The following is a 71323-nucleotide window of genomic DNA, read 5'->3' as shown; positions in this document are numbered from 1 at the left end:
GAGAAGGCCGTAGACCGACAGAACACGATTTTTTTTTCTCTCTTTTAGGACCAACCGCATCTAACCTTTACGCCATAACTTCAAAGACTGGGCGAGAGTATCTAAATTAGTGAGTCATGTTTTTAGCAGAATTTGCGTATCATCCATTACTCGAGTATTATTTTCCGGAAGCTTTTTTTTTTTCTTCCACTTCTTCGGACCTTCTCTTTGTCAGCTGTTTATTTTCACGTGTGTGCACCGACGAACGCGCACATCATCCAATTTCCGCAATCATATCCCTTATAACGGTCGTGACTTACCGTGTGTGCTCCCTGGCATCCTTTACATCAACGCATCTCATGTTACAATTGCGCACAAGATGCCAGCCTAAATACGCACGCTTTGTTATTGGATGCGAGAGAGAATCATTACATCACAATCTTTCATCTCGTGACACGCGTTGCTGACAAGAAAGACGGCGCAAGCTCTTTTTCTGCAAGCAAGGCGCACATTTGAATATCATCAAAGGCATGCCGTCTTGGGCGACATTATAATGATCTGATTTTCGCGAAACATCCTTTTCACTCTGGCTTCTGTCATTGAGTAAAAAAGAACTGACAAAAACTACCTCTACGTGTCCTTGTGAAAGTGCTGCTGTAAAACAAAGGTATTTCGCGCACTGTGGAAATGGATGTTATGCGAGCCATTTGATTTTCAGGTACTGCTGTAGGGTTACCAACTTTTCAATGAAAGAATTCAGGACGGAGGGCATACACTTACGTAGGGAGCCAGCAAAATCAATCTGGTATCTTTCAGAGACATCTATTGTTCTCTTACTTGTCTTGGCTTCTTGAAAGGGTGTACTTCAGCTGACTATACGTGCTCCTCGTGACACTTCTTGCAGGAGAATGCACTCGTAAAAGTGGACAAAGTTGACGCACCTCACGAGAAAGTTCAGCTGAAGTTGCTCAGCCCTCGCAACATTCCTTCGGGCGTGCGATTCGCGCGAATTTCGTGTTTCGCAGCATGATGCACGCTGTTCGTGTGTATGTTGGATCGCGTGAAAATTTCTATCTGGACGTAGAGCTGTCCCGATAGACAGGGACGGCGCGGGAATCGGAACGCTATTTGAAAAGTTTGGATGGACGCACCGAATTCGGCATGGTTGGTAACACTAATACCGAGCCCCGCCGTGGTGGTCTAGTGGCTAAGGTACTCGGCTGCTTACCCGCAGGTCGCGGGTTCGAATCCCGGCTGCGGCGGCTGCCTTTCCCATGGAGGCGGAAATGTTGTAGGCCCGTGTGCTCAGATTTGGGTGCACGTTAAAGAACCCCAGGTGGTCGAAATTTCCGGAGCCCTCCACTACGGCGTCTCTCATAATCATATGGTGGTTTTGGGCCATTAAACCCCACATATCAATCAACACTAATACCAAGGTCACACGGCAAATATAATGACATCTACAGCGAATGTCATTCGTTTGTAATGCCATTTGTTTGCTGTCACATGGGCGAAACTAATCGAAACTTACATTTTCTGCCGCATGAGTTCCCGAAACCCATTCGCATTCGATTCCGGACCGAATCAGACTCGACGCCAGGAACATTTAGGGAGGTGACTGTTGATTTATGTCGTTTACTTTTAACATTTGTAAGTACCTAGTTATTTATTAGATCAATTAATTACTGCTTTTGCGACATTATTGAACACGCAAAATTTTCTTTTAAATAAAAGCTACCGTCTCAACTACATTCTGTGACTATATAGCGGCTAAACGCCGGCCATGTTTTATTTTTGCTCTGTTGTCGTTGTTGCGTGTATCGCGAACGCTGATCGTCCAATTGCACGTGTTGTGGTGACCAACGAAGTGACTACATGAAATCGCTGCAGCCGTCACATTTCTCCAGCGGGGAATTCAGTCATGCACCTCGCTCCAGTTCACTGTACTATTCTATAACTAGAGTGCACTAGAATTGGGGAGCGTTTCCACACAGGGCTCCGCGCTGAAGCATTATTTACGCTGAAAATCTAGGTGGCACCTACATCGCTTTTACCTGATGGTTACTATGGTTAGAGTGTACTAAATACACAGTTTCATGGTTACCGTTGATGTTGCCATGGCTACGCCCACGCATGGTGGCCAGTGGTGGCAGCTTCGCCATCGCGAGCATGAGTCGCGTTTCAAGCGTATCCCGCAGGGTTCGTGCAAAGCCGTGGACGGCGTCACACCAAGTCTGGCGAATAATCCAACTACGGGAGGCGATATGTTGATTTCGCTAAACACCCTACTCGTGGCTAATGGCAACAGGGCTAGCTTCACTGCGCTCGATTTTTTTTTAATGCGAATGCATTGCTTAGTTGGGCTACGTCAGGCATCCGGCGTTGTCCACGGTGGTGTCCGCTACCGCAAAAAGGCGCATTGAGTGAGGGTTCCGGCGGCGGCTGAAACCACGGCATACAGCAGCGCGCACGGGATTCCAGCGAGGCACTTCACCGTGTCGCCCAAGAGGCAGACAGAAATTAGGTGCATTCTTCCCTCCTTTCTAGAATCACTCAATCAATTCTATAGCGTGCGCATGTTTTTGTGTGTTTCCGCCTACGAGCAAGAATCACCGCCAGGATCACCTGGCTGAACTGAAGGAGAGTATTTTTTTCTGTTAGTGCATTTATTTTGGTTCAATTTACGAAGCGTAGCAATTGACTGCTGCATTTTCCTGATAGGTAATTGTAAGAATGAATTGATTCTTCTCTGGCAGTATTCTTTTTTTATTATAATCCGTTCTGCAGTGTACGTCACAGTGCGAAAAACCTTGATTTGAGAAATATAGAGGCATTCTAGTATTCCTCCTTTCCTCTGGAAAACTGAGGGAAAACTGGACTAACAGCGTCGTTGAATCGTATTGTTTTCCTAACCTGACTCACAATTTTGCTTTCATATCACGTACGGATATTTATGAGGTGGTCAACCGAAGCGGAATTACGCTATAGATAACTAGGTGCCCTAGTCATGTCATTGAAATAAGGCACGTGAGGTAATTTTGGTGGAATATTGTAGAAGGCTTCGATTAGCCAACCTACAATCACTCCCCACGTCTTTTACATTGAAAGTGCCAACGTTGTGATCATGTCCTTTTTCGTCATCTGAATTTTGACTGTTTTAGTAACACAGTGGCTATATCAGTGTCGTGTTTCCTTACTGTACTCTCGACTGCATTCAAACCAAAAAGTCGCACATGCAGCATAACGGCGTCTTTCTAATGAAAACTAAGCGTTCGCCGAGGTAGGCTACTAAAGAAAGAAAAAGTGCAAATTATCACTGCTTTGTAATGCCACAGTGTTTCATACCAGGTACATCAAACTCTGAACGCGTGTTGCATACTTGTTGAACTAGCGAATCATTTCTATGTTCGTTCTTACATTGCCCAACGTATCCACTGAACACCGTCGAATTCACAGTGTGAATGGGTGAACACATGTGACCGAAACATGCCGGCAGGTAACCAACCCATGGTCGTCGCAGAACCAGCGACGTTCAGTCTAGACGCATGCCGAACGCCTGCACCCTCCTCCCTGTACCTGCTTCTGCGGCTCGATGGGAGGATTCTTAAAACGACATTTTTGTGGCGTTGACTTGTCGAGGCAATACGCTTTTCCAGTGAAATAGTTTCATGGTTACTCAAAAAAAAGTGTTTTAGAGACCCTATAAATGGGTCATGACACCCAATTTTAGATGCGGAGCATCTAATACTCGAGGCTTGTAGTGCGGCGCCGTCCGCAAGCTTCCTCCTCCTTCCACCATCTGTGCATCCCTTCCTCCTCTACACACCGCGCGCGCTTCACTCCTCCTCCATCTGTGCACCCTTCCTCCTCTACACACCGCGTGTGCTTCTCCTCTTCACGAACATTCGCTAGCTGTATAATGTAGCGCGCATGCGCCGTCACGTTTCGAGAACATCGGCAGCTGACGCGCGCGCATGCGCCGTCGCGCTTCGAGAACATCGGCAGCTGACGCGCGCGCATGCGCCGTTGCGCTTCTCCCCCTTCTCGAACATTCGACAGCTGACAGTGCATGCGCCGTCGCGCTGTATATATACTCAAGGTCGGTGCTCGCTCGTCGGTTGGTTTGTACGGCGCGTCGACGTCCGAGGTCGCAATGATCGACGTCCCTTCGACCAGCGCCGGCCAAAGTGTTGGCGGAACCGCAACCAAGTCGTCGTCCAACCCTTTCGCATACGTGTCGTACGTGTTCACTCATTTAACACCCCTCCTACAACCACGTTAACCAATTTAGCCAGCGACCCAAGTAAGTCGCAATTTAAAAACCCATTTCACAACCACGTTAACCAATTTAGCCATCGACCCAAGTAAGTCGCACTTTAACACCCCGTTAACCAATTATATGCTCCGCATCCTCCTCAGTGTTCCCCCGAGGGAAGCTGCGGGCAATTTTTTTTTCAGCACAATCTGTGTTAGGTGGGCTGGTCCTTTTGGGTTCACAAACAAGCTGGAGAAATTTCAGCACATTTGGTAGTGCCGTTAATTTGTAATCGAATATATTTATAAACGAGCGAGCGGTCTAGTGGTCGGGCAACACTGGAGCGCTCTTTAGCCGTGACGTAACGAACCGTTTGCTCCGCGAGCTGCTGTGCTGTACGGAGGGCGATCGTGTTTCGTGGTCAAGTGCGCTTGCAATCGAGTTGTTTCAGCATTATTCAACGTATCACTGGATCCGAATGATTTGCAGCGTTAGAAGCAATGTCACCGCGTCGCCCATGCTGTGCACTGTGAGGTGCCAAAGCGTCCAAAACAGGGGGAGTACTGCGTCATTCTTCAAGTTCCCCAAAGAGACCGCCAAACGTTAGGCTTGGGAGATGAGCGTGTGCAGGAAGAACTGGTGCGCAAGTGACGCGCCTGTTTTGTGCTCAGCGCACTTAGCGTCACACAGCTAAAATGATGACCAGCGTCTTCTCGGCGAGTTTGGTATATCAGTGAAAAGGCGAGGCTGCGGCCGGACGCTGTGCCGACCGTGTTTCATACCGTTCCGTCCTCGAAGCTAAGCGTCAGGGTGATTTTGAAAATCGTCAAAAGAAAGAGGCACGTGCATCTGTCGCAATAGCGTTGGCATTTGCGTTCGCCCCGTCTTCGACGCTTTCTCCGTCGCTCGAGCTGGTAGCGATGGGGGTCGAAATCGAAATGCGCAGCGTACACGACGTTGTCGCCGCTTCTTCTGCTCGATTAATTGTTGCCCGAATCGTGAGCTGATGACGGTGCCGATGACATGGCGACGGTACTACTTCGCAACACCCCCGCCGCAGTGGTCTAGTGGCTAAGGTACTCTACTCTGCTGCTGACCCGCAGGTCGCGGGATCAAATTCCGGCTGCGACGGCTGCATTTCCGATGGAGGCGGAAATGCTGTACGCTCGTGTGCTCAGATTTCGGTGCACGTTAAAAAATTTCCGGAGTCCTCCACTACGGCGTCTCTCATAATCATATGGTGGTTTTGGGACGTTAAACCCCACATATCAACCATCAAATTTTATGCATGATCGGAATTCCACGAGCCCTTCTGCCGTGTCGTCGTTGCACTGAATTGGTATGCATAACGCGACGGTTTTTCGAACAGTGCAATCAGCATTCTAGATTTTTTTATCGCTGCTAGTGTTTTTTTTTTTTTCAGCAGTACTGCCATAAATACTTATTGCACACGCTTCGTCATTTGGTTCATGTTCGCTGTTCACGTATTCATATTTCGTGAGCGATACCGAAATTGCACCTTTTGTACCGCCCCCACCCCCCTTACACTATGCCTTAACCCCTTACAATATGCCTCAACGGAGGCTTGTAAGGTGTTTTTAAATAAATTGAAGCATGCTGAAAATGCCACTAGATTCGTTTGATAAATTTGGAGAAAAGAAAAAAACTAAGAGACGGATGCATCTAAATCTAAGCACGCGGGCCTCGTACATTTTCGCCTCCATCGAAAATGCAGCCGGGATTCGATGCCGCGACCTTCTGTTTAGCAGTCAGGCGCCACAACCACCCCTCACCCAGAGTTGCCCTCTGAAAAAGGGTACCTGTGGGACCCGAAACGGCAGTTTTTTTCCGTTTCAACTGTAATCAGAACTGACTCGACGTGGTTACTCTGCATCTTTTATTTACAGTTTTGGCAACAATAGCAATCCCTCAATTAAGACAATAATTTTCAAGCTTGGAAAAGGCGTCCCTCAGTGTCTCATATACACGGGTCTTAGACATGCCAATGAGCCTAGCCATGCCACGGATGGTCTGCGTTGGATAAGCCTCCAAGGCCCCAACCACAGTCCGGACACGCCACCTCTCCCGATGACTAGGAAACACCTCCACGCACTCCTCGTCAGTCAGCCTCCGAAATGCTTGTATAAATTGAGCCCGATGCACTTTCGAGAACCGCCAGGCTGCAAATCAAAATTGCAATACTGAGTGTAGCATTCAGGCTATCCTCAAGGCATACCATCTTTCCAGTAAGCCGACTCATTCATTTGCAGACGATATTTTGCAAGTGTGTTGGTAACTGTTGATCATGCTTGGCATTTCAATACGTTCAACAACAAAATAGGGCCAATTAGTACAGCTCATCACAACATATGTGTGACCTTTAAGCGTAGTGGTAACAAAAGATGTTTGAGAATGCTTTTAATGAGCAGGGCCAAAATTTTGAAGGCAAGATAACTTGATAAACTTCTCTGAACACGCATACATAATCTACAAAATATTGATGAAAAATATAGCCTAGGACATATTTATAATCAATTTCTGAAGCGTATGTTGCACAACTGAATGCAAAACAAGCTTGAAAGAACGTGAGCTTGGGTATGTTGGTTGGTATTCCATCTCAACATCTACAGCACACAGAAAGGACACAAACGTTTGTCTGCAAATCTTCCATGTGTGCCATGGATGATGTAAGTCTGATCTTGTACATATGTGCCTGCATACATTGCTTACCAGTATTAATATTTTACTTGTACTGATTCATAATGCATTTGTTAATGCTAATGCTGTCTAGGTAATTCTTCTGTGTTCTTTCTGTGTGCTATAGGTGTTAAAATCGACAACCACATACGCCACAACTATGTGTCGACAGCCTAGCTTCTTGCATGTGCTGTCTGCTGAAGTTGCAGTGGCGACCACAACAAGCCTTGCCATGAGTGCTGTACATCGCTGTTTTGTGCGGTCATCAGGCAAGATGTACTTACAATACCAACACTCTGTCCTGCCTCTTTTGAAACCCCATAAAAACAAACTACAACTCCGCACTATATACATGCCACCAAACATTTACTAATAAAGTACTCCAGCAAACAACATTTTCATATTAAGTGGGTCATTAGCTTTTAATATTCCAAAAATAACAAAATGCAAACTTCTGGTGTCAGGATTTTTTGTTGCTTGCCATCAAGTTACTTCTACAGTTGTATTCATGAATACCTACAACCTTAATGTTCAAACATGACACTTCCTTGTTTGTTGCATACCGATCATTGGTAGCCTTTCATTAGAACTCAAGTAAAGCTCGCAGTTTCTTGCTTGTATACCATAAAAGAATTATGCACCATATCACCAAGTAAGTTGGAGTAAACAACGTTTAGTTAAAGCAGATTAGCTAAGAAACTTCTGCGATTGTCATGAAAAGATCTTCTGGCACATGGCATTCATAAGCATAGCCTCACTATTCACTCCACAAGCAGCACTGAAAGTACAATTTATGCAAGTGCAGTGTATGTATCTGCAACAACCGTAACACAGAGCAGCAAGCTTAAACTATGCCAATTTTACGCACAGTCGCATCACAAGCCCTCCACCCTAAAAGATTCTAGCAAACAAAAAACGAAAAGCACACATGGTTACAACCTAAGAACTACACACTTCGCACGCCTATCATTCATCTGTGCAACAAAGCAATTATTGGCAATTTCCTTTGTAACCATAAACTTTACTGCTTGTAATGCAAGTGCTATGCATATTATTAATTAAAAGTTTGCCCTTCCGTGTTAAACGCTACATTTGGCAGAGCACTTAAGTCTGAATTTTCTATACAATTTGCCAAGAAGTAAAACTTTTCAACTGAAAACTTGCGAAATGAAGACGTGCTTGTACAGGCAAGTCATATACCTGAAGTGGTGAAATCTGCCTGATGTCACGTAAATAACCAATTGCCACTCAGTTGGGTATTTATACAAATTCTGACTGGGTGGGACAGTGACCGCTGTTGCCAGAGCGTACAGTTATTCTTGGGTTGTAACCGACTATAGTTTCATTATTAGACAGTAAAATCAAGCTTAAAGTCACAAACAGTATTACAATTTAGAAAAGCTCTGAGGAAGCTCGTAAACAAAATATGACTACTGATCAACAGCACAGAGCAAGAACTTTTTAGGGTTGGAAAATGAAAACTCATCATGCTGGCAGCAAACACAATAGGTCACGCATGGCTCGGCTGTAGTTCTTTCCATAGTTGCTGAAACTAGAATTAAACTTCGCACTCTGCATGTGCCTTTGTCAGTGCATACATTTTTTACATTGTTTTTTACCCCTAGTACTAGTGGTTATCGCCACTGATAAGAGTTTCCTGATTTGAACATTCTTGCTTCGTTACCACTAACGGCAAAAAGCATGCAGACAAAGCTTAGATAAAAGCAAAAACCAAGTGCAAATAAACGAGCAAAAAACATTTTCAAATCGCCAAAGCCAACTGACCCAAAAAAGTGCAAGATGATTCACTTGTTTTCCTGCTAACAAATTACCAGGGCACGGCCACACAAACAAGAGGAAAATACAAATAGTACAGCTGCAGCTCACATAGCCGCCAACTACACAACGCCACATAGGAACGGTTTGCAAGTTAACTCTGCAAGCATTATGGTGACATTGAGGACCTTCACAGAACAGTGCAGTTGCAAAAGTTGCTGTACTATGAATGCCGAAATGACATCCTCGTCTACCAGTAAAACAGGAAGCTTGCACTAACAAGACAAAAGCAGCTGAATCTAGAGGAACAGTTTTGACCTAATCTGTCTTATGTTCAATTCTACAAATCTAGCATAGCACCCACCAAGGCACCCAGGAGTGCCTATTGAAGAGTGCGTCAAAGGCAAACACACATTCTTTGCAAAGACAGGATCTTCAGTGAAGTACTGGACTTTCATGGCACTGCTTAGTTCTCGGAGATGTATCTGAGCAAGAATGCTGAAAGAAATTTAGGAAAAACTTCACAAGGCTGTCCAGTTTTTCTTTTTCAGAACAAAAGAAAGCACATATTTATTTATTCAAAGTGCCTTACAGGCCCATTAAAGGGCATTGAAGAAGGGGGGCAGCAGTATACAAATTGCAAAAAATAGACAAAAACTAAGAACAAGGTAAAAAAACCAAAATACAAACAAGTGATAAACAGCAAGGTTCAACAAGGTTATACAGTAGAGAAACACAACGAAATCAGGTTAACACAAAAAGATTCACGGTTAGAGATGGATACGATGTGTCTGGAAAGCTGTTCCAATGTGCTATGGCTCGAGGTAATGATGACAACTTAAATGCCAGTGCATGACCACGAATGCGCATGAAATACGTGCGTTGTGAATGCGTCGAGATGTGTGCAGAGGGACATGAAGCGGCAAACATTGGCATTTGTTACTGTAGATATACCTATGAAATAAACATGAAAGGCAATAATGCAACGTTGATCCAGTGACGTGAACGCAAGGTCTTATTTTATTAGGGTTATGCTTGAATGATAGTCGTAGTTACCAGCTATGAATTTTGCTGCCCTATCCTGGACGGCTTCACTGTACAGACTAGGTAATCTTACGTACGTTAGGAGCGTTGCATAAGGTTCTGCGCGGATAGCTGAGAGACTAGGAGGCTTTCGAAAAGAGAGCTGGTATGTGCGTAGTCCAAGATAAGTCTGACGAAAGGTGAACACGGAGATGTTTGTACAATAGTGTGGCTGAAACAACGGTACTATCACTAGTATAGAAAAAGAATGAGTTAGTACACTTTCTAGTCAACGAGATTAACTTGCATTTAGAGACATTAAGGGACATCTTCCACGCTTCGCACCACCTGTAGGTTAGATTAACATAATTTTGGAGAGCGGAATGATCATTAGTAGATAGAATATTGCAGTAGATGATTCATGAACACAGTTCTGGATACGCAACTTCTTGTCATCCCGTCGGCAATTTACTGTCATTAACAGCACCTCATTTAACATTTGCAATGTCACGTCTGGTGTGAAAGGTTATTGGTCAAATCGTTAATGTATATTAGAAAAAGTAATAGAGCCAGTACACTGCCCTGGGGCGCACCAGACGTGATATTGCAAATGTTGGATGAAGTGCTGTTGACCACCATAAATTGCTGACGGGATGACAAAAAGTTGCGTATCCAGGAATGTGTTAATGTATTGGTACAAGGACAAGACAAGTTAAGAGACTAAACAACAGTGAGGGACAGTATTGAAACCTTTGACGAAATCGAGAAAGAAGCAATCTGTTTGATCGTTGCTGTTCATATTAAAGTGAAGGTTAGTGGTGAATTCTGAGTGTCACATGAGCAGCCTTTGCTGAAGCCATGCTGATTAGAGAAAGAGAAGTTATTTGATTCAAGGTGATCATAGATATGAGAAGCTATATCATGTTCAAGTAGTTTGCAGGATATGCATGTCAGTAAAATGGGTCGATAATCACAGGGCGAGTGCCTGTCACCGGACCTGAATACGGAGACTACCTTGCCGATCTTCAAGTCCTTGGGCAACTCACCAGATGACAAAGCGGGCCAACGAGCTCACCAACAGGTTTCCACACATCCATGGCAGTCTATTTTCATTGAACCCCTGAAATAATTCAAATGTTGTCAAATCCCCCAAAAGTGTCTTTTCTTGCTAAGATTAGCTATTGCAATGAAATCAGTGGCTAGATGATCAATTCATTTTGTATCAGTGTTGGATCTCAGTATTTTTCATCACCTGTCTGAACAATCCATTCCAATATAGTCTAACCAAGAATGCTGTACTCACCTTCACAGAAAGGATGGTCATGCTTGCGTAGAGAGTATGGTGCTAGAAAGAAAAAAATTTTTATTTAACAAACATCAACTAGTTTTCATCCTGCACCCTCAAGAGAAGCAATATCAGTAAAACAATTTTCCTCAAGAACGCTTCAGTGTTGGATTGCTCTAGTAATCATCACAATAAAGACTTTTAGCACAAGAAAATGTGCTGACACTTACCCAACTTATTCTGCCTACGGTGCTTTTGTAGCAACCCTTAGTTACACAGTCAATGCTTTCACATCCATTCATTGTGGTAGCATAGGGCTCTAGATAAAATAAAACGAAACACGTGTTAAACTAAGCAGTCCAAGGAATCGCAATATTTAACGGCCAGGCAAGCACTTATCAGAAAAGTGAAATTCACCAAAGCACTTCTGTGTTGGATCTCAGATTTCTCATCACTAGGAAATATTCTCAGACAAATTACACAAGCTATGGTGACTAACAGTACTCCGATACACGAATTTGTGTACACAACAAGCATACTCACAATACCTGATTGATGGTATTCTCAGGAGTGCTTAGCAGCGCTAAGGATTTCCACTATTGCGAACTCGTGCATATCTGGGGAAGAAAAGGCAACACATTCACACACTACTTTGAGTGCATTAGGTATAAGCCCTACACTAGTACAACAAAACCAACCACCATGTTGTTACTAAATGAAAGAATGCGCCCCTTTGCCTCATGTTTTGCAGTACATGAATATGCATGACTTAAAAGCAAGCCATCCCTTTAGTGTCTCTTTTGGCAAAACTGTGAAGATGATGCACAAAATTGTATGCAGACACTGATACAACCACCAGCTATGAAAGTGGCATCACACATGTTCACCTGTACGCCAAGAATAACTGCACCTTTGGCAACAAGAGTTACTGCCTCCCTTATCCCAAGATACACCAAGGATCGCTATACTGAGCTCAGAGGTAATGCACTAAGGCCATGCAGGTAAAATTCTACGAGCACATTAGTTTCTATACTTCACGCATAATTCACAAGCCGATAGCCCACCTCACATTCATGTGGCCAGTGTTAAAGCACACGCACAAGTATATGCAAGATATCATGGCAACGTTTTAACCTATAGTATGAGCATTTCTGTGCACTCAAAGGTGATCTTATGGACCTGAGACTACCAGCTGAATCTGTTGATACAAAACGACTAAAACTGTTTCAGGGACTCTAAAGAGAGAAAAAAAAAAGATTTTTTTCCATATTAAAAGTTCTCTAAATGGGCCTTTTCCTAGTCCGAAAAACACCCCCAAGTGGAGCTCGCCGAAATCACGAGTGGTGGCTCTTGGACTTCGAAATCGTCAGCCGCATGCCGATAGGCAATCTTGGAGGCCTGCATTCGCACTTCTTTTTGGGGCAAACATTTGCATGTTTGTGGCACCCGATGTCACTTGAGTCTGTCGCTTTGGCCATTGAAAATTATGGCACGTGCCTCATCAAGGACGACACAGATGCGCAACTTCCTACCCGAAAAAGGCCCATTCCAAACTTACCAGCTTAATATTAATACCTGGGGTTTCTCATCCCAAAACCAATATATAATGAGACGCCATAGCCAAGGGCTCCAGAAATTATGACCATCTGGTGTTCTTCAATGTGCACAGACATCGCACAGTACACAAGTCTTTACCATTTCTCCTCCACCAAAATGTGACCGATGCGCCGGTATCGAACCCATGACCTTTGGGTCAGCAGCCGAGCACCTTAGCTACTGATCCACCGCAGCGGCAAACTAAGAGGTTTGGAAGGCCCTTGGTAAGCAAGAAGACGTGCAAAAAGAAAATGCTGGGGACATAGCCAACTACTAATTCCCACATCAAGCGCCATAAAGTCTTCGATGTCTACTAGGCCCAATGCAGCTCCTCATAAGTAAATATGAAGTACAGTGTCCCCTGATGGGGCCTTAGGCTTAACATACCAAACCTCAAGAGATTTTGTTGCGCCAGAGTTGTCAAAATACGAAAAACACTTCGAAACTTGCACCACCATCGCGTTGTTTTTGGCACGTAATATAAAAATTAAACTACGATCTTGATTTTCTGCTACACATAGTTTTCATGTGATGTCACAGGCAGGTCCTCTGCAATGAGTACTTCTGAATGTGGTGGCCATCCGGACTTTTAATCTCATTAGAGACACTGTGCGGGGAGGACATCCAGTCACTCAGACCAGCATTCTGCTCTTTTGGCTTTCTTCTCACCAGCCAAAACTAGGGGGACCACTCATGAACGAGGGGGGCACCAGTACTAATCTCATGTCGTTTCTTGCTCAAGTTCACGCAGCATCTCAACTAGCTGGTACTCCAAGATTGCGACGACAACGACATCTATGAAATAATGTAATTTATTCAAAAGCCTATAATGGTGAAATGAGCAACATCGGAGCTCTTAGAGTACAATTTATCAATGCGAACAGATTCACTGCTCCACTTTAGTGTCCCAATAAATGCCAGACTGGCTTTTCGAAGCTGGCAACCTTAGTCATTCAACTACTTGCAAACCTTGATCCAGGAACGTCCAAACACAGTTGTACTCTACAATGCACCAAGCCCTCCCCGAGTAGCATGTAAACTGCCTTCATACCTGCACACCTTTCAAGTTATCCTCATGGTGTTTCCTTGACAACGAATTTGCCATTGCTCCACTCCGTTTTGTTCATACGCATGCTGAAAACCAAGAACATACTTCTAGAAAAACAAAAGCATTATGATTCTAAGCTTTAAACTGATGCAGCATTAGGAAAGCTTAACATTCCACAAGTACACTTTGGTGTTGGCTTGTTCTATCGATCATCACACTTAAGTACTTTAGGCACAAGAAGTAAGCACTGGCACTTACATAGTTTATCTGCTCGGCGGCGACTGTCAGGTGACGTGATGACCAAACAGTCTGGTATGTTTGCCATGACAATACTGATGTCTATGCAAAAAAAAAAGAAAGAATAACAAGGTGCGTCAGCAAAGCAGCACCAGAAATTCCGTTACTGACATACAAGCAAGCCCTTATCAGAAAGTTGACATTCACCAAATGACTTCTGTGTTGGATCTCAGATTTTTCATCATTGAGGTGCCCGACAGATACAGCTAAGGTTCGGACTCACCTCTTCATCGCGGAAATCACGATCGACGGATGAAAAAATTCAAGCATGTCTGCAAGAAAAAAAAGAGCGATTTCGCTTATGGTCCACCTTATACACGTTACACATAAACTGTTGGAATTTCACGTCACAAATTTGCGATATGATTTAGGGACACCGTAAGGGATGGCTCCAAAAATTTCGAAGCCTTAAGGCAGTTTAACGTGCACCTACATACATGGGCCCATGCATGTCGCCACCACCAAAACTCGGGATTCGACTTCGTCACCTTCGAGACAGCAGTCGACAGCGTATGATCTACATTTGTAAAACATAGGCAGGGTTTGGCTTCATGTCGATGGCGTGCGGATGTGTGCGTTCAGCGAGCACCAAACATGTCATAAATGGGAGTCATATAAGTGCTCTCTGTGGTAATTATTCATACCACGCGGGAGTTGGAGGCATGCGCAAACCTGAGCAATGCGGGTGAAACCGAAGACCCATGATTAACCATGGATACATACGATTAAAACAATCAGCAATGTAACAAATAGTAAAATTCGGTAAGACAGCACAGTGTTATGAAAACAGAGTGGACAAACTCGCATTCTGTTGCCGTTGCAACCACCAGATGCGTGCGGATTCCAAATTGTGCTGCCACTCACCCGAGATGCTCAAGTTACCGAAGAGACCACGGAGTGGCTACCACTGGCACAGCCACTGGCTTGCCACAGGCTAGACACTGATGATGATGATGCCCTTTGAAATATTGGCACCCACCATGGCATAGGTCACTATACTCACAGGGATCGGCCAACAATAGGGCGAATAATACATACCAGATTCACAATTTATATTTAGTAAGAGATAAAATAATTTTAGAGATGAACTTTTTGCAATTATGAAGGTATTAACGATGCAGATCATCATCTTTGCAACCTTTTTTGTATTGCTGAACTGCTAAAACAAAATATCAATTCCATTGAATGCTTAAAAGTAAAAAGAAAACTACTCTCACTTTCGCAATGGCTTGGTTATTTTCACATTCTTGGAGGTCATGGTACTGCTTCGTTTTGTTCATAACGATCACGGAGATCAGCTTGCGTGGAACATTGTGCACAATGTGCGAATCATTGATACAGTGTCTAGGCACTGTACTATAAAATTTCATACGATAATATAGTGCGAATCATGTGAACTGTGGCTGTGCACAAGCACGGCCTCTGGATGTTTTTTATCCAACGGTCGCGGCACAAGCTTCAAAGCTATGCGCGCGTGGTTGAATCAATTTCGATTTTCTAGAGAGTGTGCTGTCCACCGAATAAGTTTTTTTCTTAGAACGTACTTATTGCAACAAGTTAATAATAGGAACAACATTTGATGCAACAGAACTCATAATGTGTGCACCCCGCGAAAGTGTGGACTGGTAGGTGTTCTGTGATGAGCGGCGCTGCATTGCGTGCGGATCCGATTGTCGGCGGATAAAATGCGTTGGCTACAATATCTGTACGGTGTTATATGCAACGTTAACGTTACCAGCGAGTAAAGAAAATCGTAGTATATAGGTGTTCTGTGGTAAATCGCATTCTGCGTTTCATATGGATGCCCGTCCTCGGTGAGTCTCTTCACTCCTTTGCGCTAAATCAGGCCTTCGCTGCTTTGTTTGTACGTGGTTAGCTTGCATTCCGCCTAATATTCCCCATGTTTGGGAAGATGCCAAGAGCATTTTGCGATGTGCTTGAAACAGAAAGCAGCACCCACTCTGAAAATATTCTGGTGAATGCAGGGTACGACGACTCTGGAAAGTTGCACTCGCCGATCTTATTGTGATGCATTAGCAGCCGAGCACCGCACTGACATGACCGGACAAACCACATTAGAGAACATGCATGACGTGCGTGCACATAGAAACACGACGTGACTAGCAGATGCAGCACGGAGCAATCAACACTTTGCCTTTTCGGCTAGTTGCCGCCAGGCGGCGACTCTGCTCGATCTCGCGGCTCTGTATATTAATGTATATTAACTCTATGGTGTGCACCGAACCTTCACCTCGTCGCTGTGGCCAACCACAAAGAAGACCTCCTCTCGTCCATTTCAATTACAGAAGTAGCTGAAAAAGCAGCGGTGGCTATGGCACTAATAGATCCTAAAGGCACAGCCATTTCACTAATTCCCAAGCTGCTGTAAGAGTCCTACAGTCAGGTCTAGTCTCAAAAGAGGTTTAAGGCAGGTCCCTGCAAAACGAAATTTACCACGTCATGTGATAGACGTCAGACTCTGCCCAGGCGGCACTGCGAAAAACGCCGCCATCAGCGCTCCCATCGCCACGCCGAACATAATTTAGTGCACCGAGACTCGTCCGCAAGTGATTGTGCATAGGCCCTCCTCTTTCGTTGGTCTTGAGGCGCGTTTTCATCAAAATCAAGGACCTGGCAAGCTTCTTCCTTCAATCCAAGCTCGCTTCATGAAAGTAGGAAGCTCATCAAAATTAAATGCGGGCTGTATGCAAAATATATGTTTAATTTATTTCGGCGTACTGCACCTGACAATTTAGGTGCAAACGAGCATTCCGTGACATCAAGTTCGAGGCAAGCACTAGGCTAAGTGCATACACGAACAGTATATGCAATCAGTGTTATGAAACTCGCTTTATCCGGCACGAATGGCCCTGGTGATTTTCGCTTTACAGTTGCATTCTTGCTTGCAGTTGCTTGCTGTGCATTGAAGCGTTTTATTAGGCATGCCTGAATACTCTGCTGACGGTTATCTTCTGTGTGTATATACTGCAAATGGGGATACATGCTTGTCCACTTTCTCAGTGTACAACGAAAGGCAAAACCAATGCCTCCGAGATAGCCCCGGTAATGCCGAAGACCAACGAAAAAAAAAAAAACTGTTCGTGTGCGATCATTTTTCGATTTACCAGTATGACGCACGTGTTCGCATTTCCTAGTTAAAGCTGGCACTTAGAGTCTTCAAATCCCTAGTGTGCGTAATGCTGTGTGGTGGCGATAACTTCATATTATTGGTGGTCGCAGCGTGTGTGTGCGATCTTTATCGCGGCCGGGCGTCGCCTGTCTACTGTTGCACGTTGCGCACCGTTGACAGAGGGTCTGTTAAGCTTCATAATCAAAGTTACCGCGGTTATCCGCCAAGGCTACCCAAAACAATAACAGGAGACCTACATTATCACACTTACTCAAGCGAACGGCTATGGCGAACACGAGTATTCGCATATACCCAACCGCAACGGCCTGTATTTAGCGCTCTCGCCATTCTGCGTCCGTGGCAATTCTCTACGCGACAGCTGCGCAGACAGGGGTCTTTTTTTGTACAGGATGGAGCTATTGCGTATGCTCTTGTTTTCGCCGTCGTTCAGGCGAGTGAACCAGCAAGCACTTCACGGTGTTCGGTGACGCGTCCGACTAGCGGAGAGAAATTCATACCTCTTTTTATAAGTGTTCAATGTGCAAATACACTTAATATTTAGCTCAATCGTTGTTTCGTACGCTGTAGTTGCACCTGGTTGCGCAGCAAACTGTGCAAGGGAGTCGGGCTTTGCACTACTCAAAACTGCGTCGGCAGGTGGCGCTGCGTGCCCACAAAACTCCAGAGTCTGACGTCGTATTCCCTGCTCACTTGGGTCAGGATGTAATACCAGGCCAGCCAAACCCCAATGATATCTCTCATAACCGTAAGCGAAGATTCATATGTCGCAGCAATAAGGGGCCTTCTAAACAGGCCGAGTTTGGTGATCTGCTCGTCACCTTTCACGAGATTACCTCACACTACAGTGGGATTAGACGAGTGTTCCCAGCCTCTCACCATAAACTAAATAGAGCACAATCTACCGTGCTGAGAATGCTCCAAACGGATTCTTACCCCTCAAAGAACTTCCCGAGTATAGTACGTGTCGAGATAGACCCAATATGCTCAGAGTGCGGAGAAGTTAGCTCATAGAAACACATGCTCTAGCGATGCCCTGCATTGCCAGACTGCTTTCAAGAAGCCTGGTAGACCGCTGCTATGAACGACCCAGCTACGACGTCCAGATTCTGGCAGTCCGGAAGGCCTGTGAGAATAGAGAGGCTCAACACCCCCTCTCAACACGGGTCTAGTAAGGAATTGGATGGGTACACACACCATATTCTTCCTTCCAGACCAAATAAATGTCCTTTCTCTCTCTCTCCATTGTTGATTCTCAACAAAAAATTGCTAATACCTCTATGCATTTTATTTTACTTCCACAGCTATCATACTGGCCGCAGTCATGATATCATTAAGATTTTGGCTCATCATGTTGATGCTTGCTATACTATTTCTTTAAAACAGATAATGTGCTCATGGGGATATGTCCCACTGAGCGAGGCCTGCACCAAATGAGATGTACCATTATGTGTACTTTGCAAAGGACAGCACGGAAACACTGTATCTTTAAAAAAATTGTAAATCCCAACATTATTACCCATCGCATATCATTAACAGTGGCAGTAGCAAAATAGATGTGACATCACAAGACTGACAGCCCTGATATCAATCAGGCATGGAGAACCTCATCAACAATCATGTCATGGTCGTCTAATGGTATGGATGGCACAAGTTGTTGGCGAAAGCAGAGGCCTATAGTGTAAGGCATTTTCGCTTGTGCTCTGAGGCACCGACTGTAGTAGACATCATAGTATCCTTTTCCATGGCCCAAACGAGCACCCTGCAGCGTGAAGGCTACAGCAGGCACTACAAGAAGGTCAATGCCACCTGTATTTAAAAATAAAAAGGATGTGGTATTAAAAATAAAAGCAACATCACAACTGAACAAAGCTTCACTAAGATGCAATGTTTTGAGTAAGACAAGTGGCTCATCTTAGCCTTTCAGTGCAATTCAGCTCTTCACTATTTTACTAGATTTTACTTGTCAAAGATTTTGGCAATGTGCTTACAAGGTATGCCATAATGATGGACTCTGGGCTTGTGTTTTGTAGTTAGCATATGCCTGATCTTGTGTTAGCGACGACCTGACGGTACTCTTGACCTGCTAAGATAGCGCGCCCCTGTCAGAGTGCATGTCTCCACTTTTGCTCAACTTCTCAGTGTTAGTGGCACTTCCTATAACCTGCTTGTGTGTAACAGTGTGGCCGTTTGAATGGCACTGGAGTAGGAACACCAGCATTTTGTGGCGAACTGCCGGCACTATGCGCCTGTTACTGCAAACTTAGACGAAGGGTCAAGTAAGCTATTCCGTGTGGTTAACTATTTATTGCACACATGTTGACAGAAGTGAGAAGCCATAGACTTGCATAGTGTAGGTGGCCTATATAATGGTGTGCCCTCGTTGGGTTTCCATTCAAATGCGAAAAATTCCTAAATCCCATTCTATACCTTTATTCCAGAAGTATGTTGCATTTATGCACAATAATGTCATATGAGTGCTGTACTGGCGAAAATTCACCACGAATGCTGAAGCTGACATCAGCGAACAGATCCTGACTACCATCACAACACTCGTAGCTTACGCCTTTAGCAGCAGGAGGTATGAAATAGAATGTGGGCACTGTAGAGAAGACATCTGGGCAGGTCAGGAATACAGCGGGTCACCACCTTAACTATCGTCCACTACTCATGTCTGGCCGATCCTATCGATAACCATTTCTCTGACCACTGGTCATGCATAAGGAATACAAAAAGGTGCCAGCAAAAGAAAAGGCACCACTACAATTTATCGGCCCTAGATTAATTTTCATGACCTGGGATCCTCTGAAAGTACACTGCTGCTTTTACATTTCACGTTTGTCAACATAAAACCCATACATGTATGCTTTACAGCAAAGCACCTCAGCCACTCGAATAGAACGGTGGGAATCTTCACTTAGGCCGATGCGAAAAAGTTACAAACAATTTGGATGTAATGCACCAGGTATAGTATACAACTGTTCAACAAATAAAGTTTGAGTGCATGATGTCTGCTTGAAATAAGCATGTATGATTATATAAACCACCTTTTCATGATCCTTGAGTACATATACATAATGGGATGATTCATATGCATATCCATATATACATATGCAAAGCAATTGGTCCATCACATTGTCACAATGTTTGCAATGCACTAGTAGCATGTAAAATGGTTTATTTTTGGTGACTGTGCATTTCTTCCAATCCAGTTAGTCTTTTTGAATCTTGCCTTCATTTATGTTAAATATTTTTTCATTGTTTATATGAACAAAAGGTCTCTGCAGTGTCTGTGTATCTTCGCAAAATTTATATGAGTCCTTTCAGGCTTGTGGGCAGTGCAGTTATCACTTCGAGTTTAAAACATAAAATACCCATTTGTCAACATTGATAAAAAGTTCGCGCTCGCGATAATAAGCCACGCATTCGCTGAAAAAGCTGCAGATGTTACTTATGGGGATCAAGCTAGGGGAAAAAAAAAAAAAGTTCTGGTGGCATTATATGCAACGTTTCTCACCGGTCAACAGCGCTTCCTCACGCGGGTCGAAATCGGTATGCTGTTTGATGTGCCACTTCGTCATTGGCAGCTTCTCCAGCTCTTCGAGCGATGAAAGTTTGACCATGTCCATTTGCCGCGACTGATCGCTGCGTAGTTTTGAAAATGAAACCATAGCTATTCCGTAATTATCGCCGAGAGATATTTTCTACACAACAACGCTGACAAAAGAAGTGCGCCGAGGCTTACTCGTATTTTGGAATGAAGCACTCCTTGCCGTCATTGAGGATATGTAGAATTATGGGCTCCGTCAAAACTTCAGTCTCCATGTTCACAAAAATTGATATTCGGTTACTTGCCTTGTAGCGGTGATGGTTTACAAACTGCAAGTGACAACAGTATCGTGTGGCATACAACTGGGAGAACGTACGTCGTGTCTTAATTCAAATATGCGTCATACAAATACCTTGTCTAGTATTATTCTTGACTGGCGGAGCCTGTCCTCTGCTGTCATCGCCCTCAGCTGTTTCTTCATTTCGGCTCTTATAGCGCATTTAGCCGCCTTTATTGACGCCGTGGCCATCGCAGCGGAAAAGAGTGCAAAACTCCGGAGAGAAGACGTACCGATCTCAATTAGGAGATAACCGAGGGGCACGATGCCGTCTTATCAACATTGCGGAAAAACTACCAGAAGAGAAATCACACTCCGAGGCAGCCGTCGTGGACGGCGTCATCGTAGCGTCGTTGCTAAGAACTGGTTGCTAAGGAAGTCAGTCTTTTTGTTGTAAATTGCGGCATGAATTGTGCGGTAATGCTAGTATATAAAAACTCTGCAAAAAGCAAGACAAATTACTGGTATGCTTAACTACTTAAAAGGTAATGAAAGCTTTAAAAACTTTAATTTTGCTGAATGATGGTATTACTGTAAATAAGAACGTTATCGACAACCACGCCGGATGTTGTTGGTTGTCTTCGGATGTGTCTTTCTTGTCAGTCAGAACATAGCCTCCTATATATTTTTTTGCCTGCCGAATAAGCACAAAACGCCCGTCATTTGTAGAGACGCTACCTACGTAGAATTAAGGGTCCTTGTAGTTGGCCTTTGAGATTGGCAACTTTAGCATTTGCTAATTTTAAAGGCTATGCTTTGTATCAACAGGGTTGCCTGTTTAATTAGTGCAAAACGCCCGTCATTTATGACAACGTCACTAACGTAGAGTTATTTAAAATTTATAATACTTATTTTTACGTTTTAAAAACTTTTACACGTTATTTTTTGTTGCACATAAGTTTCAAAAACATAAAAAAACCTATTTGAAGACAACCCTACTTAAGTGGCGCCACTAATACAGTTCCGACGACGGCTGTTTTCCAAGTGATCACCGAAATCCGGCAGGCAAGTGAAATCTAGGAGGCTGTGGTCTGGTTTTCGTACGTGCGTGTGGTACGTGCCCTGCGAGAGTGTGTGTTTGAAGCGTGTGAAGGATGGAGAAATAGTCGGGAGTGGTTTTTGCCCATTTGCAAACTATAGAAATCTTGTCTTTGTAGCTCGCTTTTGCTCGGCTAACTGCTGTCGTTTGTCGGGCCAGTCAGGTGGCACGTGTGGGCACACCGACGACGAAAACAAAGTTACGTTTTTTGTGGACGTGTGTGTCGGTCGTTGGACGAGCGAGGTTGTGTGCACCCTGTCCCAAGGAGCCTGCGGCGGTTTTGTTGCATTAAGTGGGCGTTACGCGACTTCCTCACTCACGTGCGTCGTGCTGCATTTTGTGTCGTTGAGCCTTCTACTTCTACAATTTGTCGCGATTCAAATCGGTACGCACAGCTGCAGCCCGATTGTGGTGAGATGGCCGCTATTCTGCCTTCACGATTTGCCGTTCTGAAAGTCGAGGGCGAGGATCCGGAAGATGCTAAACCCGTGAAGAAACCGCAGCCCGCCAAAAGTGGCTCTGCTGGCGATCGCAACTCCGTGACAACCAAGCCGAAACCCAAGAAAAAGAAGAAGGCAGCGGAAACTCAGGTATGCTGGTTTAGTTGTTTCGAACGCTGCGCGTGACAGGAGCATTTCTTTTTACTGTACATGGCCAGCTGCGTCATTTAACGCGTACTTCGTTTATTTGGTACAAAACGACTTTCCATGTTGACGTACGTGCTGTACATATAACTTGCTCTAATTCGCGCCATCTTGGCTTGTGAATTTTGTGCGCTCGCATTCAAGGTTTACATCGTGCGATTCCATTAATTTAAACGCAAAAAGTGGTCCCTTCTTTGGTTCTTACAACAGTAGTTACAGCTGGCCGTGCTTGCGCAGATTGAAAGGGTTATAACATTAGTTCCAGTCTGATTTCTGGGGCTGCCTGCAGCGTAGAATTTAAAAGTTCAGGTATTTTTTGATGCTTAAAGAAACAATAAATCGAACGGTATAATTTTGCTCTGATGACGTCGTTCAAACAGGCCAAGGCAAGGCCAGCCGCACCGCACGCAGGCCAACCTGAAGACCAGAGCGGGGACTGGGAATCTTGGAAAAGGAGAGATGATCAGGTAAAATGTTCCTCTAGTCCCTATTTACTGTAGAATTGCTCTCATCGTGCTGCACTTCTGTGTACATAACCGCTACGCCTAGCTTCTCTTCCTTTTTAGTTTTTGTTCCTTATTCAGCACTTGTTACAGCACTTATTACACTTATAAGGAAGTCTTTGCCTTCCGTACACTTTTCTTGCAGCACTTTCATGCTTGCTCTGCAACCCTTATTAATACACACTTTTGTTAGCTGCTGTTGTACAGCATTGCCTGCCATTCATAACTACTTTTGTTATTTTTAACAGAAGTGAATAACACATGGGCTTTCACTTGTCGAATTGAGAGTATGATTATAAGGCATGTTAAAGTGGAAAGCTCCAGAAATTTCAACCACCTCATTTCTTAAACCTCCCAAATCTAAAATGGCGAGAGCAGTATTAAAGAGCTTGGGCTACGAGCTCATGTGCAAGCACGTATGCTGAAAAGACGTACCAGTCAGGGACAAGATTAAGATACCTCTGACGAAGGCAAATGTAAAGCCATAGCAGAGGCATTACAAGTCATGTACACTGGTCAATAGGACATCGTGTATACAGATGCTGCAGAATATAAAAGCAAAGCGGCACACAAGATGGTGCACTGATAGTGTGTTGCACAGTCAGTGGTGTCCAAGCTGTAGAGGCCGAGGAAAGGGCCATAGCCTTGGCTGTCAGCCAAAAGGGGGTCATCAGCGACTCCGAAAATGTTGTGAAAAATTATGAATCAGGGAGGATGTCGGAGACTGCTGTCTGTATGTTAAACGCGGTTGGGGCACCCATAAAGAAGATTCTTTTCGTTTGAGCACCAGGAACTTGGAGGGAACGAGAAGGCTCATTATGTTTTACTTACCTGGAACCTCCCAAGTTACCAAGCTTAGAAAAAGAAGTGTGGATATTTGTTTATTTATTTAAAGTACCTTACAGGCCCCATGGGGAGCATTAAGTAAAAGGAGCATCACAAGAAAACAATTAAGAAAAGCAAATACATGAGTGCAAAAAGAGTATACATTAATAACGTGCTGGCAATGCAATGTATTTGTTTGTTTATTTATTAACACTGCTGACCCTACAAGAATTGTTACAGGAATGGATGAGTAATACAATTCAATAAGAAGCATTCACATGATGTAAGAAATATAATTAAGTGGCAAATAATACTGAGAATGCTCAAAAAAAAAAAGAGTAAATAGTATGAATTGCTACAAAAGGAGCTGTACATTGGCACATAAAAAAAGAACATTTAACAATGCACACAGCATAAGCACACACAAGACACAAGAACATCAAAGCATAAAGTAAGGAAGACTACCAAACTGTGCTAAAGTTAGAAAAACGGTAACAATACCGAGAAACATCCGGTGAAAAAAAAAATGAAAAAAAAATCTAGAGAGACAATTTCATGGTAGCACGCAGCTTGACACAAGAGGAAGAAAAACAAAAACAAGAAAATTGAATTTGCATTACATTTAGAAAATAGAATGTAAAAATGATAAATGTGAATATTGCTATGATGAGAACTGTATATTTAGAAGCTCCCTAAATATGTCTCTATCTGTGTATCAGTGTTAGGGAGTGAATTCCATAATCGAATACCTCATGGCAAGACTGATGAAATAAATGTGTTTGTGTTCCCATAAATGCTGTTATAACTGAGGTCCCTGTGAAGACGTTGTGACGTGCAGGATGCGTGTACCAATGGCAAGTTTGATGGTTTCATTTAAAAAGCATATCTGTGGAACAAGGAGAAGGGGGCTATGTCAAGTCGACTACTTAGAGTTTGAAGGGAAAGGTAGAGTTGTTTTTGTTATGCTTGACTGGCAGTTATAATCGCAGGAGATAAATCGACTAGCTCGATTTCGAATAGCCTCTAACATGCAAATTATAAACTTATGATAGGTAGGCCATATGGGAGATGCAAATTAATGCTGCAAACGTAAATGTTAAGAAAGCACGTTTACGAATGTTAGATGGGCATTTACGTAAGCTGCAGTGAATGTACCCAAGAGATTTGGAAGCGTTAGCGCATATGGTTGTGATATGAGAGGTCATAGAAAGGCTTGGTGTAAGTTAGAAGTGTGGCAGCTTGGGTAGTTGGTATGGCATGACGATAGTTATAGCGTGAGAACAAAACGACGTCTTTCGTGTCCTTCTTGTCTCTGTGTCGTCGTTTTGTTCTCGCGCTATAACTATCGTCTTGGTGTAAGATTTGCACCTAGGTAGCTGTATAATGAAGTCTGAGTCGCTAGGGTTGTATTTATGTAGTACGAGAAGTTATGATTTAAAGTTTTACGTGAGAATGTTATTTTACATTTAGATGAGTTGAGTCTCATTAGCCAGGCTTCACACTGATTTATAACGATTTCAAGGTCATGTTCTAAAATCAAATGATCATTGGGGCTTCTAATTGGTTAATATAATATACAGCCATCAGCAAATACATGCATGTAGGATGAAATGTTATTAGGCAGATCATTGATGTAAATGAGAAACAGCAACAGTCCTAGCACACTACCTTGTAGTACAGCGGAGGTGACATGTAAGTGGTGATGCATAATTATTGGCGGTTGTGATCGGTTGACGGTTTGTTAGAAAGTTGCGGATCCAGGAGAGCGTCAAGCTGTCTACTTTTAGAACTGATATGCACATATGCACACATCATGAAATCGTGGGACACCACAGGATGAATCGGTAAGAATACACAGGAGCAAACAGACCACTCAGTAAGAAATATGGCGAAAGTTAGGCGAGATTTACACGAGGGAGAAATACCCGGAGGAGAGGTGAGGATAGTGCATCGCGGGACGACGAGGTCGCAACTTACTGTGTTGATGCGACATCCTCGTGGCTCCTCGGTGGGAGGCGGGGAGATCGTTTCTCCGACCGGTCAAACGATCCCCGTGCAGTGGGGGATGTAGCGGAATTGCAGGTGGGTCTCTGGCCACATTGTAGCCCTCTCTCCTGCAGTGCCTGTAGAACGCGGCGGCGGCAGCTGTTCCAAATTACGCTTCGGACTTGCGTGCACCGTGATGGCGAAAATGAACGATGAAGCAACTTTTTTCTTTTCTCTGGTGGAAGAATAGCGTCACTTGTGGGACATCTCTTCCTATGACTATAGTAAAGCTAACCTAAAGAGTGGTGTGTGGGAGACGATACTCAAGCAGATGATGGAGCGCTACTATCCCTATGGAGTCATATTTAGTTTTGTTTGAAAGTGGTTATTCTGATAAGAATTTTGACATTGCCTGCTTTTGTTGTTATTACTGGTGCTGCTACTGCTGTGCTTGTTTAGCCTGATGAAGATGTTTTATTTTATAAAGAAATTTTTAAAAAGCCTCTTTATTCAAGATTAGAGGCTTAAATGTAGGCAGTCGTAGAATCCGCGAGCTGCTTTTTATTTTCAGAAACGTGACATACTTTACATTTGACTTTATCGGCTGCACTGATGCAGCAGAATCTTAGGCTGAGTTCCCGTAGTGAAGACAGATAAGTGGTCTTCTATTACCTTGTGTTTCGAAATTACAATGAAACGCTTGTACAGATAATTGTTAAATAATTATAGGCTAGATCCCTTTCGTTCTCGGTTGTTCTCATGAGAGAAATGCTGTGATAGCATAATTCCTTCGTTCACAGAAAGCCAACTGACAACGAAAGATACTGAAATTCTTATCTACCGACTCAATAGTAGTATTTGACGAGTCAGAGAAGCTGTGAGCAATTTCGTAGTTGAAAAAAAATAAAAGCCGCTGTCAATGATGTTGCCCGGAATGTCACTTTGGGCAAGTTCGTTTCAGCAAAAATGAAAAGCTTGCGGTGGAGAGTCAAACCAAGAACAACGCCGCATCTGCATTCCACAAAAAAAAAAGACATATAAACAAGAAAGTTTCTAAAAGCAGCAGGGGGGTGGGGTGCAATACGGGCACTTCCCTCTAACCACACCAGCACTTCATTCAAGAAACATCAGCGTTTTCCTCCTTTTCTAATCGAGACACAACGCGGCTTTGTCCCTCCCCCCCTCTCCCTCAAGACGAAAGCTTGCCAATATTTATGGCTAGGTGTCAAAGAATTCTTCAGTGCTCCTGCTCCATTATATGGTGGAGGCTCTGGCCACACTGATCTCCGCCACTGTTCACCTCATCCGTGTGAGTGAGGGACATTTGGGGGGACTTGTTCTCGCCTGTTGACGTCACGAGGCTCCGCCTCTATCCCCCATTTATTTTTCCCTCGTGTGAATCCTGATGATGATGATGGTAGATTTTAGTGGCGCAAGGGCAACTCAGGCCAAAGAGCGCCAAACACACGGTTTTTGGTCGATTTGATTATAAAAAGTCTACTCAGGGTGGCAAGAATAAAAGAGTAATGTATAGGACTTAAACTTAGATGTAGTGACTATGTGTGATGGGTTTAAAACGGGCTATGCTTATGAGTTTTACAAAGTCATGCCGTGTCGTCAACAGCCCTTGTAAAGACAAGGAGTGCGTGCTGCATGACATATGATAAAAAAATCTCAGCAATTCCCTCAGGATTGAGAGGAGGCTGAGATTAGTGAGAATATGTTATGGAATGTAGGAAGCCTACACTAGCTAAAAACTTTAACACTACTTTTGGAGGAAACAAGGGATCGTCTCCAAGAAAAAATTGTGGATGAGGCGGAATGTGACATTTGTACAGCTTTGGGAAGTGACACAGTCTTTCGTGTGAATCCTGCTTTACAGAAAGGGAGGGGGGGGGGGGGGGGGGGGCTCAAATTTTATACTCTCCAGCAAGTTGGCACTCGGAAGTTTTCTGGCCCCAGTGCAAATTTTGTGATAAGGTGGCAAACTTGGTTTACATGTTGTGGACATGCCAGAATCGGAACAATGGTTCGCACACTGTATAATCCTGGGAGGCCATGCACCGCCGCCCAGACCCCTTCATTCAGCAAGACATCATCAGTTAAATTCTTGCTGCTGCCATGTCGGAAGAGATTCTAGCCGATGGCTAGGGGCGATGGGAAATGCTTGACGTAATTGACAGATTTTGTTTTTCAATAAAGTTTTCTTTCTTTTTCTCAACAAGCAAGCGAAAGGCTGCAGTGATCACATTTAGCTAATATCACTGCCCTGTGCCGGTGCTCTATCTTATCTGAATTAGCACTTAGCTTGTCTGTTTGACTTACACTTAAAGGAACGTTTTGATGTGCTAGTTGATGTACAGGGTGGATTAAAAGTTCGTGGGCCACTATTCCACGTATTCCTATGAGAGTGAGGCCTGGAAACATTTGACCCCCCCTCCCCCCTGTACGCTTATAGCTGATTTTAAAGCGTGAAAATAGACCCTAACACAAGAAACGATCCAGAACACATCACTCTGCCCTGTGTCCTCCCTTGTAACTTAAAAGTGTGTCGGTTTGGGCTAGTTGGTATGGCGTGATGACTTTTATAGCGCGAGACCAGAATGACGACAAAGGGACAAGAAGAAGACGAGCTTCCTTTTGCCGTCGTTCTGACCTCACGCTATAACAATCGTCCTCTCCTGTGTTTGTGTTTATTTTAGCGCCTTAAAATTAGTTATGACCTCCCCACTATTAAACTGACCTTGTCACTGCATCAATGCAGTTTGGGCCACATCACACAGTTATTGCACACGTCACGTATTCGTTTACCTCATCACTGCTTCACACCACACATTCTTACTGTGACGCTTGTGAGTAAGAGACATGAGCAACATGTGGAAGAAGCCTTTCTTGGTTGTCGGCTGGGCTCTGATGACATAAACCACTGTGTTAGGATTATGTTGCCGAAGTGGCTGTTGTCGCAAGATTAGCTAAGCCTACCTCTCTCCAAGGTGTTGAGCAAGATAAACTAGCCTAAACTGCTGCAAAAGGGTATGCCTATCTTCTGTAACTTTCTTATTACAGCACTTGTTTGCACAATTCTGGGGGTAGAATGTTCAAATAATACAAGTGCTCAGCCGGTCTCTTCATCACTAGCTTTGTACCACATGGATGTTTACTGGCCTTTTAAAGGAACCCAGAAATATTCTTTTGAATTTTGTCAGCGTTTAAGCCAGAGCATCATCAATCGTTCGTACCAAAAATTTAGAGGCCCGGCTTGCCTTGATGGCGGCCGCTACGGACTATTATATCTATGCCCTCCCTCTCACCCCTTCCGTGCCTCCTCAACTCATGAGACACACTGCCATTTCTGGCAATTGCAGCGCTGTCTCATGGCCTCCAAGATTTCACGCTGACAGTTTGCACACAATGTTGGAGGCCATAGCCCAGTGTGCCCGGCAGCACAGATGTCGTCTGGCAAGAGAGATGAAGATCGCAGAGTGGCGAATATTGCCCCTGACAGGTGCCACCACCCTACCAGCCCATCGTACTTTCGTGCATTTCCCAGCGAATCAAACCAGCAGCCTGACGTCGCGCTACAAGATGTCGTACTGGGAATGGGCTGTTGAAAATGCATTTGGCTGAGCTGTAGTGATCTACAGAGATTTGCAGCTTTAAAGTGTTGTAATAAATCACACAGTTTACACAGAGTGCTTAAATCAGTCTGTAAGGAACCCTTAGGACTTCGTCTACCAGCCCAATGTATTTGTATAAAATTGTCAAAGCTGTTTCACGGTCTCTATAATGTGCACTGTATAATGAGACAGTACATGAGCTCCCTGCATTTCGCCTCCGTTGCAGTCTGGTTATTGCAGTCGTGATCGAACCTGCATTTTTTTGGTCAGCAGAAGCAAGAATTCTTGCAAAAGTAGTCAAACAAAATGGTGCAAGTTGTTGATGCCATCAGTGTCAATCACATATGCACCTTCGGTAACAAGTTAGAATTTTACATCGTAGGAAGTCGACCAGTACGAAGTTTGAGGACAAACTAAAATTCTCTATGTAGCCAAAAGCACATACACTCATTAAAGAGGCCATGGCGTAGTTGTCCTACTGATCATTGCATCCGTAAGCTGAAGTCCCAATGTTATTACCCCTCCCCCCCCACTCAGACACCTGCACGAAAGCAAGGCTTTGAGCACACATTTTAACAAGACATTTGGCTTGAAAGCATGGTAGCTTGGCACATAAGATGCTGTGTTGCTCGGCCCGAAGGTGCAAGTTTGATTACCGGCCATGGCAGCCATGATTTGATGGAGGGGAAATGTGAGGTGGCTGAAATTAACCTGGAATTTTCTACTGTGGCATACTGTCAGCTTTTCACAGGCCATTACAGGGAGTGCATCGAGAGATACACAGCATTGTACAAGAAGTCAATTATTACTTTTACGATTGCACAATGGCCATGTATTCATCACAATTGTAATACTGGGCACAGTACTATTAGCAAAGAAAGCTGGTCAGTGCCATATGAGCTATTGAACAGAACCGATTACAAGAACTTCACATGTAGGATGTTGTGGGATGAACAGCAGCTCTGAAAAGAGAGTGAAATATGTTAGGCCAAACAGCAGATGACAGCAGCTTCGAAAAGATTGCGCACAGGCCTCTATACAAAAGGAGGGTGCCTGAAAAAATGGCAACTTCGCGCTCCGCTTCTAAACTCTTTCCTGCGCACGACTGAAAGATTTGGCATAGTTGCTCACAGCAGTGTCTGCTTTCCTTAGGATAACATTTTTGCTAAGCATAAGGAGTGGTTCACAACTCCTTTAATACCAGTAACTTTGCATATGTGTCCTCTAGGCAAGTTGAAGATGATGCTTTCAAAAGATATGTTGCAGTGATGCTTTTTCTACATTCTCTAAGAACATTAATCTTCTGGTGCTCAGTAGCACATCTGAAACGCATGCTTCTAAGTACTGTACGTTCAAAAGGTAGCCTGTGTTGGTATTGTTTGCCATTACATGATAATCTGGAAACTGCTAATAGTCATTGATATCTCAAATATTGACCTCAACAGTTCGTCTCTGACGTCTACGAACAAGATCTTCAGCAGGCGCTGCTTCTCAGTCGGTTGGATTACGAAGAGAAGAAAGATGTAAGTTATGCTTCAAATGTTGGGGGAGGGAAGAAAGAATGGGAAGGGGAAGGGATGGGGGCTGGGCGGTTTTCAGAAAAAAAATATATATATACTATATCGTGTGTAAAGCATATTTCTGTTGTTTCTGGTTGTCCACAACTGCAGTTCTATGAAGCTCAGCAGAAAGAAGCTACTATAGCAAATGTGATCACCCCAGGCAGCCGTGGCAATGCCAGTAAGAACAAGAAGAAGAACACAACAACAAAAAAGGACAAAAAGACAACGATGTCTCTAGATGAGTTCAACCAGCTGGCCGGAGCTTCATCGTCTGTTGAGCTGGGGTATGAAGCAGAGATCAGAGGTAGGTGTTCTTTTTAACCGTTCGTGGGTTCATGAACTTAAAAATAGCATGAAGCAATTTTCACTAAAACATGACCATTAGTTTATGAGAAAAAGTGGGATATATGTATCTATTGACCCACGACTGGCCTTCAAAGAAAATGGTAGGTCATCTGTCCTATCGCCTCATGAGTGCACCATGCTGCAATTCTTTCGCCGAATTTCTTGCACGAGAAGGTTCAAAGTAAGCGGTACAGAGGGGCACTTCATTAACTTATAAAACAAATGAAAAAAAAAAAAGCTCCGGTGCAACTCATTTCTATCTGTGGAACACAATGGGCATCTGTGTCAGTTTTTATGTGCCATTGGCTTTGTCTGACCTCTTCATATAAAAAACGCTTTAGCTCTTTTCTGTTTCTTCTGTTGGTGTAGATAAGGACAAGCACCTCAGTTGTGCCACAAACAACTATTTCAGGGAATCTGTTAGTGTGTTTTGTGATGTGACAGGGCCCATAAAACTCAGAAAAAGTTTGTGGGGATGCATTTTGTAGTTGGGCTTAGCAAGAAACTTCTTTATTATTGTTATAGTAAGCTTCAGCATGATTATTGGCTGATTTACTGCTCCAGTTTTCATTCTACTAGTACTTTCGAAATTCAGAAGAGTAGAACAATGCCATCAATCTAGAACTTAAAAGAACACTAAAGGCAAATATTGAGTTGATGTTTATTGCTGAAATAGTGGTCCAGAAACTTCGTAGCACTGCTTTTGTGCCAAGGAAGTGCTTATTTTGAAATAAAATCGCAATTTAGTGGTTAGCATCAGATTAGCACACTTCAAATTACCCACCTCAATTGGAACCTTTCACATCATTGTTGCCGTGCACATTGCCTAGCTTTACTGTGTGGCTACTGACACTAGTAGCAGCAGAGCGAAAGCAGCTGAACCCACAGCAGCAACAACGGCCATTGAACAATTTCTTGCCAAGACTTCTGAAATGGTAGGCGTGTTTGGTTTAACTGAGCCCCGCTAGACGTCACGACCTGTCCAGTTTAACCAGGCGAAAATTGAACTTTTGAACCACTCGTGCCATTCCTCATAGTAATGTCCGGGGGTCTTTTATTTTTTTTAATGAATCAAACAGGAACGAACAACCAGCATTTTATTACATCTCTTGATGCGCAAAAAGTTCCTTATTCAGTGCAGCTAGATCAATTACTAGCAATTGTAGGCAGTTAATCTGACGTTGTCAAGATCATTTTTAGAATTTTCTACTGCGGTGCATGTAAATGTATTCTTGTGCAATTACCTAAATTTCTCATTAAGTAGGTCACTGCTGTCATAATATTGTCATTTTAGACGTTCTCATACATTGAGCTTTCACTCTGGCATAAGTGTTTATTCGACTTTGATGTCCCTTTAAGCTGTCATGCATGCAATGGAACAACAATCTTTGAAAAATTTCTACAAAGCTAAACGAATTTATACTCAACTTGTCTCAGACACTACGCTTTGCAAGCTTAAGAAATATTTATTGGTTTCTTAAATGTCTCACTCATGACAGCAGAAAATTATGGCACTGACTTAAAAGCATCTCTGAGGAGGAAGTTTTTACTGAAAAAGAAAAAAAAATGAAACAGATTTGTCCCATTTTCCTTAAAAGTATTAAAGTTGTGAAAGAGACCATAATGTGGAAGGAAGCATGATGCAAGGGGCATTATAAGGGGGGGGGGGGGGGAGAGACAGTAAAGAACAAAAATTATTTCACTAGGGTTGTCCGATCTCCACCTCATTATTTTGCCCCTTTCCCCCTTTTTTTATTGTCTCTTCTACATTTCTCTCTTTCACTTTGTTTTTCCAACAAGGTTCTCCCTGCCACTGATACAAGAGACATGAAAAGATGGCACAGTTTATATAATGCCACGGTTCTAGTTATGAAAGTCGCATAGTTGGTGGCACAAGATTTTTCTTCTAGGTTGCAATGGAAAAAAACTCTGCTCAATACAAGCCCAGAGGTATTACTAAAAGCTTAGTAGAGAAATGCATTTTCTGTATTTTTTAAAATATTCATTCCAGACATTAGGTACGAGCAATGTGAACCCTGCCAGGAAAAATGAAAACAGTGCCCTCTATCAGTCTGCTAATCTACATCAGTGAGGCAATACTAGTCATGTTTGGTCATTGCAAAAGAAAAAAAGAATACATAGAATCCATAAATATTGAGGGTAAGAGGATAGGTGTACTGTTGGTGGTGTAATATTAACCTAAAATGTGATGCTAATATATAACTAATTTGTTCTAAATTTGAGATGGAAACTCCAGCCATCAGGTTCATTGTTGTCACAGTTGTATTTATTAACATTTGTTGAGAAACTGGGCCCAGCAGTGGGAATTTGTTAAAGAGGGCCTGAAGCTTTGTGCCATGTAATCATCAGATGGTTCTCAATACAGAAGTGTACTGCCTTACAGTTGCCACTGTGGCGGTTGCGTTTCGATGGAACGAAATGGTAGAGGCCTGTGTACTGGGCAATGTCGGTGCACATTAGAGAACACCACATGGTCGAAATTTCCATAACCGTCCACTGCAGAGTCTCTCATAATCACATTGTGGTTTTGGGATATAAAGCCATAGATATTATGAATATTAGTATCACAATTGCCACAATTGCCAGAAATTCACAAAAATGGAGTTATAGTGATTTGTTGCATGCCATAAGTGCTCCTTTTTTGTTTGTCCAGGCAAGTGTACTGAAAGACATACAGGGGTCAATAAAAATGGCCAAGAAGTGAAGTTATTGTGTATCACGAAATGCGATGTCTCGCTCCAAACGCTCCAGTCAACCAATGACCAGCGGTTATCCTGCCTTCGTGCTACGTGTCAAGCCCATGTCCATTTGTCTTTCTTGATTTCATCTACCATATCCTTAACCCCAGTTTGTTCCCTGACACACTATGATCTCTTCTTGTTCCTTAAGGTTACACCTATTATTTTTCTTTCCATCGCTCGCTGCATCATCCTCAATTTAAGCTCAGCCCTCTTTGTAAGCCTCCATGGGCTTCTGCTCCGTATATGTAAGTACCGGCAAGATGCAGCTGTTATATACCTTACTTTTGAGGGTTAGTAGCAGATTACCATTCGTGATTTGAGAATGCTTGCCGAATATGATCAATTCCATCCTTGTTCTAGTTTTTTCACTCACATGGTTCAGCTCCGTGGTTACTACCTGTCCAAAGTAGACATATTCCTTTACAACCTCCAGCCTCTCTCCACCTATCGCAAAGTTTTGTTTTCTGCCGATATTGTTGCACATTACTTTAGTTTTGTGCATATTAATTTTCAGACTTACTCTTTTGCTTTCCATGTCCAGTTCAGTAATCACGAGCTGTAATTTGTCCCCTGAGTCACGCATCAAGTCAATGTCAGCGAATCAATGGTTACTAAGATCATCATCATCAGCCTGACGACATCCACTGCAGGACAAAGACCTCTACCGTGTTCTGTTCGTCAGCTCAGTCCTGTGCTTGCTGCGGCCACTTCATACCCGCGAACTTTCTAATCTCATCTGCCCTTTTAACTTTTTCTCTCCCTAGCCCGCCTGCCTTCTCGGGGATTCCAGTCAGTTACTCTCAATGACCAGCAGTTATCCTGCCTACATGCTACATGCCAAGTCCATGTCTATTTCTTCTTGATTTCAACTATAATATCCTTAATCCTGGTTTGTTCCTTCACCCACGCAGCTCTCTTCTTGTTTCTTAAGGTTATACCTATCATTTTCTTTTCCATCACTTGCTGCATCGTCCTCAATTTAAGCTGAACCCTCTTTGAAAGCCTCCAGGTTTCTGCTCCGTAGGTAAGTACGGGTAAGATACAGCTGTTACATACCTTCCTCTTGAGGGATAGTAGCGATCTGCCAGTCATGATTTGAGAGTGCTTGCTGAAGTGCTCCACCCCACTATTATTCTTATAGTTACTTCAATCTCGTGGTTCGGCTTCATGGTTATTACCTGTCCTAAGTAGACATAGTCTTTTACAACTTCAAGTGAACTATTACATATCTCAAAACACTGTTCTCTACCGAAGTTGTTGTAGATTACTTTTGCTTCCTGCAGATTATATTAAGACCTACCTTTCTGCTCTCCTTGTCTAATTCAGTAATCGTGAGTTGCAATTCGTCCCCTGAGTTACTCAGCAATGCAATGTCATTGGCGAAACGCAGGTTACTAAGGTACTCTCCCTTAATTCTTTTACCTAACTCCTCTCATTCTATACCGCTGAAAACCTTCTGCAAGCACGCGGTAAATAGCATTGAAGAAATTGTATTCCCTTGTCTTATACACCCTTTTTGCTTGGTATTCGGTCGCTTTCTTTATGGAGTACTACGGTGGCACTTGATCTTCTGTAGGTTTCTTTCAGGATCTTTATATATGCTTTGTGGACTCCCTGATTCCGCAGTGTCTGCATGACTAGTGATATTTCTACTGAATCAAAGCCTTCTCGTAACCTATGAAGGCTATGTATAGAGGTTGGCTATATTCTGAACATTTCCCTATTACCTGATTTAAAGTACGAATGTGATCGATTGTTGAGTAGCTTGTTCAAAATTCTGCTTGGTCCTGTGGCTGATTGACTTATAGCGTTGTCTTAATTTTTTTAGCAATTACCTTTGCAAATAGCTTGTATACGACAGAGGACAAGCTGATTAGCTTGTAATTCTTCCAAAGTCCTCGTCATCTTCTTTTTTATGTATTAAAATGATGCTAGCAATTTTCGAAGATTTTGGTACCCTCCTCGTCAGGAGGCACTTTGTAAACAGAATGGCTTGTTTATCCAACAGAATCTGTCCTTCGTCTTTCAGCAGATCTGATGTTACCTGATCCTCACCAGCAGCTTTGCCTCTTTGCATTCCCTCCAAGGCTTTTTTGACTTCTCCTTTCATTACTGGGGGTTGTCGTCTGGGTTACTACTAGTTTGTTATATTAAGGTCGTGGTTGTCCCGGCTACTGTATAGATCTTGTAAAACTCCTCTGCTATTTCAACCATGCTATCCATATTGGTAGTTACTTTGCCTTTCTTGTCCCTTGGTGCATACTTCTGGCTTTTGCCTGTCCCAAGTTTCTTCTTCACTGCTTTGACGCTTCCTCCATTCTTTAGGGCATGTTTGATTCTTCCTACGTTATACCTTCTTACATCTGATACCTTACGCGTGTTAATCAACTTCGAAAGCTCTGCCAGATCTATTTTGTCTGTTGTTTTTCAAGCGTTCATGCTTTGACGTTTCTTAACGAAGTTTCTCATCTCCTGAAACAACTTGCCAGTGTCCTGTCTAACTACCATACCTCCAACTTCCACTGCACACTCTGTAATGATACTCATTGGGTTATCATTCATTGCTGCAACGCTAAGACCGTTTTTCTTTATAAGAGCAGAGTATCAGTTCTGAAGCGAGACTGAAATCCTGTACTTTCCCTCTCAGTGCTAGCTCATTGATTGGCTTCTTGTGTATCAGTTTCTCTCGTTCCTTCTTCAAGTCTAGGCAGATTCGAGACCTGGTTACTGCATCGTACCTAGCCAAGCACTTCCATATCCTGCACGATGCCCGAGTGTGCACTCAGCATAACTCCTCCATGTCCACTTACTGTTCCCTCGTTTTTGGTAGAAGGTATTCAACATCCGTAATCTATGACGTTCTGCAAATTCTACCAATAACTCCCCTCTGGCATTTCTAGTACCAATGCCGTAATCTCCTTCTGCCTGGTGTCCAGCCTGCGCCTTCTCTACCTTGGCGTTGAAGTCGCCCATCAATATAGTATACTGTGTTTTTTTACCTCACTCATTACCTATTCTATGTCCTTTAATTTTAGCTTTTAGTTAAGCTTTTAATTAATATGTCATCATGGCTGGATGTAGATATTTAAGATTGTACCATCTTCATCTCGTATCTCTTGTAGAGTTTAATTGCAATACCTACCGCCCTTTCATTATGCTATAGTACTTTTCTATGTCCCCAGTTATATTTATGTGGATAAGGAACCACACGCTCAGTTCACTTCTGTCAGCCAAGCCACGATAGCAAAGGACGTGCCTATTTTATAGCACTGTATTGGCCTCATCTGTCCTCCTACCCTCACTGAGCCCTATTACATACCATTTAATGGCCTCTAGCTCTTCGAATAGTACAGCTAGACTTGCCTCTATAGAACAGGTTCTAGCGTTAAGCGTTTACAACTTAAGGTTCCAATGGCGGCCTGTCCGGATGTAAAGATTCTTAGCACCCTCTGCTGTGTTGCAGATCAAACCGCCACTGTGGTCAGTTGCTTCGCAGCCACTGGGAACTGAGGGCCGTGGGTTAATTGATGTATGCATGTGGGAGGTAGTGGCCAGTTACTGCACCAGGGTAGCCAACTTTCTCTTGTGAGGGAGTGCATTACTGGTGGTGGTCACTGGTGAGGTCGCACCCCAAGCCTTTTATTACGATTCCATCATCATCTAAAATAAAAAAAAATTAATCCAAAAAATTGTCTGCACGATGATAGTTACTAAGATACTCTCCATTAACTCTTATCCCTAACTCTTCTTAATCTAGGGCCCTGATGACTTCCTGTAAACACCCGTTGAATAGCATTGAAGAAATGTCTCCTTTCCTTACACCCTTCTTTATTGGGGTTCTGTCGCTTTCTTTATGGAAAACTATGGGGGCTGTAGATTCACTGTAGATTTCTTTCAGTATGCTTGTGTAGGGTTTGTTATGCCCTGATTTCGTAATGCCTGCATTACTGCTGATGTCTCGACTGAGTCAAACGCCTTCTCATAATCTATGAAGGCTAAGTATAGGGGCTGGTTGTATTCCACGCATTTCTCTATTACCTGATTGATGACATGAATATGGTCTATTGTATATGTCCTGTACAAAATCCTGCTTGGTCCTTTGGTTGATTGAACTCTAATGTCCCCTTAATCCTATCAGCTATTATTTTTGTAAATAGTTTTTACAGAACGGACAGTAAGCTGGTCGGCCTGCAATCTTTCAACTCCTTGACATCTCCTTTGTTATGGATTAAAATGATGTTTGCCTTCTTCCAAGATTCTGGTACCCTTCCTGTCAAGAAACACTTCCTATATAAGGTGGCCAGTTTTTCTAACACAACTTCTCCGCCATCTTTCAGCTGGCTCGTTGTTACTTTATCGCCGCCAGCGGCTTTGCCTCCTTTCATTCTATCTAGGGCTTTCCTTACTGCCCTTGTCGTTACAGCTAGGATGTCGAAATTTTCTGGGCTGTTATTGCTTCTTACTATATCATCTTGGTTGTTTTGGCTTCTGTATGGCTCTCTGCAGTAATGTTTGTTGTAAATATAATGATTTTAATATGTGGGTAAGTATATCCTTTTAAATTAAAACTTCTTTATGCAGAAGTTCCTGACTTAAAAAACAATGAGAAGAGACAATCGTCACCACCAAAGGAGGCTATCTTTGAGCAGGTTGTAAAAGATGCCAAAAATATTCTGTCACGAGAACAAAGGATGGAAGAACTAAAGAGTAAACAGGTAAGGATAGATGCTTTAGCTGTTTCTTTTTATTGCTTAAGTTACTTTAGATAGTTGCATCTGCAATCCACTGTCAAAATGCCAACGTCCTTCGCACCTCATTGTCTATTGATCTCTTCAGTACTAGAAATGCATGACTTTTCACCTGTTCAACTAGCCTGGTCTGTCTGCCGCGAGCCCAAGTGACATTTACCGAAGAGTCCCATTCTCAAGCTTGTGACATATTTGATATTTCGAATGACATAGGTGTTCATGTAGGGCAGAGTAGCAAGTGTGGCAACAACAGACTATTGAGCAGCAATTGCTAGGGAGCATGACTGTCAATGTCAAGCGATTTCTTTTTTCTTTCTTCAGCCTTTCTTAGCAGAGCAGGTCAGAACATTGCAGTTCCAGGATGAACTGGAGAAGAAGGACCAGCAGATAGCCACACTCAAGAAGCATATTGAAGCTCTGACTGTGAGTACTTTCCACTTTCTCTTTCAGTTCGTTTATGATGATAGCTTTAATATGTGTGTTCTTCTCTTCTTCTATCTCTCTCCCTCTCTGTAGTATGCCTGATTATTGTGCTATATGTAGTGTTGTACACGCTCTGGGTGTATTAACTGTATTGGTCGATTTTTTATGAATAGGCTTTTGTTAATTTAAAATATTTGGCTTTAAACTGAACAGTGAGAGTGAGCTATAATTTTTGAAGCCCACAGCTTTGGGTGATTGTGGTATTTTGGCAGATCAGCCGGACATTTACTTATATGAAATTAATATCGCTTTGTTGCAAAAATAGAAAGGCGTTTTTCTCGAGAAAAATTTGTATAGAAGGCACTGCTGTTGTAGCAATTACGTCCGTTGAGCTTGTACTTACCGCTAGGACGCATTTCTATGGCATATAAACATGTGCAAACACAAAGAGCGGTAACACACAAATTCAAAAATATTTTTCTCGCTTGAAGCAGAAATTAATTTGATGAAACTTTCTGAGTGAGTAGGTAATGAAAGTGTTTAGTAAATCTGCTATTGAGCATATTTTTACTAAAACCGTCTCAATGTTGAATTTACGACCAAACATGTGCAAAAATGAATATTTCTGCAACATTGTTGCCAACTGTACGCTTTATTTCGCACTATATACGCTAGAAATTATTTTTGTTCTACAGTAAAACATTTTGGAAATATGCTAAACTATCACATTTTGCTGAATGTTGTCTTCCTAAAAAAAATCCCCAATATGAATGATGTTCTCCCTATATGAGGCTGTATAAAAAAACCACAAATGCTAAAAGTTCGTAAAACCTATTTTAAGTAAAAAGCCTACCGATATTCTAAAGGTAAAAATTTGTCTTGACCTAATTTAGGCAAAACGGATTTTTCGACATGTTTTACGAGCCATGGCTTCGAGCTTTCCAAAAAATTCACATGAAGCTTGCAGTACTGGAAAATGTTTTTCGCAAATAAATGTACAGGGGGAACACTTTTGGCTTTAGGTAGAGTGTTCTGAAATTTTTTCTAGCAAATTCCAGATGGCCGAGCGCCAAAATTAGGGCAGTTGGCTTGGAATGACCCAAGAAAAATGAAATAAAAAAAGAGATCGCAGTGGCGTTGCGTCTGCTGCGCGGGCTCGCTGAGTGAGGGAGATGAGTGGTTGCCTGGGCGTCGGAGTAATCTTCGCCCTGGCACCGGCGTGACTATGACCGCGCTTGCTTCCCATGGATCGTGTGATCGCCTCCTCATCAAGGGCACTTTGAGTTTCCTGTGGGGGAAAACGTTGTCATTATCGCATTTGCTACTTCGTCACAAATTTAAAAGCTTTTTGGCTTTCCGATGCTAGCTTTCACCTTTGCTATCACTATGCAGACTTGCACAAGCTCAATGGACTTTTGTCACCGTTGATTTCCCGGCCGCGAACCCAAACATCGCACTGTATCATGCACACTGTTCTTAGATCTGTGTTTGAATGCGATCTTTTCGGCACTTAATTTTCAAGCTGTCATGTACAAACTTCCTGCGACATGCCAAACGTAGTCTACACCTAATCTGCATTGGCCGCCTTTCGGTGGTGGTCGCAGGCGATAAAAGTTGCGGCTTAGTATCGAATCAACATAATTTTTTGTGGTGGCTCTACTTGAAGAGAAGGAGGCACAGGTGGCACTTGTAACACTCATATGGTGTTTGGGTGTGTGGTGCGAGGTTCTGAAATCAAACGATTGGCACTGTTCAGTACATAAAATTTCGGTCGTGATAGTGTGCATAATCTGGGTGGCCTGAAAGGTAATCAGAGAATATCCTTGATGGCGCTTTCTTTCCATAGTTTTTTTCCACATTCTTTTTGTTGGCAATGCAAGTTTTTCAATGTTAATTTTTGTAAATTTGAATGGTTGTAAGCACAAGGCATTGCATGCCTTGTTTCTTGGACGCGCGCCAGACTGAATGCTCAACAAGTTTTGCACTACTGTAGCCTAAGAAGGAGGTTGTTTTCACTGTAGTGCAGATATTCGTGACCTCAAAGGCTTGCATTATCAGCGTGTAGGCTGTAGTCGAAAATAAAATTTTTGGGAATTTTACCTTGCTTTATAGCACCCCGAACTTGGAGCTGGATTTTCTAGAAAAAAAAGTGGGCCTATTATGCGAGTAAGTACAGTATATGCAGGAAGTCTGTTTAGTGATACTGAGGATATTATCATTGCCATAGGTTCACTTGAGTCTCATCTTTTGTCTTTGTCTACCTATGGTTTTGTGATAGCCAATATGATGGAGCGTGTCAGTGCAAAGTTCCGTTCTACAGTTCGATGTACAATGCGCATTTTTATTGTACCAGTAGTTTAGACTGCACTGTGTGATATTAGCTCAGCACTTCTTGTCTATACACAAGCTTAAACATTCTCTCTAGTGAAGTACACAGGTGTACTGATTAGCCATGTTTGCTATTAGTACTGGCTGGTTGTACATACACTAAAACATTACTTCTGCTTTAAAGGTTAGCCTGTCACAAAATGCATCCAGTCACCAAAGAGCAGCCAAACAATTTGTACTGAAGCGGTACATGTGCTTTCACCCTAGCAGAAAAGTCGCTAAGAACCTCTTGTTGAAGTAGAGGAAAGCTTCTCTCAAGAGTTTGCCACCTGACACAATGCCGGCATGTGAATGATTTTCACAGCTGCAACTGTGTGCCTGTTAGATATTAACTAGGCTTATGCAAATATTCGAGTGTTTTGGATATTTGAATTTTCCTCAACTTTAATTTAAGTTGTTGAAAATTTCAAACTATTTGAAGTGAATGAATAAGTCTTATTAGCTTGCATGTTACCCTTTGTAGAGGTGGTTTCACTGCTGTGAAAGGGAGCTAAGCCATGAAAACATCTATCTAGGGGAAACGTGTACTGCCACAATCCTCCCCGTCAAGGTTAAATAAACCCATTACCCTTACACTGATTCATCATTTCTAAAGTTTAAAAGCTTTTTATACTAGCTTATATGCTCTAAGTATAGTATATTTTAAAACAACATATTTTATAAGTCAGAAGCGTTCTATTGAATGTGAAATTCAGCTATTATTCAAAGTTGTTTCCACTTCTTTTTTTTTTTTTTAGCAGTGATGCTACGGCTGCGCCAAATGGCACCCAAGTGCCCTGACTGCTACATTCTGCTACATTTTCTTAAAATTTAGCGAGTCTGCGCTCAACCTGCGCCAAAGGGCATATGCCAACTTTCGGAAATTAAACTAACTACTTCAGGTTCTCCCATTGAAAGCGACATCACGGTGCGCCTGCGTTTGATGCTATTTGAGCCAAGTCAAGAGAGAGAAACAGCTTTATTGAAGGGAAAAGGAGTATTTTTCACAGAGTGAAAGCGGTCTGTCCATTCCTAGCCGCCACCACCTTGGCTCAATGTGGCCTGAAGCTGTATCTCGAGGCTCGGAATAGCCAAGACAAACTGCACCTAAAATGGTCATTGCGCAACTACATAGCAAATTTGCGTCTCATGATGAACACTGGCAATACACGCAAAGCGCGGAATCAAAGAGCGAACAAGTCGTGTGGCTTTTTCTCGATGCATGTGTGCACGTAAATGATGCACTATTATTCAAAAATCTCCACCGACCCACAGAATTTGCTGCTGTGTGAAGCCGATGTTTCCTAGTTGTGCGAAGGGCAATGTTAGATAATCTGACGCCATCAATCTCTGGGCATAGCTGCACAGTACGCAAACGCATTTGTCAAGACTCGCCCTGGCGCAATGGTCTAGTGGCTAAGGTACTCGGCTGCTGACCCGCAGGTCGCGGGATCGAATCCCAGCTGCAACGGCTGCATTTTCATTGGGGGTGAGAATGCTGTAGGCCCCTGTGCTCAGATTTAGGTGCACTTTAAAGAACCCCAAGTGTTCTAAATTTCCGGAGCCCTCCACTATGGCGTCTCTTATAATCATATGGTGCTTTTGGGACGTTAACCCCCTTTGGGGTCTCGGCGAGGCGAACGAGCGCCAGTGTGGGGTTTTGGCGAGGCGAACGAGCGCATCGCCACGCCACGCTCTTGGAGTGAACGGACACAGTAGACGCGGTCGGTACAAAGCACACAACATACATACATTTATTAACTAATTTAGACGACGATATCGTCCGCCGAATGATACACCAATTTCAACTAACACGCTACCATACAAACAACATAACGCAGTGACACACTAAACACACAACAACATGATAAACACGCACGAACACGCTAACACATACTAACAGGCGCCGTCGCCAACGCCTGACTTTCCACGTGGGACCACGGCGCGAAGCCCGTGGTGCCGAGCACCGGGGACCCATGCTACAGACAACCGTTCACGGCAGCCGCCACGCGCAGAAGAGGCTCGCTCAACGCTCGCCCGCCGCCAAGGCCTGCCTTCCGCCAGGGGCCACCGTTGGCGCTACCACTCTACCAACAGTGGTACTCAAAACGAACACAACGCCATCTATCGCCCGGCGGTGGTCACCACCGAAATAAAGCCTTGGGGCAAGACACGTGTGCCACGCGGCGCAGACAACTTTACAGACCCCCACATTCCCCCAATCTTAAATCAAACCATATCCCGAAATCAGAAATTGGCTACACAAGCTTCAACAAAAAAATGATATCGCACGACCATAATGTCCTTGCACCACGACACCGCCAGTGGTCGACACTGCTGCACTGTCCGGCTAGACTTCACCTCAGTACCGGCCCCGCAACAGCAACGTTGCTGTCGGCGCGACGATCCGTCGCTAGCGCCGACACGTCTTCCAGTTGCAACCAGCACTCGCGAGGGCGCCGGACTGCAGGCAGTTGCGCAGGTCCCAGGCATCTCCATCGCCCGACCTCACGACCGCATTCCTGGCCAGCGACGCTGACGATGTGCAGGACAGCCGGCTGTGGATGACATCCCTCCCGCCGAATACATCAATAACAACAACAAAAAAAAAACTTGAAAGAAAACAATCGAGCAGGTCCTTGGGAACGGAGCTTCGAACTTTTCGTCCGCGTGGTACGTTGGTCAGTACTGCTAGCTAATACATCGGTGGTGGCCGAGACGCCCATCAAAATAAAGCAAAAATCACTTCTCCTAACTCATGCTTGCAAGAAAAAAAAAGTGAGGGAAGCAGAGCACAACACCTCAACGCCACGATCCACCTAGTTGTGCCACGTGCGACAGGCGGCTGCGCAGAGCCTTTGGCCTAATGAGTCGCTCGGCAACAACCGGCATCCACCCAGCACCCAGCCTAGGTGCAGAAGAGGCAACCGTGAGGAGACGTCCACTCTGTGAGGTGGCCCTATCGCTCGCCGCACACAGCAGCTTACCGAGCGATCGGCGTCCACCGCCCCGGGCGGTGTCCCGATGCCTCAGCGTCGAGCCGCAATACCAGACAGCAACGATGCCCGGCTCCCTGAGCCCAAAGATATAGAAGAAGCTATTTACAGAAAATCTGACCACCCACGAGGCTTCCGTACTCACTCGCTTCGGGCCTGGCCTACAAACCACGTGCTTTAGGCCTTGCTCACCCCAGGAGACGGACCGCATGGCTCTCGTTCTAATTCAACAACGTTTTTGAAAACTAACAACAACAAAAAATAACACTTGCGAGCAAAAAAAAAATAAATAGAAAGTCAACCTGCCGACAAATTCAAACACGTTACAAAACCAATCTCCTCGCTTCTCAACAAAGCACACCACGGACGCTAGCAAAGAAGTACCCCCTAGGCCTACTATACTTCGGCTCTAACAAAATCCCTGTATTGAACTGCAAAAACTGTCGTCCGATACTCCAAGAGCTCCACATTTGGCAGCCAGTGTGGGGTCTCGGCGAGGCGAACGAGCGCATGGCCACGCCACGCTCATGGAGTGAACGGACACAGTAGACGCGGTCGGTACAAAGCACACAACGTACATACATTTATTAACTAATTTAGACGACGATATCGTCCGCCGAATGATACACCAATTTCAACTAACACGCTACCATACAAACAACACAACGCAGTGACACATAAACACACAACATGATAAACACACACTAACACATACTAACAGGCGGCATCGCCAACGCCTGACTTTCCACGTGGGACCCCGGGGCGAAGCTCGCGGTGCCGAGCACCGGGGACCCATGCTACAGACAACCGTTCGCGACAGCCGCCACGCGCAGAAGAGGCTCGCTAAACGCTCGCCCACCACCAAGGCCTGCCTTCCGCCAGGGGCCACCGCCGGCGCTACCACTCTACCAACAGTGGTACTCAAAGCGAACACAACGCCGTCTATCGCCCGGCGGTGGTCACCGCCGAAATAAAGCCTTGGGGCAAGACACGTGCGCCACGCGGCGCAGACAACTTTACAGGGGGGGGGGGGGGGGGGGGGGTGTCAGCACCCTCACACCCCATATATCCATCCTTCCATCCATGCATTTTTCATGACTGTTTTCTTGATGCTCACTTTGCTTTTGACTGCACATGGGTACGGCAATGGCCAGCTTATTTTGCTTGTAAAGACAGTGCATCTCTGTGGCATACGTAGCGGTCTCACTCAAAGAGGTACCTTAAAAATGGTGGCACAGCAGCACGTTTGGGTTGTCACCTAGTAGAAGCATGCAATGCACTCATAAGGATGCTAGGCCACATGCTCTACCGAGCACTTAGCAGGTAATGGTTATCCTGAAAAGTTGTCAGTGATTAGTTACACTGGCACGATTCTTGTCTCTTGCTATCACACCTCCGAGCATTTTAGGTGCTTATTTGTAAGGGTGTCAACGCTCTGTCATGTGATAGTGGCCCTTTCCGATTTTTGGTCTACTTCACTCCATGCCATTTAGGCATTGCAGTAAAGGGGACTTTAGGACATCGGCTACAACAGCAGTGCCATCAACTTGCGAAAGCGCTGATTCAAGCACACGAAATGGTAGACATAGCTAAGGTGGGGCTGTAATTTATGTTGTTTCGAATATGTGGCAGAAAGTTGGAAAAATTGGTCACTGAAACTCTTTGGTGTTCGAAATTCGAGACATTATTACACATTGGCTTGTGACGGTGCCGTGAAAGCGTCTGAATTTTTATGCATTTCTGAAAAATTGGGCAGCCGAAAAACTGTATTCAGGTGGATAGTTAAATGGCTGGCATGCCTGCTGCTGGGTGAACACCGACACTGCTACAAGACGTTATTAAAATGCTTGCTGTAGTGACCAGCCAACTTTGGAATGCACGAGTTTCGTGAACGTTCTGGTTGGTCATTGTATGGTAAATGTAGGGACTATTTTTGTGCGTAGGATGACGCTTCAGCGCATTTCTTACTCTTTGGCTGTTACACAAACTGCTTTGTATGCAAGGATGTTCAGACTCTGAAACGGCCAAGCGATTCGCATGTCAAAAGATTTAAAATATACTAAATAGTTTCTTATGGTCATGGGCAGTATTTTAAATATCGTTTGGTTGATGAGCTCAACAAGCCAGATGTTTTCTTCTATTTTTATAGATGAAACACCTTCCTTAACAGAGGCACAATCACGAAAGTTTCTGTGATGTTTAGTGTACAAGTACATGTGATCTTCAGTCATTTTATTAATGAAGTATTTCGCCATATCCTTGTACACTAAATACCGTCGGATTAGCCGTGGATGTTATTGATAATTTCATGTTCTTCTATATTATTATTATGCATGCAGCACATTGTGCTTTTATCAGTTTGTTGTAAATGCAGTACGTGTCTTAAGTATGCTTCTAGCAATACCTGCTCTGAAAGCCAGTTTTAGTGCTCCAAAACGCATTTTTGCCTACTGCAAAAGCTGCTGCAAAGCAACCTAAACTTGTAGCATCACTGCTTGTCAATTTTATTATTTATGATACTGTAACGAGGGCAGTGGGCATGGAGCTCGAATATAGAAAAGGAAGAAGACTTGCTGTGATCGCCGGCTTGCGTTCAGTTAGCCCTTGCGCTCAATAAAGGTTTCGTTCGCCAAGTCAACTCCTGCTGGTTCAACACCCCGTTTTAATACATTAAAACTCGAATACAGAAAAATAGACGAGGGTCCCATAATCGAAAACTGGAGTGGGACCCCTTGTTAATAAAAGTTAACAAGAGAGCAATTTTCGCTGTAGTTGTCGATCGAAAGTGTAAAACGGCAAATCTGATTATTATCACCGACCGAGCAACACTGAGCCTAGGCTACGCAAAAGACGCGACTGCGTCTATATCCAGTGTAGTTCAGTCATTGAAATTATGTTCATTCATGGGGCTTGCTAGTGCTCGTCTCGGTGCTCTTGTTCACTTTTTACCAACAAAAGTGGTGGCTTCAACATGAGCAACTGTGAAATGATATCTAGTAGTACAGTGAATGCTCGGTAATCTGTAGCTGCCTGGAACGCAGCATGATTATTCAATAAACAGCAGTGCACGTTTAAATGTGCATCTGCTGACTTGTGCCATTGCCACCAATAAAAGCACACAGTACTTGAAGATGTTGCCCAAAGTACCACTCAGAAAGCCTTTTATTCCTCTTTGCCAAAGTGTGAAAAAGATACTGGCCTGGCACTCTAGCACGATCGTCCAATGGTGCGCAGTGGTGACGCCGAGGAGCGTTTCGAAACTACTACAGGGTCCGGAATACTCAATGACTTAGATAGCGAAAGAATGAACATAATGAGCTTTCCGTGATACAAATGTGTGCTTCTCTATCTCGGCCTGATACTAAGCGACAACTGACACAATTTTATTGAATGATAGAGAGGCCCCGCCGCAGTGGTCTAGTGGCTAAGGTACTCGGCTGCTGACCCGCAGGGCGCGTTCGAATTCCGGGTGCGGCGGCTGCATTTCCGATGGAGGCGGAAATGTTGTAGGCCCGTGTACTCAGATTTGGGTGCACGCTAAAGAACCCCAGGTGGTCTAAATTTCCAGAGCCCTTCACTACGGTGTCTCTCATAATCATATAGTGGTTTTGGGACGTTAAACCCCACATATCAATCAAATCAATGAGTTATAGAGAGGTCGCGGAGACTCCATGTTGTCCCGGGTAGTTGCGTGCAGCACGTTGCCTGTGCTGCCTATGCCGTTACTGCCTGGCGGCTCGGTGTACTGTGCACGCAAATTTGCAGTGTCGATTGAACGTCCATACTCTGCTTCAGACGGAGCGCATATTAGCCAAGTTGCATGTTGCATTAGCGTTTGGAAAACGAACTTCCTGCAAGTGAAATGCTCCCGAGTTTATCTAGCGGTAACGAAAACAAGAGATAGGCATCGTTCATCCCATGTGTTTTTTGAGTTATTTTTTTTTTTCAGCTGTACATGATGTGTAATGAAGGGAATACATAAGCACACATGAACAGGGTGTTCCAGCTATCTTGGGAATCGCGGTATTCTTGTTTCCGAATTAATTTTTTTTATTGCATTCACCATTATTTCAACTTGTTTAGTTTTCTTTTTATTTTTAATTTTTAATTTTCATATGTATATTGAATACTTACTTTATTCTGCTATCTTTGCATTTCTTTGCGCACTGCAGGCACTTTTATCATCTATCTACGTATCTAGCTATCTATCTAGCCGCCTATGCTTGTGTGCTCTCGCGATCACCCCACTAACTTAGGGTAAACCAAAATATGTATGGGAAGGTGAAATGATCGACAGAATATGACCTGCTGGTCATGGACATGGATAATGTAACTATTCAGCAGATCTCACGTACTTTGGAAATCGATGTTATGCGAAGCATGCGGAGAGAAGGGGACTGTGTTGTAATGCTTTTATTGAGTGAAGCGTTATGAAATGGCACTAAAGATATGTACAAATATTGTATGCACAGACATACGTTAAACAGTCGCATGTTAACTGTTGCGTAATGATACCGTGAGCAACACCAGAAGCAGTAAGTTAATACGTAGCTCTTGTGCCAGCAAGGATAGCGGCCTTGGACACTGCTAAATAAATGAGCTTTAGCGGATAGCGCTTCATCACTATTGCCGTTAACGGGACATGACAGCTGTATGAAAGTACCTATCTATCATTTATAACATTGGATAGCCAGCCCTGCGACCACAATAGACGTTTCACGAACATTACGGTCTGCTTGAAAATAAGTTCTGAGACCTGGTGTGGATTTGGGGTAGACTTGACTGACACGCAGAATGTGGAGTTCGATTCCTGCTGGTACTATGATATTTATTTTATGCTTTTGTTGGGTCAATGCTGCCGGTGCCAGCTTTTAAGGGCGAATCTTTTACGAGTCATCCTAGTTGGCGTCCATCACTCCCCACAACACACAAACCGACAATGAGCACCTGCACAACAAAAAATGAAAACATATGTGTAAACAACCGACTTTGTTTGTAATCAACTACATGACGGCACAATAAATGATTGTCTGTGCCAACAGTCTGCCTGTCCGTTTGTCTGTGCATGCGTCCACATGTCCATCCGTCAGTGTGTCCATCTGTCCGTCCTTTACACTTGTTGACATTTGTCTTCCTTTACACTACTCGACAACTACACTAGTAGCATTTTTTTATGTGCGTCCAGTAGTGTGAGGTTCCGTACAGTGAATGAATGCAGCTGCGTATCAACTGAAGAGCGCTTGGAAGTGGCAGAGTAGCAGCACACTTCTATTTCATAATTCACGTGTTTCGTTCCTTTTCGTTTTTTTTTTTTAATAGAAACAAACCAGCCAGATTTCAGAAAAAAAAAAGCTCGCTTCTGGAGTTATTTCAGGCAAGGTGCAACTTGGAGTCAATATTTTATCAGTATGAGCAAAAATAATAAGGTTGGCAAAATAAAGTTAATTAATTAAGTAGTGCTTTGTGATGAAACAATAGAGGTTGTATGTACACACTACTACCACTAATATTCAACAAGTAGGACTTTCATAGAATGAATGTTTTTCTTTTTTTCTTTAATCTTGGTTCAAGTTAGCGGGGGCACCCTGTGTACATATTGTCACGTGTCTTCACGTCGCGACAATATTTGTAAATGCTAAGTCTGGTAACTTTGAATGTTTCGTGAAAACCATAGGTACTGTTTTGTTATTCACCAACCAAAGTAAATAATTTCGATTAACAGTGATATCTGACCATAGAAATTGGGTCCAAAATTAACTCATGTTGCTCCAAAACAGCTTTTTTACTGTGCCAAAGCTGCTCCAAAACAGCCTTTTTACTGTGTCAAAGCTGTTCCAAAATAGTTTTATTGCTGCTCCCTGAGGCGCTCCAAAACACTGATGTCCACTTCCATCCAGTCCTGGTTAATAAAAATATGATGAAGCTTTGATAGGGGTAAATCATTCCACAGTTTTATGGCGGTAAATGTCGAGGTCACCTTGTCGTAGTTAGTATGTACAATAGACAAGAGAAAGTCTTTGAGCCGATAGGTTGGCATTTGCATCGGTTTTGTTTCATTTTTTAAAAAAAGATATTGCACAGACTAGTTGGGTCATGACAAATATGCCTATTCTTTTTTATAATATGTGATATATACTGTTTAAATTCGATTCGAAATTTTTAGACTAAAATCACTATTCTCTTCGAATCTTATGCTCACTATTTGCAGAAGCCTAGTCTTAGCCAGTGCTGCTTTATCACAATTATAACCAAAATCGCAATAGGGTCTCGTGGCAATAGCTTTTGTGCCAGCAAGGATAGCGGCCCTGGACACTGCTAAATAAATGAGCTTTAGCGGATAGCGCTTCATCACTATTGTCGTTAACGGGACATGACAGCTGTATGAAAGTACCTATCTATCATTTATAGCATTGGATAGCCAGCCCTGCGACCACAATAGACGTTTCACGAACATTACGGTCTGCTTGAAAATAAGTTCTGAGAACTGGTGTGGATCTGTGGTAGATTTGACTGACACGCAGAATGTGGAGTTCGATTCCTGCTGGTACTATGATATTTATTTTATGCTTTTGTTGGGTCAATGCTGCCTAGTGTTAGCCAGTGCTGCTTTATCACAATTATAACCAAAATGGCGATAGGGTCTGGTGCCATGCAAACTAACCTATAAACACCACTCACTGTTTTTTGTATGTTCGTATGTACATTTCTGAGAATACTTGACTTTGGATAGACTAAGGCATTTGTCGCAGTTAACGTCAAGAAGTTCGTGGAACACAAGCATATCAGTATGTCATGATTATCTAGATGCAAGAATATGGACCTGCCCTGCCGCAAGGGTCTAGTGGCTAAGGTACTCGGCTGCTGACCCACAGGTCGCAGGATCGAATCCCGGCTGCGGCGGCTGCATTTTCGATGGACGTGAAAATGCCTACTCAGATTTGAGTGCACGTTAAAGAACCCCAGGTGGTCAAAATTTCCGGAGCCCTCCACGAAAGCGTCTCTCGTAATCATATGGTGGTTTTGGGATGTTGAACCCCAATTAGCAGTATAGCAATAGCAGAAGATTATGGACCATTATATATCGGAACAAAAAATGCTTATGGTTTCCTATCTAGATTTTTTGTATTAGCTGTGCAAAAATGTAATGATGTATATCAAATATAAAGTGTTTGCATTGCTCTTGTGAGACATACATCATCTATGGTTCGTGAAATAAGTTACATGTAATCATTTGTCCCTTTATTCCTAGGCTGAGCTGAAGGTGGTGAAGCTTCGCAACAAACAGCTGTGCAACATCCTGGCCCAAGGCGAAAGTAAGCGATTTAACTTGAATTATTTATGTGTAATGGCATCATTAGCTAAGATTATTTTCAGGGTTGCATGATTTTTTTAGGCTGTTCTTGCCTTGAGAAAGATATTTCGGTGTTCTGCACAATTAGACACTGAGAATTCAATTAAAAGGTTACCTGATATCACTGTTGCTCACAGCTTTATTGTTGCTTTATCGCAACAATTCTGTGATTTCATGCCTGTGTCAATTGTAAAAAATAGAGTTACAAATATATGTTCGAACAAGACAGAAATCCTCAGAAAGTTCGGAGCTTGAAGTGAATCAAGGGATGTAGCTGCATCCAATGTTTTAGAAAATGGACTTTGAGAACAGAAGTTTCCTTGTCTTCATGTTTTCTCTATTGACTGGCTTGTTGGCTGGCTTGCTGTCTTCAATTTTGTTGCAAAGTTGTGTAAACCAGCCTGGAAAAACACAATGCGGGATTGCATTCCTAGTTATGAGGTGCCAGGTTTTGTTTTGTTGGGTAAAGAGATGGACCAGGGGTCGTCACGTGGGAGGATGACTTTTACAGCGAAAGCTCAAAACAAAGGACGCAACAGCTATTGCATGAAATAAGAAATTAAAAATATCCAGGATGGAACATGTGTGAACCTGGGTCTTCTCTGTGCCAGCCCAGTATTCTTCCACTGAGCCATGCTGGTGCTTGAAACTCCAGTGCACAAAAACCCTTCACAAGCGTTATGTCAGAAAGGAAGTGTATTAACATATACAATATAACATGGTAGAAGAGTAATATAATAATCAGGCATCACACAGTATGAAATTCATTACTAATGCTTTCAAAGGAATCCGCCAGAATTCTTTATTATCAGCCACTGCATCAATTAATGGAATAGTGGGTACTTTGCAAGCGTACTTGTTTTAGTAGCCCCAAGCGAGTGCAATTTTTTTATTTTTTAATCATTTACCCATTTTTATTAACAGTTATGCTTTTCATGAAGTTGAATCTCAGGGGTCCAAGCACCGAAGTGACTAACTTCTTGCCTACCTTCTTTCCCATGGGTAACTGAAAATCTCACGCCCAATTAGCAAAGCACTGGCCAAATGCACAAGATCGCTGTTTGTGGACAGCAGACACTGTAGTGGCGCCTCTGTTCTGTCACATCTGTTGCATTGCCATAAATGACGTTGCACTCACGTTGTGGCCAATAATTGTGGGATGCCAGATGGATGGTGGGAGCTAATCAATAAAATTTGTTTGTAAACAATGTACCTTGAAATCCCGTGATTTGGCATCAAAGATGGAAACATGTGAAGGAACCCACTCCACAAATTTTATTTAGATCTGGTGACAAAATGTTTCCAGAGTTGGCCTTCAAAGGGCCCCTAAACCACACAAAGTATAATGGGAGATGCTACTTAAAAATAAAAAGGAAAAATTCAAATCTGTGGCCTTGGGCAATGACATTTTTAGTGCTTGCATTGGTTTTTATGCTTAATTCAAATATGCAGTCTGTTTTATATGAAGTTGCATAGTTCTAGTTATGTGCCAAGACAATTTATATAATACAGCTCTTTCTGAACACACTTTTCCCACCACCTAATGTTTATGCTTATAAGCCATTAATAGCTCATATTGCTCCACATTAAGTGTAGAATACCAGTAACTATCAAGAAAGTGTGTATAATAAATTTAAATGGACAAGAAAAAGATGTGAGAAGTCTCAACATTCCCAGTCTAAACCATATTGCAGGCTACAGGAGGTGATGCAGGATATGGGAGAAATAAGGGTGGAAAGGAAAAAAGAAAAAAAGGGGCAATTCTCTTTCAGTCACTTCAGGAACTCTGGGAGTTAAATGCATTCTGTACTTTCATTTGTCTATATGTGGCTGCTTTAAATTTTATTCTACTTAGCTAGCCTACTCAGAACTTGAGTCTACTTTCAAAGAGCAAGGTATGAGCAGTCTGTTAAAGCTAGTACGTAACCATGCCTGCAGCTAGAGCTGGTACACTTGTTAATGACACTGCAATAATGAGGCTGATGGATGAATTACAGCTTAACGGGGGCATTCCATATGTATTTAAACATCACTTATAGCACAGTTTGGCAATACATTACATTATGCAGCGCACAGATACAGTGATTGAAACAAGTGCTGACATGCAATCTTGGCCCCTCTTTCATTGGGTCTTGTGTGTTCTGTGCGTGTACCAGTCATTGAATGATGGTCTGGTACCTCTGGATAAATGTACTAGAAAGTGTCACAGCAGCTTAAATAATTAGCTATAATATTTCAGTCCTGTTTTGTTTTTGGTGCTAAGGAGGGGAATGTGGTGTGCAGACATTGACTCAACAGCATTTCTGTGATGAGAAAAGGCGGCTGTCACATGGAATATAGCCAGAAACAGCATAATCTGTGCTCTTGTTTGTATTTCTTTCTTAATAGCAATGTTCGTACCGAATACCGATTTACCGGTTCACATGTTTATTGTCTTATCTGAGCCATATTGATTAGCAATGAACTGAAAGCACTTCAATTGGTGCCTTCGGTATTCTCATGACGAAGTTCTTTATTGAACTTATTGAGCTTCCTAGGGCTGGTACTTTGACAGGAAATATTCTTCTGGAATACTTTTGAGAAAAAGATGAATGCTTTTTCAAAATGCCTTTATTTTTAGTTATCTGTTTACACATAATTGTGATTACATTTGCAGTGCAAGATAAAGCAGAGATCTTGCGGGATTTTGAGGAAGTTACTCAGGTCAAGGACGAATTAACTCAACAGGTGAGACGCACCTCATCAACATTCGGGAAGTGTTCATCTCAGTATAGCATGTTTTCTGCTCCAAAGGCAGAAGCGGCTTTGGTGAATGTGGATGTCTAGAGCGTGGTTATTCATCTGCAAGGCTCTTCTCTAAATCAAAGTTCTATATTCAGCCACTGTGTAATTTAGCGATGCAGCATTGGCATTCAAATGAAATGGTGTACCTTTTGCAGAACAATGACTGAGCCTGAGGCAATTCTCGTTGAGCTACTTTAGAGTCCTTGGCCTTTTGTATAGGGAGCTTGCATGAATGGCGGCGACGCTATGCACTCTGGGTAGGCAGTCATTTTTTTTGTCAGAGGCGGTCGGGAAGGGCAGCAACGCAGTCGTGTTTGCGAATTATAGCATAGCTTGAAGGCGTGATCGAGTGCAAGTGCGACGCAAATTTAACTCCAAGAACAGTCGTGCACAATGCCAGCCTAACCGGAAGACTACATCGCAACGCTGTGCCAGAAAGACCTTGAGCGGTACGAAGAAGAGACGAGAATTAGCTCCGAGTGGACCCATTCACGCTTCGTGTGGGCGACTGTGTAAGTGACGTGCACTTGTGGCCGCGCTTTGACAGCTCCAATATTCATAAATTTCTCGTTCCGAGGACGAGTTTGATTACCTGGGAGCTGTTGAAGTCGAGAAAGGCAATCAAGGACCACAACTTTGTGACGAGTGGCTGGTTGAGGGAGTCGTAAATGAAGAAATTCGCCGCCGATACCGTGATCGTCGTCACTCAAGCAAGAGGTGTTAAATTACTTGATTTTGCCGTATAGGCTAATGTTTGTTTCTGTTCAGGTTAACTTTCCAGTGTGTTAACAAGCCCGCCGTCGACGCATTGTTCATGGGCAAGAGTGATGGCAAGGTCCTTGCCGCACACTGCACATGCATAACCGGGAACAGCGAAGCCTGCTCACATCCCACTGCACTGTTATTCTTCGTGGAGTACGATGCACTTGCACGAGAAGAGCGCTGCTCAATTTAGCACGTCTTAATTGAGCCGGCGGCGACTTTCTTCACTCACGGCTCCCATACCCAGCCACCCTACACAATCTTGTGACGCTCGAGGGCCTTTCTGGGCTTCATCTGCTCCCGGGTTTTCAAATTTGTCCTCGGAACGAAAAATTCATCAATATCAGAGCTGTCGACGCCCCGCCACAAGAGCACGTCGCTTACACAGTCGCCTGCACGAAGTGTGAATGGGTCACTTGGAGAAAATTCTCGTCTCTTCTTCGTACTGCTCGAGGTCTTTCTGACACAGCGTTGCGGTTTAGTCTTGCTGTGAGGCTGATATCGTGCACGACACTTCTTGGAGTTAAATTTGCGTCACGATCGCACTCGATCACGCCTGCAAGCTACGCCAACACTCGCTAACACGACTGCACTGCTGCACTCCCCGGCCGCCTCTGACAAAAACATGGCTGCCAGAGTCCATAGCGTCGCCGCCGTTCATAAAAGCTCCCTATTGTGTACTGTAGTACTCCTGTCACACTGGGCATTTTGATGTCATTAAATTCAAAAGGCACTTTGTGCAACGAATGTCATGCGCTCCGTGGTGATGCTGCACGTAAAGTAGTAGTCTCATTTGGTCATGGTGTCAATGGCAGTCATTCCGAAAGAATTGGCCAGGGAAGTTGTGGAAGGTACAGTGGCTGAAAGGTGAGTCCATTTATATCGAAGTAGACATTGCTTCTCTAAATAAACATTCGTGGAAAACACTTTCAGATTGTCCGACCACGACAAGTCGTAACAAAGCTTAGGGAGTAGCCACAGGCGACAATTCACCATAGGTGACATTGTTTCCAAAGTCCACCTGAGTAGCTTTTAAGAAAGGCTATTGCTATTATGATTTGCATCTTGTGTTGAGTATTGCAGTCTCATTCCTGCATTTGCTATGGCAAGCTGTAGCAATACCTGCTGCATCACTACTCTTTCACTGGCTTTGTAGGCAGAAAGTGGAGATAAAAGTAAAGTCAACATGGCACCACGACAGTGTCTCATAAAATTCAGTTTCATGACCAGCAAAGTACATGCTTGAGCTAAGCTGTGTTTTGTTTTTCTGACATGGAAGCACTTCACCACACAAGTGATCAATGGTTGCCTGAATGCAGGTTACCGAGCTGCATGCTGCGCTGGAACAAGAACGATCAAAGGTGCGCTTGCTGCAACAGGATCTCAAGAAGGTGAGGCTCATCTTTATAAAGTGCACTCAACTCCTCCGTTGCATGATGGATGTGTTGCATGAAGAAAAGTGATAGTTTGGCCAGGTCCAGAATTTAGGGACTGTATGTTCACCCTTATGGCTGTCTCTTGCTGTTACGGAAATTGACCAAACTTTTAGGAGCATTCCGTCAACTTCGCAAGCACGTCTGGAAGTGTTCATGACAGCAGTGCAGAAGTGGAAAAATGAGTGAGGTGCTATTCAGTGTAAGCATTTTGACTTGGCCCATTTCTTCACTCTACACCGTACATGCGGCTGGGTCGGAGTATGCTGTGGTGATTATTTAATTAAGCTTTCAGAAAAATATTTCCGAGAAAAACATTTTCAGTACGTAATTTTTTTTTCGTTGCCGTTTTTGTTATTGCCTACCTGTAGATGCTACTGCCATAGGCTAAGGATATCCACGGCACCAACGATGTCTGCTAGCAGTGCTCTGTGTGCCTCAAGAAAAAAAATCTGTCTATATCTATGGGGACTGGGATGGGGAACAAGCAATTGATATCTTGAACAAGTGCGTCCGTCGTTCTTCTGATGCTTGTAGGCGAGGTTGTAGGCTGCAAATTGTGTACCGGCTAGTCTCCCAGAGAGTGCAGGCAGCCTGCCCTCACACACGGTAGACACAAATGAAATCTGATGATACATTTTCCCTCAAAGTCAACTGCCAGAGCTACTTTTTGCTGTACAAAATAAATAGAAATGTATATTTACACACAATGCAATATTATTCTTACACAATAAAAGGTGGTCACAGGAAAATATATAGACGAGGGCCCATAGTTGAAGTCTGCAGCGGGACCCTCGGTGAATAATTGTTAAGAAGTCTAAAAAGAGTGAGCAAGTGAACAGCAACAAAACGATATTGAAAAAACAACATACAAAGCTAAAATACGTGACTTAAACACAGTCGCAAAGTACAACGAAGATTAAAAAAACTGACAAAACTAGTTGTAGCACAAGTGATGTATTGTGGTGATCAGAAAGAACAACCTATATAAGTAGTAATATACTGAATTGCATAAATTTATATTTGTAAATTAAAAAGTTTAATGGTGGGTGTATTTGAATTGATGAAAAGAGGATGAAGTTTTGATAGTCAGCGGTAATTCATTCCACAGTTTTATGGCGGTGAAGGTCGAGATCATTTTGTCGTAGTTATTATGTACAATGGGCAAAAGAAAGTTAGAGCTGGCTGTAAACCTGCTGTTTTTTTTTATTAGTAAGATAACTGTAAATAATAAACTCATATGAGAGCTGTTTATTAATCAGTTTATAAAACATAATAGTGAGATGATAGCTAAACAAGCCTGATAAATGTAGAATGCTGCAGTCATGAAGTAATAGAGACGCATTGGTGAACAAGTTGCTATAAGTGATGATGCGAATGGCTTGGTTTTGTAAGTGCTGAATAGAGGACAAATGGTAATGATGTGTATTATTCCAGGAGACAATGCCGTAGATGATTTGACTGTGAATGAAGGTAGAATACAATGATAATATGTATCATTAGAGAAATATGATTTTGATCTAATTATAACTCTTATGCAGAATGTACATTTATGTTTAATCAGAGCAATATGATCAGAAAACTTAATGTAACAATCTAGTTTAATGCCCAAGAAAAATGTACAGTTACAATTCATGATAATATGACTATCTGAAGTTAAATCAGGTCTATTTGGTAGTATACACTTAACAGTTCTAAAGATTATAAATTTAGTTTTGGTAGTATATTGATGGTTAATTGATTTGAAACACCACTCAAGAATTCATTCAAGCTCACTGTTAAGGTTAGAGATTAAGCAATTTACGTGATGGTAAATTGTTAATATGAATAGAAAAAAGGTTAAGGATCTAGTATAGATCTTTGCAGTACACCTTGATTAATAATTTTGCTATTGGAATAAACACCACCTGTAAATACTGCTTGCTCTCTATTAAGCAAGTAACTTCGAATGAGGTTTAGCATGGGACCGGTAATGCTAAATGACTCCCAATTTTAGAAAAACACGGTTATGATTAATAGTATCAAAAGCTTTAATGATTTAAGTCTAAGAAAACTGATGCAACAAAATTTCTATTTTCAAGGGAGTGACAAATGTAGTCTGTTAGCGATAATAAAGCTTAGTTGAACTTTCAACTTTTTTATATAATCATTTAATTGTTTACACAATAATCTCTCTACGATTTTGCTGATTGATGATAGAATAGAAATAGGACAGTAATTATACACTTCAGATTTATCGCCTTTCTTATATACCGGAATAATTTTTGCCTTTTTTTAGTGAACTAGGAAAAACGTCGCTCTTAAAAATGCGAATAATTATGACGCAAAGTGTCTCGGAAACAAAAAGTTGTACAATATTCAGGTGGAAAACAGAACTGTTGTCTAAACCAGCACCGGTGTTTTTCAGAGCTAATTTTCAACTTCAGATAACGCTCCGCGTACTGGCAACAGTGGTCGAAAAACAACAACAAAGATGGCTGCGCCTCACAGGGTCAACACAGCACTTTCTCTATAGTTTTGCTTGCCGCTGTGCTGTATTTTATTGATTGTGGCGTCGCATTGAGTTGCTTGGTCGAAGGCTGCTTCGTCGAAGGCTTAGCAGCAGCTTAATTTCAGAATGGGTAGCACTACGACATGCTCAGAAAACAAGCATATATGAAAAATACAGTCACCCACGTAACACAACAAATTTCCTAACGCACTTGCTTATATAAACGAAACTATACTCCGCGCTTAGAGAAAGCCGAATATTGATAAGAATGCACACAAGCTAAATAGCGGTGTACTCACCGAGTAGAATTAAGTTGTGGCGAGTGAACCGACTAGAACAATCTGCCATAGTGTCCGTCGCCTTTTTTCTAATGCGTAAGTTTCTGACTTGCGCCATTCTCCATCGGACGTCGTCTGCATCCATCAGGAAGTGAGAGAACGTGCTATTTTTCTACCATGCTGCCATGCATTGAGACACACTGCAATGGTCCTTGACATTGGTTTCTTTTTTTTTTTTTTTCCGGGCACGCACGTGCGGCATGGCGAAAAGAAAGAAACTATGCGGCCGCGTCTCAACACGCGCAATGTGGTCACATGTCTCGTTTCAAGGATGACTCTGTTAGCACCGTTTTAGCACCGTTAGCACTTTTTGAAGTGAGCTTTTTTAAAAAAACTTGCTTCTTTAACTACTATATTTTTTATGCTCCCTTTAGGCAAACGATCTTTTGGAGAAATGTTGCAAAGGCCTTTATATATATTTGATAGTGTTATGAAGTTTCTGTGTGAAATAGGAAAGGCACGAAGATTTATCAATCTTAGCACACTTTTCTTTTATATGGGCCACGCTTGCATTATTTTTTCACATTTTTTTTCCTTTTGAGGACACCACAAAAAAAGCATTAATATAATTTTCAGTAATGCGTACTAAAGCCAGCAAAAAAAAATCTTCTGCACATTATTTATAGTTCGAGTTAAATTTGGCGTGAAATTTGAAAATATTGCGGTGCACAAAAACAGGACGCCCGTATCGCCACCTTCTAATATTTTGTTGCCACGCTGAGAGTGTTTTAAGAAACAAAATTTTCGGTTACGTGCACTTTGAATCTGTCCACATAACAAATAAAAACGCAGTCACAACAATAATATCGACAGAACATGCATGCTCGATCTCTCACGCTGTAGAAACATTAATCTTGCACATTTGGGCATTTTGTGTGCTGTGTAGATGAAATAAATCGGCACCATAATAGAATCTACCGCGAGTACTTTGCTTTCTCCACATTGTTCCGTTTTTCTGACTCATCAGCATATATAAATAAAGGCAAGTTTTGCAAATACGAGTCTGTGTAGGTCTATCGATAGAGAGGCTTGGTGGAGATGGCTTGAAATTCTGAGTGATTTACTTTGGCAGATATATTTTACCGTTGGAGGAGCATATCTACCTACAAAAAAATCACCTCATCCGTTAGTCACTTCATGCGTAAGATATGAGTTGCATTTGGCTTAATCAGGTTGTCCAGTAGAATTTCGATGATACGAATTCGAACGGAGCATGCAAAATATTCTTATCCCGAATTCATATGAACCAAGAACAAGTTAGCTGATTATGAAGATGAACAAGAACTTTATTGTGGTCAACACTTCGTGCTGAAAAGAACCCATGATGTTCTTTTGAACTCTGCTGCCTTCACCATCTCTCAATAAAGTGCTGCGGTTTCCTCACTCATGCATCTGGCGCTGAAGGCGCATTCACATTCGACATCAAAGTGAGCGAAAGCGGTAAAACTCATTCGAAGAAAATTCACTCGCTTTGCTGCTTAAGCGGCCGAAAAACCTCGCTGCAAAGTCAACAAAAAAATCATTCCTGGAGAGTTCACACTGAATAATTCAAGCGAAAACACCACAGCGGCTGCAAAACCATGTCCGCGTCTGTCAAAAACGTTCACATTGGTTGTGCCCCTCTAAGGAGCCGAACGAATGTGATTGTAAGGGGCAGAACGAAATTTATATTCATTCTGTTTCTCGTTCTGCCCCTCTTATGATTCTTTCTTCCAGCAGAAACAGTATAAGTGGATGCATCGTTCACGGCGCATTCAGCTGGCAGTGCAGAAGCAAGACACGTTAGGGCGTGCCAGCTCGCTGCTGCTGCTGCACCTTCTTCTGCTTCCAATGTTCTCAGCAGTCGTAATCCAAACCAGGCTCTCGATAAATGTGTTCTTATCAGGACCTTGAGCTTTGACATGCTGCACAGGTAATTTGCATAGCGTCGGCGCGATCCACTGCTGGTGGCTTGGCTGTCATGTTGAATTTGCCGCTGGTTGTTTACATCACATGGTTTGAGAGCTGGTGCAGTGGATGTAGCCAAAGCAATGAAGCAAACGGGCAATCTGCTGCCGCGTGGCGGGAAAATTGATCTCAGACCGATTTTTTTCGCGCTGGCCTCACGGCAGGGTTTTACGGCCACTCAGGCGTCGAAGGGAGGCTAATTCCAGTGAGTTTTGCTGCATTCACTTCCTTCGAGGCCAAATGTGAACGAGCCTTAGTCCCAAAGTCAAGCGGCGTTTTTTCTGAATGCCAATCGCACATTCGTATCATCCACGGTGACTTGGGAAACCGTTCGTGTAACACTAAATCACAGCGTATTGTATATAATGTGGTCCATCCAAAACAACCAGAAAATTTGTAACATCGTGAAATTCACATCAACCATAATCGTATTATCGAGATGAAAGCATGGTTTGTGGCACGAAACATACATCTTTTTGTCAGTATTACAAATATAGCTCAGCTACACTTTACTAGCGAAATAATGTGTACCAGTGGCTGATGCTTCCCCAACTTCACTTCAGCCTTCTTTTGTAGAAATAGAAAAGGTGGAGTTGGTGCTGTTTGAAGCTGTATAATGACTTCGAGTGACAAAAGTTCTCATTGAAGTCACCAGAGACCATGTCACAACCTAACGTGCTTGTTAAAAATACTAGAAACACTGTGAATTTCTAATGCATGTTTCACGGTTTGGCTACTGGATTGTCTAGGCTGGGAACAGTGGTGCTTTTTTGCAACTTCATTTTCTTTTGAAAGGGACTGACAACATATCTAAACGAGATCATCGCTGTTTTTGTTGGTTGTACTGGCCAAATGTAGACTATGTGCTGGAGGTGTCTGAAGCATTGAACAGTGTGCCATGAGGCATCCCAGATTTTAATATATTTTCACGTCTGTGGGGTGAAAGGCAGTCCTGCAAACATGTGAATAATCAACAGTGTTTGTATTTCTCGCACTCAAATTATTGGTTGACAACTGCATACAATTACAGTAGACTTGCTAAAACAGAACCTGAAGAAACCAGGAAAATATGTTTCATATAACGGCAGATTCATTTTCTGAGAGATGACCAAGGGTGCAGAATACCAGGTCTAAACCAATCACATCATAAATAATTGTTTCTTTTCAGCAGCTATTTCGTTTAATAAATTTTTGTTTAATGAAAATCTAGTTATGATGAGGCAAGCTTCTCAAAGTGCGTGAGTTCTCTTTGGTGCATTTATGCCCAGAAATCATTTGCCGAGACTAGATTGTTTTGCTGCAATTATCTTATATTGTCTTTATTAAAGGTGTTACTTTTTTTAGATGTGTTGTTTTTATTAACTCTAATTTAATAAAAGGTGCAAAAACAGTCTGTGATCTTATTTTTTATGCATGGCAATACTGTCTGGCAGTAAAGGCATGCATTTGTATGTTTCTGTTATTGCAGGGTGGCAAAAAAGAACCTCGGTAACATTCGGTCTGGCCCCCATTCTCTTCCTGACTGCCTGCAAAGTGCAAAGGCTGCACTGAAATGCAAGACACCTGGGTATTGAGGCCTTGTCTACTGAGAAACATTGCAACTACTGCCATTGCACACCTTCTAGTGTCTAGCAAGCGCTTCCTCTTCTCATGTACATACATCAGGCGGACTGCTCGATTCTTTTTTTTTCTTTTCCTCAAGGACATGTGATGTGTTTGTCCATTACTTCAGGGATCAAATGAAGTGTTTGTGCCAGTTTATTTAATTTGGAAGTGGTGTGGTACATTGTTGATTAAAGTCACATTCTTTGTTACCTTAATGCGTTGGTATTTAGCTGCCTCTGTGTGTTCTATGCACACAGAAGATTGTGTTGTGGAGGTCCAGAAAAGGAGCAGTACAAAGTAACGATGGTGTGGTCATTTTGGTTACAGTTGTGAAGTGATGGCTCAGCAAAACTGGTTTAATGCATGTCAATAAACTTCTGGCATGTAATCTTAGTTCAAGATTCTTGTTTTCAGGACTGCACCTGAGCAGCTCCTAGTTTTCTTTCCTTGGCAAAAAGAAATGTTATGCATTTAAAATACTGTACCAAGAAGCCTTGAACAGCAATATAATATACGAAAGTTGTAGTGTTCCAACAATATTCTGGGCAGGCAAAAAAGAGTCTATGTCTTTTTACCGCACGTCCTGTTATGCCAACAACATGTCTAGAAGACAGATAAGACTAATAACAAAGGTTTGTTGTTGGTTGCGTTAGCAGGGTTAGTAACGCCCTCTACAAGTGTCTTTTTACAACACATCCCTCCTTGTCGAAAGATGTGGATCGAACACAGGCTAATTACAAGTTCAAGACCAGTTATATCGAGGACCACGACATGAAGGCGCAATGTGTGTTGACGTCAGCCTGTCCGCTTCTGTAGGAGAAGACACACTTTCCTGGGGAACAACGTCGGGTAAGTTCAAGACCAGTTATATCGAGGACCGCGACATGAAGGCGCAATGTGTGTTCACGTCAGCCTGTCGGCTTCTGTAGGAGAAGACACACTTTCCTGGGGAACAACGTCGGGTTCCGCACCACTACAATAAACCACAAAACGCAACACATCACTCGGGAGTTCTCCCACACTGTCAGTGCCTCCAGCCCTTGAGATGACACCGCCAAAGCTAGAGTCGTGCCACAATCACAAGCACACGTCAGTTGCGCTGTGTCACACCGTTCAGTGTCTCTACCTTGCAGCCTCTAGGATGCTAACCTTGGCTCAGCACCCAAACAGTACACCTGGAATCTGTTACCCAGACTTCCTGGCCTGATTGCAGAATTGGCACGGATAAATCGCAGTGGTGGCTATTCTAGTCCGTGGTCTGCTTGCGCTTAAAGTTTTTGTCCCGCTACTTTAAGGTTTTGTGGTCAGGCAGTTGTAGAGCTAGATGGTTCCGAACCTTTCGCAACCTAGTGCACACACAACGACCCATCAGAAGTTGAGACGGACTGAAACCTGTAGAGCCGGTAGTGTCCCCGTACTCTAAAGAGTCATGTGATAATCAACAATGTTGCGCCACAATACCTTCAAAGTTATCACTGCACATTCTACTCTCCCTTTCGACTGTGGGAAAGCGGGACTACTCGTGCAATGAGCAAAGCTGTATGTTCATGCCAAGTCTGCAAACTCCCTCGACAAAAACTTGTCCATTGTCACTCTGAAGAACTTTGGGCATTCTGAATTGGGCCATAATGTTCTTCGAGGTAATGATTACCAATATGCTTGACATTCCACGCATGGTCTCGACTTCCGGAAACAGTCGACTACTAATAAGAAGTCGTGGCCTTCAGAATGGGAGATGTCAGGCCCGACTTGTTGCCACGGGAGCTCAGGTGCAGTCGTCGCCAATATGGGCTATGCCCTCTGCAGTCTCATTGTGTGTTGTTCACAGTTTTCGAGCGTGTCTTTGATTCTGCAACTGATACCAAGCCACCACATTGACTCTCAGGTTGTCGCCCTAGACCTAGCCACTCCGAGATGACCCTCATGGATCAGACCCAAGACTTCTGCTTGCGAAACTGCGAGAACAACTAGCCAACCACCTCTCAGCAGAATTGAATGTGCAACTGAAAGCATGCCACAAAGCTAGCCTAGAATATACAGTACCTTTAACTGATAGCACATCAACTTCAATCTCGGGTTCTGTATCTGGGGTGGCAGCCGGTCCACCTTCATGTCGCCTAAAGGAGTTGTCAGCAGTTTATGGTTAGTTTTGAGGATGAATTGTAGACTTCGCTGCACGGCTCATGTGACAGCTGCCTATTTTCCGTCTGGCTGTACCTCTGCTCCATCTTCACTAGCGAGCTTGAAGCAAAGACTACAGTCTGTCTTTCGCCCTTCGGCTGATCTTGCATCAGGATCGCACTGAGCCTGAAAGAACTTGCGTCCACGTAAACCACTGTTGGGGGAGATGGGTGATAGTAGGTCACGCGAATTTATGAAAAAAGCATTGTCCTTGCTCTTTCGAATGACACTTGCTGGGGTGGTCCCCACCAGCAAGCCTTCTACTTGCATAGAAGTTCCCGTATCAGAGCTAGCATATTCAACCGTTGTGGCAGGAACCTGGTGACATGATTTACCATCCCCATGAATCTTCAGACACTTCCGACGTCCACTCGTGGTTCCATCTTCCAAACGGCTTCCACACCTGATGATATATGGTCTGACAAAACCACGATGCCCAGATACTTGACCTTTGACATGCCGAACTTGCACTTTTTCTTATTCGGTGTAAGCCCTGCACTGTGTGACCAATTCAACCTCTTGGGATGCCTTTTGTCATGTCGCCCTCGGCTGCGGTCAAACACCAAGATGCCATCGGTCATGTTGACCACTCCTTGCTGCCCCTCCAAAATGCGGAACATCTGGCGCTGAAAATGCTCTGGTGTAGATTTAATACTGAAAGGTTTTTGAACGTCGTAAGTTCCTGGCTGTATTCTGTCAGTTTGACCTGGTAGAAACTAGACGCCGCATCAACTTGGAAAAGACCTTCGCCTTTTCGAGGAGTCTTAGTACGTGTACCATGGTCGATGAGGTGTGTCACTCCTGAAGGACGTAATTGTTTAACATCGTGTAGTTCACGCACAAGCGGTAGCTGTCAGAGTTCTAAACTACAACGTGATTGGCACACCACTACATTAACCTCATGATCCATCCAATTATACCCTGCGCTTACATCTTGTCTAGCTCAGATTTTACGACCGGACACAGCGGTATAATTATTCTTCTTGGTGTGCTTGACGGAAATGGGGTGGCGTGTGGGTCGATGCGGATGGTTCATCCGGTCCACCGAATCCTTCGAACAGGTTTGACGCGATGGTTACAGTCTTGGACAACTCACCCCGTGTCATACTGTCCACAAACTCGACAACTTGCAGAGCCTGATAGCCAGAAAGCCTAGCAGAGGCACTGTTTGTGAATGCACCATGTACATTTTCTGCTCTATCGACTGGCCTGTCCATCTCGGGTAGCAGAAGGTACTCAAAACAACTTGTGGCTGCCCTCTGGGGCTTGTGAGTTTGGTTTCTTGAGCGTCAAATCATGCCAGTATTACCATGAAGTACCATCCATAGGGTCCCCATTCTTCATGCCCTGCCTGGACAGGCGCTTTGACAGTGCCAGCAACTGATATTTCCAGCGCATACTTGCAGGCACACCACCTTCCCTCGTTGCGGTTGAAGCACACCCACTTCTGACGCTATGTAATATTCCAACAAGATTCTTGGCTGGCGAAGAAGAGCCTATGTCTCTTTATTGCACATCTTTCATGAGGGGGTGCAACAGCTGCGTAAATTGTGCCAAATTGATACGATTCCCCATTTTTGCACCGAGCTGTGCTGAAATCAATGAAATTTGCTGAAATTGCACCACACTGCACCGAAATCCCCAACCAGCCTCAAAATTTTATTAGTTGTGCTAATTTCAGTGAAAAATGAAGGCCACGTTGGCCACCTGTTGTTTGCATCATCAATCAATTCAGGGATCCAGGCGCGCAGACCTTAACCGTAAACCACTGTTAGGCCAGGACCTCGTGAAATGTGATCGCATCCAAGTAACAACGCCGCGCGCCCATCGGTCCGCCGACCGCAGCGGATATTTATAGGCCGGATGATGCAAATCTAGACAAAAATGTGTTGTGGCCAGCAACACTTCACTGGTCAGCAAACGTGGTTTAGGCGTGGTGGGAACTAAAGTGAATGTGTATGCTGCTGTTACTGCGCGAAAATAAACTCAATGTGCTGCGAACGCCAGCTTGGCTGGTGACCACGTTGGTTGCCATAGCAACGGCGCATACATGCAAACTACAGGTAACCAACGTGGCCTTCTTTTCTCGCTGAAATTAGCGCAACTGAGAAAATTTTGAGGCCAGGCTAACGGGCACCTTCCGGGGTTACTTTATCTATTCAAATGCGCCTTGCAAGCGAGCTGAGAAGTTGGGCTTTAAACCTCACTCCTTGAAAATAAAAGGGCGGAGGGGGGAGTGTAGCGGTTCAAAATTTTTTAACCTTGTTCTAACCTGTGTAGAACACCGCTTTCGCCGCAGTACACCGGTGGCCTGCAGAATAGCATTTTAAGATTTGGAAGGGGCTGTTAGCACTACTCGCAGGACATAGCACACTTTGTTCAATTACTCATGCGTGCGTACTCCACATAATTTTGAGTTCTAATATATTTTCTGATGTATAAAAATGTTACTGGCAATTATTTAGACACTGTATGATATTGCTGCAGCCCTACACCTACTTCATCTGTCCGCTCACCTTCTCCTAACTTGCGGTAAATTGTCAAGGATGAATTGGTGTCGATGACGAGTCTCCACGTGCCCCACCCCACGCGCCCTTACATGTGCCTACGTATGCCGAAGTCATCTCACGGCTTTCTGCACCATCTCCACCTGTACCTGTGGACGTCATATACGACCATTTGCCCACGATGGCAGCCAAGGCACCACTACAGAAACACTTCCCTGCCTGGTGCCTTACGCTCCCCGTCTGCTACTACTGTGGCATACGAGGACACATCTCCCACTTTTGCCGCCGGCGCCAGCAAGATGAACGACGAGGTTATTCTTCGTCAAGAGTGACCATGCTCCGAGGTCCGACCCCTACGTTCCAGGAACCTACATTTCCTTGTCACGAGGTTTGCCTTCACCTCCTTTGTCTCACAGTGACCATCGTTCTTCCCGCTCACCCCGCCATTGTTCACCGTCGCCCTTCCGCTGTACTACTTCGCCTTTATGTTCTGCCCTAATGCCCCTCGACAGCCACTCGAAAATCTAGAAGCTGCAGTTTTTGGAGGAAAAACTGCATGTCGTCGAAGTGTCACAGTTCCTCCTGCGCGCCCTGCAAATTTACTGACTGTTTGTGTAGAAGGCATTTCGGTTGACGCACTCGGGACACTGAAGCCGCCATTTCGGTCATTGATTGCAAACTATGTCATCGTCTACGAAAAGTGCAAACTCCATATGTTGGGCCGGTGTTATGTGGTGCTGATGACAATCGAATTTACCCTGTTCGACAATGTACTGTTCAAGTCCTGATCAACGGAATTCGCCACCATATACAACTTGCTGTGTTTTCTTCATGTGCTCATACGATTATATTGGGCTGGGACTTTCTGTCAGCTGCTTCCGTTGTCATTAAGTGTGGTCTGCCCATTGTTCGCGTTACGGACACAGCATTCTAGTGCTTACGATTTTTCATCGCCTCACCTTGTCGAAGCTGCAGATTTTGTACTGCCACCGGCCAAAGAACGTATCCTCACCATTAGGTCAAGCGATACCATTGACGGTGACGCAGCGGTTGTCCCTGATCAGGGCTGCATTTTCCGAGGAATCGCTATCGGCTGTTGTTTAGTGCGGTTTCCGCATGGTCAGGCCGGTCTCATCACCTACAGCACAACAACAGAGCCACAACTACTGAAAGGTGCCACTGTTGCCAGCCTTATCGACATAGCACCGGTATGTGTCGTCACTGTATCGTTTCAGTGCAATTGCATGGATCAGTGCAATTTTGAGTTGATTACAGGGCACTAAACATAATTACCCGGAAGGATGTATATCCTATGCCTCGGATTGACGATGCCCTATACACCTTACAGGATGCAGAATACTTTTCAAGCCTTAACCTACGATCTGGCTATTGGCAGATCCCGATGCACGAGTCTGATAAAGAAAAGGCAGGGTTTGCTACTCCTGATGGCCTCTTCGAATTCAATGTGATGCCTTTTGGGCTCTGCAATGCCCCAGCCACATTTGAGCGAATGATCCATACGGTGCTGCGGGGTCTAAAATGGAAGACCTGTCTTTGTTACCTAGACGACATCATCATGTTTTCATCCAGCTTCTCGCAACATCTAGAACGTCTAGAAAGGTGCTCACATGTCTAGCCAAAGCCGGTCTCCAGCTAAATACCAAGAAGTGCCGGTTTGCGAGCCGCAGCATCAAAGTGTTAGGCCACATTGTTAGCAAGCTTGGCATCGAACCTGATCTCGACAAGGTGGCTGCTATGTTGCGCTTTCCTAAGCCCACCACACTAAAAGACCTTCGCAGCTTCCTCTGCTTGGGCTCTTCCCTCTGCCAGTTTGTCCGTGATTTTGCCACTATCGCGGCTCCTCTTCACAAACTCCTGACCACAAGTGCATCATTTATTTGGACAGATAACTGTGAAGCTGCTTTTCAGACCCTGAAGCGATGCCTCACGTCAGGGCCAGTTCTTCGCCATTTTGATCCCACAGCCCCTACTATATTACACACTGGCGCAAGTGGGCTCGCTGCGTCTTCGATTGCCGGCTCGCGCGTCTGTGTTGGAAATACAACGATCGCTCCTTCGTACCTCACGTCATCTCACAATATCTCTGAGTTGGTCAAGTGCGCATGTGCGTAAAGAAGAAACAAGCAAAAAAAAAACAAAACAAATGATAACGCACCATAACAGTAATCTTTTACATAAGTCTGCATTGTGTAGCAGATTGTGAGTCAAGTATGGCTCAAAAAGGTGAACTCCTTGTCAGTTATAACTAAGTTACAAAATAGCACTCACTCCCACCTAGTCGAGCATTGCAGCAGCTGCCAATATTATCCTGTTTGGTGTGACACAAACATTTTGTTTTATCACAAAGACAAGCTAAGTTGGGAAATGGTAGAAGCCTTTCATATCGGAAGGTGTGCTGATAAATGTGTGAGCAGCCCATCGATTGTTATAACTGACAAGGAGTTCACCTTTTGAGTTATATTTGACTTTCACATTCTGCTACACATTGTAGACTTATGTAAAAAATTGCGGTCATGATGTGTTATTGTTTGTTTTTCTTTCCTTTTCTTGCTTATTTTTTTTATGCACATGCGCTCTTGAGCTACACTGGGATATATATTTTGTGTGGTTCCTTTAATAAACTGAGCTGTGAGTTTGCGCCTGTTTTTTTTTTCTTGCTTGTTGTTTTCCATCTATTGTGTGTGCGTTGAAATTACAAAGAATAGTCTCGGTAGATTCAAACACCTGTGGCGCATACCACAGCCCTTTGTACACTGCCATACATATTTGTCTAACTTTTTTACCCTCCCATACGAATTTTGGTCTACCGCAAGTTAAGAAAGGCGATCACGAAAGTGCCCAAACGTAGGCAGCTAGTTAGATATGTACACAGAAACCCTCGAAGTGCCTGCAGTCTGCGAAGAAATCTTTGGCATTTAATAGCTACTTTGCTTTGAACCACACCACAAATAGTATCGAACCTCCCATAAGTGTTCCTGATAGACATGTCACTACTCACTTGACTGTAATTCAGAATAAAGTTGTAGGTAATCCACTTCACAGCTGCAAGATCTTGCTTGATATTTGGTTTTAGTTTTCTATGCTCTGCTTTCTAA

At 43.4% G+C, this 71323-nt stretch overlaps 4 protein-coding genes across 24 annotated transcripts in view; 2 read left to right on the top strand and 2 right to left on the bottom strand.

Moving 5' to 3' along the window:
- The window catches only part of LOC119159430 (chitotriosidase-1), a 201949-nt gene extending 201343 nt beyond the window's left edge, over positions 1 to 606 (top strand). For all 9 annotated transcript variants that reach the window (XM_075865206.1, XM_075865214.1, XM_075865205.1 and 6 more), the window contains one exon: positions 1 to 606. This exon is cut by the window's left edge and continues 878 nt beyond it. The gene's annotated coding sequence lies outside the window, so the exon portion shown is untranslated.
- Positions 607 to 6117: 5511 nt separating this feature from the next.
- On the bottom strand, positions 6118 to 14874 carry LOC119159429 (uncharacterized). Of its 13 annotated transcripts, none has more exons than XM_075865190.1 (10): positions 14821 to 14874; positions 14180 to 14228; positions 13918 to 13998; positions 13663 to 13745; positions 11559 to 11632; positions 11246 to 11334; positions 11034 to 11075; positions 10777 to 10850; positions 9072 to 9205; positions 6118 to 6414 (listed from the first exon to the last, which is right to left on the bottom strand). In XM_075865190.1, exons 6-10 carry the CDS (start codon positions 11315 to 11317, stop codon positions 6164 to 6166), a joined length of 573 nt encoding a protein of 190 aa, XP_075721305.1. In that variant the 5' UTR covers positions 11318 to 11334; positions 11559 to 11632; positions 13663 to 13745; positions 13918 to 13998; positions 14180 to 14228; positions 14821 to 14874; the 3' UTR covers positions 6118 to 6163. The 13 variants fall into 13 exon arrangements, with proteins under 13 accessions (XP_075721305.1, XP_075721304.1, XP_075721317.1 ...); XM_075865189.1 differs by having other exon boundaries at positions 14758 to 14827; XM_075865202.1 differs by having other exon boundaries at positions 9121 to 9205; positions 14758 to 14827.
- Positions 14875 to 18591: 3717 nt separating this feature from the next.
- On the bottom strand, positions 18592 to 21330 carry Mthfs (methenyltetrahydrofolate synthetase). The gene is made up of 4 exons (XM_037412183.2): positions 21067 to 21330; positions 20850 to 20983; positions 20622 to 20749; positions 18592 to 18913 (listed from the first exon to the last, which is right to left on the bottom strand). The coding sequence occupies exons 1-4, from the start codon at positions 21181 to 21183 to the stop codon at positions 18696 to 18698; spliced, it is 597 nt and encodes a 198-aa protein (XP_037268080.2). The 5' UTR covers positions 21184 to 21330; the 3' UTR covers positions 18592 to 18695.
- Positions 21331 to 22065: 735 nt separating this feature from the next.
- Positions 22066 to 63734, top strand: LOC119159427 (G kinase-anchoring protein 1-A). Its single transcript, XM_037412182.2, has 10 exons — positions 22066 to 22620; positions 23055 to 23141; positions 31051 to 31128; positions 31276 to 31471; positions 38856 to 38989; positions 39344 to 39445; positions 52058 to 52121; positions 54816 to 54886; positions 57025 to 57096; positions 63383 to 63734. Exons 1-10 carry the CDS (start codon positions 22447 to 22449, stop codon positions 63404 to 63406), a joined length of 1002 nt encoding a protein of 333 aa, XP_037268079.2. The 5' UTR covers positions 22066 to 22446; the 3' UTR covers positions 63407 to 63734.
- Positions 63735 to 71323: the final 7589 nt, after the last annotated feature.

The sequence above is a fragment of the Rhipicephalus microplus genome, chromosome 1 (assembly GCF_043290135.1).
Source record: "Rhipicephalus microplus isolate Deutch F79 chromosome 1, USDA_Rmic, whole genome shotgun sequence".
Lineage (NCBI taxonomy): Eukaryota > Metazoa > Arthropoda > Arachnida > Ixodida > Ixodidae > Rhipicephalus > Rhipicephalus microplus.
The sequence above is the reverse complement of the archived record's forward strand: the minus strand, read 5'-3'. Positions and strand labels throughout refer to the sequence as shown.

Excerpts from the sequence above, each read along its gene's own strand:
- LOC119159429 (XM_075865190.1), bottom strand. The coding sequence starts at position 11,317 with ATGAATGGATGTGAAAGCATTGACTGTGTAACTAAGGGTTGCTACAAA. Across the intron at positions 11,076-11,245 it reads CCGTAGGCAGAATAAGTTGG|CACCATACTCTCTACGCAAG; the intron begins GTAAGTGTCAGC and ends TTTTCTTTCTAG. Across the intron at positions 9,206-10,776 it reads TTGGCCCGCTTTGTCATCTG|CATTCTTGCTCAGATACATC; the intron begins GTGAGTTGCCCA and ends AATTTCTTTCAG.
- LOC119159427 (XM_037412182.2), top strand. The coding sequence starts at position 22,447 with ATGGCCGCTATTCTGCCTTCACGATTTGCCGTTCTGAAAGTCGAGGGC. Across the intron at positions 31,472-38,855 it reads GTATGAAGCAGAGATCAGAG|AAGTTCCTGACTTAAAAAAC; the intron begins GTAGGTGTTCTT and ends TTCTTTATGCAG. Across the intron at positions 52,122-54,815 it reads CATCCTGGCCCAAGGCGAAA|TGCAAGATAAAGCAGAGATC; the intron begins GTAAGCGATTTA and ends TTACATTTGCAG.
- Mthfs (XM_037412183.2), bottom strand. The coding sequence starts at position 21,183 with ATGGCCACGGCGTCAATAAAGGCGGCTAAATGCGCTATAAGAGCCGAA. Across the intron at positions 20,984-21,066 it reads CAAGAATAATACTAGACAAG|TTTGTAAACCATCACCGCTA; the intron begins GTATTTGTATGA and ends TGTCACTTGCAG. Across the intron at positions 18,914-20,621 it reads TGAGGAAGCGCTGTTGACCG|GTGGCATTGACCTTCTTGTA; the intron begins GTGAGAAACGTT and ends TTTTAAATACAG.